The 72,089-nt window shown below is 41.5% G+C and overlaps 1 protein-coding gene across 2 annotated transcripts; it reads right to left on the bottom strand.

The window, feature by feature from the left end:
- Positions 1-16,701: 16,701 nt before the first annotated feature.
- Positions 16,702-63,154, bottom strand: BEND4 (BEN domain containing 4). 2 transcript variants are annotated; one of them, XM_017958664.3, is made up of 5 exons: positions 62,406-63,154; positions 54,175-54,741; positions 31,294-31,385; positions 25,766-26,006; positions 16,702-23,471 (listed from the first exon to the last, which is right to left on the bottom strand). In XM_017958664.3, exons 1-5 carry the CDS (start codon positions 62,890-62,892, stop codon positions 23,254-23,256), a joined length of 1,605 nt encoding a protein of 534 aa, XP_017814153.1. In that variant the 5' UTR covers positions 62,893-63,154; the 3' UTR covers positions 16,702-23,253. The 2 variants fall into 2 exon arrangements, with proteins under 2 accessions (XP_017814153.1, XP_021794104.1); XM_021938412.2 differs by having other exon boundaries at positions 25,837-26,006.
- Between the last annotated feature and the right edge of the window lie 8,935 nt (positions 63,155-72,089).

Here is a 72,089-nt window from a genome sequence, read left to right as displayed (position 1 = left end):
GACTTGGAACCAACCCAAATGCCCATCAATGATAGACTGGATAAAGAAAATGTGGCACATATACACCATGGAATACTATGCAGCCAAAGAAAAGAATGATTTCACGTCCTTTGCAGGGACATGGATGAAGCTGGAAAGGATCATTCTCAGCAAACTAACACAGGAAGAGAAAAGCAAACACCGCATGTTCTCACTCATAAGTGGGAGTTGAACAATGAGAACACATGGACACAGGGAGGGGAACATCACACACTGGGCCTCTCAGGGGGTGGGGGACAAGGGGAGGCATAGCATTAGGATAAATACCTAATGCATGCGGGGCTTAAAACCTAGATGACAGGTTGATGGGTGCAGCAAACCACCATGGCACATGTATACCTATGTAACAAATCTGCACATTCTGCACATGTATCCTAGAACTTAAAGTATAATAAAAAAAGAAGGGTGTGCAATTTAAAATTTATGAATTCTTATTTCTGAAATTTTCCATATAATATTTTCAGACTGTGGTTGACCGTGAGTAACGGACACCTCAGAAAGGAAAACTGGAGGCCGGGCACGGTGGCTCCTGCCTGTAGTCCCAGCACTTTGGGAGGCCAAGGCCGGTGGATCACGAGGTGAGGAGTTCAAGACCAGCCTGGCCAACATAGTAAAACCCCGTCTTTACTACAAATACAAAAATTAGCTGAGCGTGGTGTTCGCACCTGTAACTCGGGACGCTGAGCAGATAACTGCTTAAACCCGAGAGGCGGAGGTTGCAGTGAGCCGATATCACACCACTGCACTCCAGCCTGGGCGACAGAGTGAGACTCTGTCTCAAAAACAAACAAACAAACAAACAAAAACAAGAAAGACAGAAAGAAAGGAAAACCGGGATAAGGGGGACTATGTTACATGGTGGGAGATAGGGGTCTAGTTTCATCCTTCTGCATGTGGGTATCTGATTTTCCCAGCACCACTTATTGAAAAAACTGTCCTTTCCCCAAGGTGTGTTCTTGGTACCTTTGTTGCAAATCAGTTGACTGTTGATGTGTGGATTTATTTCTGGACTTTTTTAAATGCAAGTACCGTGCTGTTTTGGCTGCTATAGTAGCTTTATAGTATATTTTGAAGTAAGAACATGAAGTAAGAACATTATCTTAAAAACGTTCATAGAATGGTTAGGGCTTCTCCTACAAAAGGTACTGATAAGTCACAAACACAAAATAAATTTTATTACAGTGTTCCTTATTTTTAACCCAAAATAATAATAGCCAGTTTACCAATCTACCATATTCATCAGTTGTTAGTCCAACTAGTTTTGACTGCCTCCAAAAAATCAAATTTATCTTCAAAAGATAAAGATATCCATTATTCCATTAAGCCTATTTTAAAAATTGGTCCCACATACCTGAGGTAACTCCCAAGCAGTATCTTAAATGTATCCTAAAGATGATGACGTTGTTAGAAAAAGATAGCCTCATAAGAGATTATTTTTAAAGGAATACTCAGTTGCTCTTCCATGTTTGTTAAAAATACTACTGATGTTATTTTATGATCATACTTTGGATACAATTACAGATTTACCCAAAAAATAAAGTAGGTAAGAATGTATTCCTTTACAAGATAATTCATAGTGATCTTTCTTTAAAAAGTTGTCTCTGTTTTACAACCACAATAACTACATCTTTAGAGATGCATCTATTGTAAAAGGTGAGCTTTTCTTGAGCCAGCAAGCTGGATATCCACACATTTGAAAATAAACTTAGTTCTTAACACTCAGTGAGTTTGTCAGAAACACAGGATCTCAGACTCCACTCCATACCTATTGAATCAGAAAATCTGCGTTAACGAGATTTGCAGGTGATTTAAAAGCAGGTTAAAATTTGAGGAGCAGAGCTCTTGCTAACCTTATGAAGAGACATAATTTATAACAACAATGAAACAACTATTGAAGATGAGAAATTTTTTTTCTGATAGAATACAAGATGACCTTAACAAAGCCATATAAATATAAATTTGCTCAAGAATGTAAATGAAGATATAAACATAATAAGGACAGATGTGATGCTCTCTCATACACTGGATGGAATTAATAGCAGATTAGGCATAGCAAAAGACAAGATCAGTGAACTTGAAGCAATACACAAATATTTTGGATATTTTATCCAAAATAAAGCAAAGACAGAAAAGAAATAAACAGAGTCCATGTGATCTATGGGAAAATATCAATCAGTCTAATATATGTGTGTACTAGTTTTCTATGGCTACTGTAAAACATTACGACAAACCTGGCCCCTTAAAATAACACAAAATTATTTTATACTTGTACCTATTTCCTTGTCTTCTCCAGCTTTTAGAGACTCCAGTATTCTGTGGCTTATGACTTCCTTCCTCCATCTTCAAAAACAGCATGGGATCCTCACATTGCATCACTCAAACCTACTCTTTTTAAGACCCTTGTGATTACTTTGGGCCCTCCCAGATGATCCAAGATAATCTTCCTGTAAGATCCTTTCTGCCCTGTAATCTAACATACTCACAAATTCTGGGGATTAACATGTGTGGACATCTTGGTGAGTCATTATTCAGCCTTCCACAGCATGTAACTCGAGTGCCAGAAAAAGAGGAGGAAGGAGGAAGACAGAAATTACATTTGAAGAAATAGTGACTGAAAATTTTTCCAAATATGATGAAAAATATAAACTCACAGATCCAAGAGTTCAACAAACCCCAGCAAAAGAAATTTAGATAAAACCACACCAAGGCAGATCATAATCAAACTTGATAAACAGTGATAAAGAGAGAATCTTAAAAGTAGCCAGAGGAAAAAAGGACACATGGGTACAGAGATACTTAGACATGAAGTACTTAGATTAAAAATATAGGAAACTTCACATCAGCAACTATGCAAGCCAGAAGAAAATGGAATGAATGGCACCTTTAAAATGTTGAACGAGGTCAGGTGTGGTGGCTCACGCCTGTAATCCCAGCACTTTGGGAGGCCGAGGCAGGTGGATCACAAGGTTAGGAGCTTGAGACCAGCCTGGCCAAATATGGTGAAACCCCATCTCTACTAAAAATACAAAAATTAGCTGGGTGTGGTGGTGTGTGTCTGTAATCCCAGCTACTTGGGAGGCTGAGGCAGAAGAATCACTTGAACCCAGGAGGCGGATGTTGCAGTGAGCCGAGATCATGCCACTGCGCTCCAGCCTGGGCAACAGAGTGAGACTCCATTTAAAAAAAAAAAAATGTTGAATGAGAAAAATTCTCAACTTAGAATTTATGCTCAGTGAAAATAACTTACAAAAATGAAGATAACATAAAGAAACTTTCAGACACACAAAGCTGGAAGAATTCATCACCAACAGACCTATACACAAGAAATGTTAAAGTACTTTAAAAAAATATACTACAAGAAATGCAAGTCCGTCAGGCAGAAGGAAAATGAAGCCAGATGGAAATATGCATTTACACAAAGGAATTATAAGACCAACATGTGTGATTAAATATGAGATATTTTCTTATTTTTAAAATTACCTTAATAGATAGTTAACTGCTTAATGCAAAAATCCTGATACATTAGATTGTGTGGTATATATCAAATGTAAAATAAAATGTATGATAATAGCACTAGCAGAGAAGAAACATGTACTAGCAGTCCCAGCAGAAGAAGAAACAGTATACTGTTAGGAGGTCCTTATGACAGTAAGGTGGTATGACATTACTTGAAGGCAGACTGTGATAAGTTGAAGATATGCACTCTAATCTGTAAAGCAATCAGTAAAAAAAAAAAAAAAAAAAAAAAAAAAAAAAAAAAAAGAGGTATGCCTCAAAAATCTACAAAAAACATAAAATGGAATCATTAAAAGTATACAATCCAAAATAAGGCAGAAAAGAGGGAAAAAAGGAAACTAAGAAGAGACGGAACTAACAGAAAGCCAATAGCAATATGGTAGATTTAAACTGAACTGTATCAAGTCACATTAAATGTAAATTGTCTAAACACTTCAACTAAAAGGCAGAGATTGTCAGATTAGATTTAAGAATGCAAGACCCAATTATATGATGCCTGTGAAATTCATTGTAATTATAAAGATACACATAAGAGTAACAGGATGGAATAAATTATACCAGACCAACACCAATCAAAAGAGAGCTGGGACCAGGCACAGTGGCTCATGCCTGTAATCTCAGCACTTTGGGAAGCCAAGGTGGGCGGATCATTTGAGGTCAGGGGTTCGAGACCAACCTGGCCAACATGGTGAAACCCTGTCTCTACTAAAAATACAAGAATTAACCAGGCATGGTGGTGGGTGTCTGTAATCCCAGCTACTCCGCAGGCTGAGGCAGGAAAATCACTTGAACCCGGCACATGGAGACTGCAGTGAGCCAAGATCACCCTACTGCACTCGAGCCTAGGCGACAGAGCAAGATTTACTAATTAGAATATTTACTAATAAAGACCATCTGCTTGGCCATAAAACAAGTCTCATAAAGTCAAAATAATTTTAAGTCTTACCAAACATGTTATTTAACCACAATGGAATTTAATTAAAAACGTATAGCATGGAAATTTAGAAGATATAACTACAACAGCATGAAGGACAGGAAGGAGGAAATTGACACACATTGTTGTTAGATTCTTACACTATTCATAGATTGGTATGACTTTATTTCAAGGTAGACTGCAGTAAGTTAAAGATGTATATTGTAAATCATAGAGCAACCACTAAAACACACACACGCACATACAAAGATATAGCTAATAAGCCAACAGTGAAGATAAAAAGGAATAATTGTAAATACTGAATTAATCCAAACCAAGGAAATAAATAAGGAAGAAGGAGACAAAAAGCAAATAAGATGTTAGTTTTAGTTCTTATGTTAATCTAGAAATAATTTTACAGATAAGGAAATTGAGACTGACAGTGCTTTAAAATAACTTTCCCAAGATGACACACCCAGGAGGTACTGGGGCTGGAAGTTGAATTCAGGTTCCATATTCCATATGCCTTCCAAGTCTATGAACTTTATTTAAGGCTATGAACCTATTTAAGGTAATGTACTCTGTGTGCGTGTGTGTGGGAGTGCGCATGCGCGTGCAAGCTAAACATGTCTTTATCAACTGTGCATATGATTCACACTTAAATTTCTATGTGCAGGTGTAACTAAAATATATTGTCACTTTTCAAATTACATTGAAGCTACATGGGAATTATTTTTTAAGTGCTTTCCCATCTCTCTTCACTCTCCTTCACAGGCCAGGATATGCCTAATTCTCTACAAATGAGGGAGAAGAATGAGATGGTGTTAGAAACCAGAAAGCCTGCTGTACAGCATTGTCTTCCTGCAATTGACAGCTGCAGCAGCCTGTCAATTTCCACAAACCTCTTCAAACCTTAACTTCTTGCTTGTGCTTATATAAATCTTTGTACACACACATATATAGGCAAAGTACACTATGAAAATGTAAAAAAATATTTTGGAGCCCCATGCAAACATGCCAGGTATTGTGTCAGGCAAAAGATATAAGAAAGTAAAGAATTAATTATGTCCCCTGATATTGTACCACTTAAAATCTCATGGGGGATACACACTTGATATAAAGAATCATACAAATATAAAATTACATTGTCATATAAGTGCTATGAATAAAACAATACCATGACATAACAGGATAACCTATTGGAACAATTTGAAGATAAATACAAACCTCCCCTGCCCCCATACACACACTTAAGAAAATTGGTATCATGATTATGTTGCTTATTTTCCTTTTAAATTTCCAGAATGTTCTTGCGGCTATTCATTGTTATCCACATATTCAATGGGAATAGCTGTTTTCTTATTTCACCAAGCATATTGAAGACTTTAAAACTATCACAGAGCCACCGAGCCAGAAGCTGACAGTAAGTAATATAGTTTAGTAATTTAAAAATCCCTAAAATTTTAGCATCCTTGGACTCAAGTTATTTACTTATTGCATTTATTTTTAAAAGCAGTTTTAGGTTCACAACAAAATTGAGAAGATGATACAGAGATTACCCAGATACCCCTTCCCCCCAACCACAGGCATAGCCTCCTCCATCATCAACATCCCCCACCAGAGTGACACATCTGTTACAACTGAAGAACCTATATTGTCATATCATTATCACCCAGATCACAGATTACATTAAGGTCCACTCTTGGTGTTGTACATTTTATAGGTTTAGCCAAATGTATAATGACATGTATCCCTCGTTATAGTTTCATACAGAGTAGTTTCAGTGCCCTAAAAACCCTCTGTGCTCTGCCTTTTCATACCTCCCTACCCCTTCACCCCTGGCAACCACTGATCCTTTTCCTATCGCCATAGTTTTGTCTTTTCCAAAATGTTAGAGTTGGAATAATACAGCCATTTCCAACTGGCCTCTTTCACATGTAATATGTATTTAAGTTTCCTCCATGTCTTTTCATGGCTTGATAGCTCATTTTAGTGATGAATAATATTCCATTTTCCGGATGTACCAGTTTATCCGTTCACCTACCGAAGGACATCTTGGTTGCTTCCAAGTTTGGGCAATTATGAATAAAGCTACTAGAAACGTTTGTGTGTAGGTTTTTGTGTGAATGTAAGTTTTCAATTCATTTGCATCAATACCAAGGAGCATGATCACTGGATCATATGGTAAGAGTATGTTTAATTTTGTAAGTAACTGCCGAACTGTCTTCCAAAATGCCTGTACCATTTTGCGTTCTCACCAGCAATAAATGAGAGTTCTTATTAATGCACATGTTCACCAGCACTTGGTGTTTGTCATTCTGAATTACGGCCATTCTAATAGGTATGCAGTGATATATAATTGTTGTTTCAACTTGCAGTTTCCTCATGACATATGATGCAGAGCATCTTTCCATGTGCCTGTTTACATCTGTATATCTTCTTTGGTGAAGTGTCCGTTGAAGTCTTTGGCCTATTTTTTAATTGAGAAGTTTGTTTTCTTATAGTTGTTTTAAGAGTTCTTTATATATTTTGGATAACAGTCTTGGAATTATTTATCAGATGTCTTTTGCAAATATTTTCTCCCAGTCTGTGGCCTATTTTTTTCACAGTTCCTTTCACAGAGCATAAAATTTTGATTTCAATGAAATCTAGCTTATCAGTTCTTTCTTTCAGGGATCGTGTCTTCGGTGTTACTGCCAGACTCAAGGGCATCTAAATTATCTTTTTTTGAGACAGAGTCTCGCTCTGTCACCCAGGCTGGAGTGCAGCGGTGCAATCTCAGCTCACTGCAAGCTCCGCCTCATGGGTTCACACCATTCTCCTGCCTCAGCCTCCTGAGTAGCTGGGACTACAGGCGCCCACCACCTCGCCCGGCTAATTTTTTGTATTTTTAGTAGAGATGGGGTTTCACTGTGTTAGCCAGGATGGTCTCCATCTCCTGACCTTGTGATCTACCCACCTCAGCCTCCCAACGTGCTGGGATTTCAGGCGTGAGCCACCGCGCCCAGCCAAGGTCATCTAGATTATCTTACATATTATCTTCTAGGGGTCTTACAGTTTTGTGTTTTGCATTTAGGTCTGTGATCTACTTTGAGCTAATTTTCATGAAGGATATATGGTATGTGTAGATTCATTTTTTTTGTATGTGCGTGTTCAGTTGTTCCAGCACCATTTGTTGAAGAGATTTTTATTTTTTTACATTGTATTGCCTTTGTCCCTTTGTCAAGGATCAGTTGACTATATTTACGTGGGTCTATTTCTGGGTTCTCTATTCTGTTCTATTGATTTGCCTATTCTTTCACTAATACTACACCATTTTGATTACTATAGCTTTATAATAAGTACTGAAGTCAGAGAGTGTGATCCTCCAACTTTATTCTTCTTCAATATTGTGTTGGCTATGTTGGGTATTTTGCCTCTCCATATAAACTTTAGACTCAGTTTGTCAATATCTAGGAAATAACTTGCTGGAATTTTAATTGGAATCTTGTTGAATCTATAGATCAAGTTTGGAAGAACTGACATCTTGACAATACTGAGTCTTCCTGTCCATGAACAAGAATTTAGTTCTTTGATGTCTTTCTTCAGAGTTTTACAGTTTTTCTTATATCGATCTTGTACATATTTTGTTAGACTTATACCCAAGTATTCCATTTTGGGGGTGCTAATATAAATGGTATTGTGTTATTAATTGCAAATTCCATTTGTTAATTTCTAGTACAAGTGAGTTTTTTTTTAACAAGCTATTTTAGTGTAGTGTCTTGAGTAGGAAGGGCTGCCACCTGCAATTATTTTGAAAGTTATTTATCCTTTCCTTTCCACACTGTTAAAAGAATAATGATTTTTAAGAATGAAGATTTACTGTGAACTTTTTGTTATAACACAGACTTTAGCCATAGAACTTCAGAAAAAAAACAAAAACAAAAACCTCTTCACTTTAGGTACTCTGTTTTCAAATGGGTATGTATACATTTTTTTTTTTAACCAAGATATGCTAAAAGCAATGTAACCTACAGTCTGTAAAGGGCACACTCAGCTCCTCTTACATTCATCATGAGCTGTTCCTGGGTGAAGCTGAGCCAGGCCTGCTATCAGGTGGAGGAGGATCACTTCCCTGTCTCACCAAGACCTGGTCTTACAGGGGCTGTTTCCAATTCTTCCCAACCAGAGACTGCTGGTCTGAAGCTTGACTGCATCTGATGTAAAAGGTGACCCAGTGTTGTTCTGAAACAATCACACTACATTTCGTTTATGTCCTATATTTTCCCAGTGATGGGAACTGGGGACGTGGAACCCGGGCCCGGGGCGGACCACTTACATAGGAAATATGTTTAAAAAAAAAAAAAAAAAAGAAAAGAAAGAAAAGAAAAAAATATATAATAAAATAAGTGTCTGGCTTCAGATAGCTATGTAGTCACTAAGTGCTATAAGAACAAATGAAAAATTGTAAGATAAAGGGAGATGGAACTAGTTTGTTTTTATTCACTGTTGGATAAGAACCTGAGCAGAAAGAGACAAGAAACAATGATTTAAAAGGTACTTTACAAATCATTGGATTGTTATATGGTTACTGGTTTGTAAAAATAGTTTTCTTTTAGGAACGAATTTAAGTGGACAGATTTTAAATATTCTCACCAAGTCTTTTCCTGGTTAGGCACCTATTGCCTAAGCAATAGAGACATCTGCTCATTGAACAGATACCATTGCACAAGGTAAAGACACTCCAACAATTCCATTTGCTTTTCTGATAAGAACAAAGGGGAGGGAGTGGAGGGCAGGAGCATGCAGGGAATGATGTCAGTAGCTGAGCCTGCAGTGTGTGCCTGTTTGCAATATAAATGGGCAAGCCTGTCTGGGTAACAAAATGGAAAGGATTGCTTCCGGTATGGAAAATCTGTCCTCAAAAACTATTTCCTTACGAATATATTAGTATACTGTTTTTAATATTAAAGAATTCACCAGACTAAGACTTGGCATAATTTTGAGAAGGTATATGCATTAGTTTTTAGGGCATTTTGGTGGGGGGAATAAAACTGCTTTATTTCAGTAAGGATGGTAGCATAATGCTTTTTTTTCTTCCATAGGTTATTGGGGTACATGTGGTGGTTTGGTTACACAAGTTCTTTAGTGGTGATTTGTGAGATTTTGGTGCACCCATCACCCAAGCAGTATACACTGCACCCAATTTGTAGTCTTTTATCCCTCCCCCTCTTCCCAACCTTTCTCCAAGTCCCCAAAGTCCATTGTGTCATTCTTATGCCTTTGCATCCTCATATCTTAGCTCCCACTTATAAGTGAGAACATACAATGTTTGGTTTTCCATTCCTGAGTTACTTCATTTAGAATAAGTCTCCAATCTCATCCAGGTTGCTGCAAATGCCATTAATTCATTCCTTTTTATGACTTAGTAGTATTTCATTGCGTATATATATATATACTATAGTTTCTTTATCCACTCCATTGATGGGCATTTATGTTGGTTCCACATTTTTGCAGTTTCAAATTGTACTGCTATAAACATGTATGTGCAAGTTTCATATAATGACTACTTTTTCTCTGGGTAGATACCCCGCAGTGGGGCTGCTAGATCAAATGGTAGTTCTACTTTAAGTTCTTTAAGGAAATCTCCACACTGTTTTCCATTGTAGTTGTACTAGTTACATTCCCACCAGCAGTGTAGAAGTGTTCCCTGTTGCACAATACTTTTCTTTTTTGTTTTTTTGAGACAGAGTTTTGCTCTTGTTGCCCAGGCTGGAGTGCAATGGTGTGATCTCGGCTCACCACAACCTCTGCCTCCCTGGTTCAAGCGATTTTCTTAACTCAGTCTCCCAAGTAGCTGGGGTTACGGGCATGCGCCACCATCCCAGCTAATTTTGTATTTTTAGTAGAGACGCGGTCTCTCCATGTTGGTCAGGCTGGTCTCGAACTCCCAGCCTCAGGTGATCCACCCAGCTCAACCTCTCAAAGGGCTGGGATTACAGGTGTAAGTCACCATGCCCGGCCGCACAATGCTTTGCTAATACTGGAATTTTCATTTGTTTGAACAGGTTCTTCCATTTGTCTTTCTGATACCCTCTTTCTAGAATAATAATTTTGGCATTTCATTTTAACAGTTTAGAACAGTGTATCCTACTACAATGCCTTTCTATGTAGTCAGTAAGTGCTATAAGAAGAAATGAAAAATTGTAAGATAAACTGTCAGGGAAAAAGTGACTCTAAGCAGAGAGGAACTCTAGATTAGGAGTTCTTCACATGAGACCATGGATAAGTATCAGGGCATTCAAGAATCTCTTGGAATTTCCTGAAACATCCGGAGTGTATGTTCTTCCGCGGAAAGGTTCCCTAGTTTTGGTCTTGACCCAAAAGGTTAGAATCATTCTTTTAACAAATTAACCCTGAAACCTCAATAGCTTAAAACCACAGTGATTTCTCACTCCCTACATTACTTCCCCTTCCAGCTCCTGTGAGTTAACAGACATTTGTTCAGACCCTGCTCTGCTCAAAGGCTCCCAGTGAGGACCCCAAGGAGGGAAGGATCAGGTGTCCTGGACTTCGTATGTCCTTACCTCTCGCAAGTTCCCAGCTTTTACTTATCCACGGAACTCTTATCTTCATTACAACGAAGGGCCAGAACCCAGGTGGGAAAAAGATAGCATGGTTGAGAAGATAGATTCCAGATAGGTAAGTGGAAACAAATAATTTGAAATTAGTGTGTGTATAACAGGAGTAGGTGGCAGGGAAAGGTGGGGGAGATGTCTTATTTCTGAAGTTAGCTTAGGAATTTGACTCCTACAATTTATGTTCCAGAAAGCATGATAATATGCTTATTTTCTACACTTCGCTGACTTCCAACAGGAAAACAGGCAGCTTATAAGAAGAAAGCACTGCTATAACAAACTTTTAACAATAAACGCAGAGACAAAAAAAGAAAAAGGCGGCCAACAGTGGTAGAGAATAAGTGTATCAGAAAAACTGAGCTAAGGGATGCAGCAGTTGACAATCAACTTGTATAACTTAACATTGGGCTTCCTAGCAGCCAAGGAAAAAAGGAAGACACCGATAAATTTGGGCAAAGGCTGTAACAACCTTATGGTTCTGGGGGACTATATTATTTTGATATTCATTCAGGCACTGCTAGTTAATAGCTGCATAAACGTGAACAGGTTACTCAAATTTTCCATGCCTTACTTTCTTAAGTAATAGTAATTACTTGCTGAACTAGAAGATCTCTGAATTCCTTCTATCCGTAACTTCTCAATTACTGATAACTTCAAAGAAATGGCATCCTTTATACTTTTCACCAGTATTATAAATTCTTCATTAAACAAATGTTTGTAGTTCCCCACAGATTCATGAGGATTTTCCTCATTACGTATCCTTAAAGAGAAATGTGAAAGGATTAGGAAAAGCCCCAATCTTTACCTGTTTTAAAGCTATCATAGACATTCTTCTCTAAAAAAAAGTCTATCCACTGGGTGCAGTGGCTCATACCTGTAATCCCAGCACTTCAGGAGGCCAAGGCAGGAAGACCACTTGAGGACAGGAGGTTGAAACTAGCCTGGGTAACATAGTGAGACCTTGTCTCTACTAAAAGCAAAAAAATTAATCAGGCATAGTAGCACACACCTATAGTCTCAGCTCTTTCGGGCTGAGGTGAGAAGACCACTTAAGCCCAGGAGTTCGAGGCTGCAGTGAGCTATGAACATATCACTGCACTCTAGCCTGGGCAACAGAGCAAGACCCTGTCTCAAAACACATACACACACAAAGTCTATCCAAATACATACCAGAAAGTGAATGGGTAATTATTTAGCACAAAATGTTAATAGAAAACGCAACTTAAGCCACAATCAAATAGAATTATTATATTTTTATATTGAATTGAAAATGCTTCTGTGCTGCTAGGAAGGAGAAAGAATCAATGTCACTGGTACAAAAAAAAAAAAGACTAGAATACATGTTTATATCCCTTTCCTCATCTCTTGGCAGGGCCTGCGTTTCTCGCCAGCATCTGGTGGAGAGTGAAAAGTCACTATTTAAACCCTTATTTTGTCTGGAAGCAAACCCTGGGTTTAAAAAAAGCCTGTATCTCCAGTTACATTTGCTGGTCCCCCTGCTTCTATTCAATCACACAGCCTACTGTTGAGCAGTTGTGCGTTGCTCGATGATGAGGACAGGTTCCGAGAAATGTGTCATTAGGTGATTCTGCAATTGTACAAATATCACAGGAAGCACTGACACAAACCTGGATGGTATCGCCTACTGCATACCCAGACTCTATGTACAGCGTATTGCTCCTAGGCTGAAAACCTGTACAGCACGCTTCGCCCCCGTGGCCCACGGACCACATGCGGCCCAAGACGGCTTTGAATGTGGCCCAACACAAATTTGTAAACTTTCTTAAAACACTATGAGATTTTTTCTTTTTTTCTTTTTTTTTTAGCTCATCAGCTATCATTAGTGTATTTTATGTGTGGCCCAAGACAATTATTCTTCTTCCAATGTGGCTCAAATAAGCCAAAGGATTGGACATCCCTGTCGTACCGCATGTGACTGTCCTGAACAGTGTAGGGAACTGTAACACAGTGGTATTTATGTATCTCAACAAAGAACAAGTACAGTAAAAATTCAGTATCAGAATCTTGTGAGACCACTGTCATTTATACAGTCACTGAATAAAATGTCACCATGTGGTGCATGACTATATTTCTTCTTTTTCTTTCTTCCTCTTTTTTTTTTTTTTTGTTTTTTGAGGCAGAGTGTCTATTGCCCAGGCTGAAGTGCAGTGCCGTGATCATGCGCTACTGCAACCTCAAACTCCTGGGCTCAGGTGATCCTCCCACTTCAGCCTCCAGAGTAAACGGGCCTACAAGTGTGTGCCACCATGTCTGGATAATTTTCTTTTTCTTTCTTTCTTTTTTCTTTTTTTTGGTAGAGACAGGGGCCTCGCTATGTTGACCAGGCTGGTTTTGAACTCCTAGCCTCAATTGACCTGTCCACCTCAGCTTCACAAAGTGCTGGGATTACAGGCGTAAGCCACCATGCCCAGCCTGTATTTCATTTTTATTATGTTAAACATTCTTAAACGAGAATGTTCTTAAGTATTCTCATGCCTCAAGGAATTTTTAATACTAAAAAAGGTAAAAAAAAATTGGGATCAATTTGGTCTATAAAATGTTTGTGAAATGACAATGAATGTTTATTGTAAAGCTGTATTTCAAAGCTATGGTTTAACCTAATTTGTGAAAAATATACAACTGACAAGTACAAGCACTAAGATATTCTACTTTAGATGTATTTTATTCTACCGCAGCTTTTTATTTAAAGCTGCAAGCGTATTTTTCTTTCACATCAATTTTGTATCTTTTTACGCAGGCATGTTTCTTAAACATTAGGACCAATGATTAGAGACACTGAAACCGTATCTCTACAGAGCATTAGGACTGAATCAGAACCAAGAGATGGCCACATCTAATAGCTGGCTTCAGTTAATAGAGACACTGGTTCACTGGCACGCATTTTTCTCTTGTTTTATGTCTGATTCTGCTTAAAAAAATTTTTTTTTTTAGAGATTGAGTCTCATTGTGTTATCCAGGGCAATCTCAAATTCCTGGCTTCAAGCAATCCTACCAGCTCAACCTCACTGGGATTATAGGCATGAGTCACCACAGCCGACCCGACTCACCTTCCTGAATACAGCTTTATATGGGGGAACAAGTTGCCCAGTGAAACTTGGGATTTTCTCGTAATTAACAGCTCTTGTCATTTCTCTTCAAATAGTTGCCAAGCCATTGGCTGTATTACTTTGGTTCTTAGGCCATGGTGCCTGATAACAATGCCAGGCACATCAGGCTCCTGATATATTGTATGAATGTATAATAAATTTAGAAGTGATTATATACTATATTCAGTTCCTTCATTATGTAAACCGTGCACTGAGCAGCACTCTCTAAAATTGCCTACATAATATTTTGACTATTCTGGACTTTTCATATAAATGGAATCATACAATGCATGGCTTTTTGTCTGGCTTCTTTTACTTACCATACATTTTCAAGGTTCATTCATGTTTTAGTGTGTATTAATACTTCATTCCTTTTTAATAGCAGAATAATATTCCATTGTTTGGATACGCATTTTGTTTATTCATTCAATTGATGGACACTTGGGTTATTTCCACTTTTTGACTATTATAAATAATGTTCCTATAAGCATTTGAGTACAACTTTTTGTGTAGACATTATTTTTAATTCTTTTGAGTATGAACCCATGAGAAGAACTGCTGGGTCCTATAATAACTCTATGATTAACTTGTTAAAGAACTGCCAATGTGTTTTCCAAAGTGACTGTGCCACTTTGCATTCCTACCAGCAATGTCTGAGGGTTTCAACTTTCTCCACATCCTCAACGTTGGTTACCGTCTTTTTCATTTTAGCCATCCTAGTGAAGTGGCATCTCATTGTAATTTGATTTACATATCCCTAGTGATTAGTAATGTTGAGTATTTTTTCTTGTATTGGCCATTTGCATATCTTCCTTGGAGCATACATACTCAGATCCTTTGCCTATTTTTAATGGGGCTTTTTGTTCTTATTGTTGAGTCATAAGTTCTATATACTCTGGCATCAGTCTCTTTTTCAGTATACAAGTTTGGCACTTATTTTGTTAAATTTATTCCTATTTTATTCTTTCTGATGTGGCTGTAAATAGAATTATTTTCTTAATACCATTCAGATTGTGTATTACTAGCATATAAAGGTACAAGCAATTTTCGCACATTGATTTTGTATTCTGCAGCTTAACTCGTTTCTAAAACTTTTTTTTTTTGAAAGAGGGTCTCACTCTGTCCCCAGGCTAGAGTGCAGTGGTACCATTGCAGCTCACTGCAACCTCCACTGCCCTAGGCACAAGTGATCCTCCCACCTCAGCCTCCCAAGTAGCTGGGACTACAGGTGTGCACCACCATGCCTGGCTAATTTTTGTATTAATATTTTTAGTGGAGATGCAGTTTCGCCATGTTGCCTACGCTGGTCTCAAACTCCTGGCCTCAAGGGATCCACGCGCCTTGGCCTCCCAAAGTGCTGGAATTACACGTGTGAGCCACCGTGCCCCGCCCGTTTCTAATACTTTTTAGTTGGTAGCTTTACCCTGTGTGCTTTGCTACAAAATATCCAACAGCTCATATTACTTAATAATCCTCTTTTAATGCTTAAGAATAACTTTAATTTCTTTTTGATATTCTGATTCTAACAAAAATTATTTGGACTAACGTATTGCTTTTCCATCCAAAACTACTGTCTAGGCTGGGCATGGTGGCTCATGCCTGTAATCCCAACACTTTGGGATGCTGAGGCGGGAGCCAGGAGTTCAAGACCGGCTCAGGCAACACGGTGAAACCCCGTAGCTACAAAAACTACAAAAATTAGCTGGGTGCGATGGTGTGCACCGGTGGTCCCAGCTACTTAGGAAGCTGAGGCAGGAGAATCACTTGAGCCTGGGAAGGTTGAGGATGCAGTGAGCCATGATTGAGCCACTGTGCTTCCGCCTGGGCAACAGAGTGAAACCCTGTCTCAAAACAAAAAACCAAAACAAGAACTCCTATCTTAAAAGTTTTCATCTTCTAGGGCAAAAATAAAACCCCTTTATGTTTTCCCTAAAATGAAAGTGTGTTGTCTTAGCTTGTACTTAGTCTGACTTAACAGTTATTCAATTATGCTGTCTGATAATGATTATGTCAGATTTATATTTTATGTAATAACTAGAAGTGGGAAGTCACAACCATGTCCCCTTATTTAGCCATAGCTATTCTGCCTTTGTACGCAGAACACTGCTCAGAAACCATAAATAATCAGTATCTGTTTATTTTTTAAAGTCATGGGCAGCAGCTATAGGTTTTTTTCTTCCTGATTAAATGGTACCATGAACAGCAATCAGCAAGCATGTGTGCTTTATGTGTGAATGTATACAATACTATATGGAAATCCTCTTGGACTACATGTCACTCTGAGATCGTCACTGGCTGTGCCTTTCATTCACTAGATCAAATGAATTTCTGGATGATCTCTGGTCACTTTCCTGACAAAACTGAGCATCTTTTATTGGATATTAAGCATATAACATTTTCCTGATGTTCAGAGACAAGCAGAAAGCTCTTAGCGTCAGGGAGAGAAAAGTTATCTATTCAAAGAAACAGAAAAGTATTTACAATGAATCAGAAAGATGCAAAAAGCAAGTTAAAACACTTAACAGAGACTTGACATTTATTGTGCAATTTTATCCCCAACAGAACACGTGGCATTCTAGAGGTATATGAGGTAATAAAATCAACACTCCAATTAGAACACCTGAAATAATTGGCTCTAGTAACAAATGTCTCTTATAATTAAAAATATTGAATGTTTAAAAAACTTTTATAACATTTTAAGTTCCCAAAAGAAATGAGCCTAACACTTAAAAAACAACTTACTCTTCTATATAAATTGTTCACAAAAAAATCTTGCTATTCTATATTACACTATGCATTTGTAGTTTTATTAACATATCCCTAGTGGGTATTAACTCTACACAGTACAATCAAATAGAAATTATTCATAGAGAATCAACAAGACTCCAACAATAAAAATATCAGGATCAATGGATTTGTCACAGTTTCTCCACAAGTATTCATCATAGAAAATAGAGTAAAGGCAAGTCGGCCCCGGTGTTAGGCTGCTACATGAAGTTCCAGAGAGGAGAGACATAAAGGCAATGCTTAAATTGGGCAGGGTCGGGCTGGACCAGTGACCTTGACAGCTTCATGACCCACCGCTAGCATGCCCTGATCCCAAGAAGCACAAGCCAGGACCCTCATGGCCTTGGCATGCTCTTGAACTTAAACACAGCCAAAGGGATGTGAAAGCCCAAACTACAGGAAAGAATCAACAGATTACTGTATTTTCTTACAAAATTCTCACCACAGTTCTCACAGTGACATCATAAATTAAAACTCTCTCTTCCAAACCAACCAGACTCATCAGCTCTAAAGCTACAAAGACACAAACGTGAAAAGTGAATTGAACACTGGCTACCTGATGCCCTGGTGCTATTTCTAACATCTAGGAATTCCCAAAGACTCTCACTTCACTGACTTCAAATGTTTGCTTTTGTCTCCCTGCATTTTTGCACTAGGAACCTATGAGATAAAAGTGAACAAACTCCTGATTTTAATTTTAATTCACCTACTTTTTAAAAAAGTTTTCTGCTCTTCATCATAGGATCTTACATAGGTCAAGCCTTACACAGAAACCTGGGCGGTTCCCAGAGGACATATGGTTTGTATGTTCCTACTTAAGTGTCGACGTACTTTAGAAGTAGTTTTTAGTAATACACAAATATCAACTCTCCCTTGATGGCATAAATAAAACTATAAATCCATTCCAAAGTATTGATGGGCTTTGAGAACTGTGCTGCAACTACTGAGGAAGACTGAACTCATCATTCTGCTTCCTACGCCCAAAGTGATCCTCTTCTTAGCTTGGGCAGTTCCCTTATCAATACAATGGGAATAAGAACAGAAACAGCCTCAAAGGGTAGCTGTGAGCATTAAAATGAGGATGCATTAAAGTACTTATCAAAGTAACTGGCACACAAGAACTCAATAGATAGATATTAACTATAGTTACTACTGTTGTTGCAATTAAGTGGTTCTGAATGGGCCCAAATAGTTTTCCAATGTGGCCAGGATACATCTGGCCACTTGTACTGGCCCAATTACTGCAAGAATAAACAGGTTTTCAAATGAGTCTTACTAGCAGATGTGCTTTCATTCTAATTCGAGGATCTGTGATTCAATAAAAACACAGCCCTTATATCAGACAGCTACAGAGAGTTATGAGGAAAATTAATCTGGTCACCATTACTGCAAAGACTTGGTGATTTAGTGCCTTCAGAAGTCAAATTAACCATGCTGGTCATTAGATGAGGGAAGTCTTGACCTCTCAGTGCTACCTGTAACTGAACATACTGTGGAGTGTCAAAGTGGTCTCTAATGTGTACACAAATCAGTTAAACTTTTACATTTTACATTTAGAAGACAAATATTGACGGGTTATTATTTTTGCACTCCATGTTGTCTGATGTTAATTCTTCACGCTCCAAAAAAAGAAAAAACAGAAAAAAACAACAACATAAATAAAAGAACCAGTGCCACTGGCTGACAATGTAACTTTGCAGAGGACTATCTATCTGCTGGGTGACATTTTCCTACATTATTCCAAGTGAAGTGGTTATTTTTATCCAGTACTTACATGACTGAAAGAAGCCATCACTATGTTTACAAAAATACATCATAATGATACACACTGCTGTTTAGACACATTTACATTAGAGTTCTGACTCAAGCACTCCATTTGACATGTTTTGCCAAACAGTTTTGGCACGTGTTGCCACATTAAACATACACCAGCAAGACTTGCACCATATGTGCAAAATCATTTTCTATTACATTTCTAAATATCTGTATATATGAGCTGTCAAAAAGTAAGGCAGATATGTACTGTGAAATGACATAGCACTGAATGAGGAAAGTTATACGTTTAAATCTTTTCTAAAATTGAAGTTATTATCCATGGATGAGATTTTTTTAAATAATTGAAATCTAAGAAACTCAGGAGGTAGTCAATGGGTATTAGGTTTAGGTTCTAGAGCATATAGTGAAGGATGGCATCTAAATGAGGGCAATGGATGTCTGCTTTTCTGAACATAGTGCATGTTTCATCTTGATGCTCCATCCATTTTCTGAGAGCAACAGAAGGGAGGCAACAAGCCATTGAGAGTGGCAGGGGAATGTAGGAATCATAAACCCATAGATCCAAAATCTGGATTATTGCCTAATTTGGGGTAAACATCTGACAGTGCAACAACAGTTACTGGACTTAAAAAAAATCCTATCAACATCAGTTACCACTAGTTGATGGGACACGGAGTAGTTGGATCAAATAAGAAATGTTAATCATTTATCTCTCCCTATAATGCTGAAGGAATCTCTTATGTCAGTGTGTCTGCCACTGATGCAGGGATAAGGAACAATGCAGAATACACAATCACCCACTAACTCTATGGCTGTGAAGTAGCTGCATATATATCTTGATTCCCCTACCAAAGGAGATGATAGCAACTTTCTGCAAATGCTCTAATATTATCCTTACATTCCTAGTGAAGCTTAATGAAACATAAATGGTAATAGTCACCTAAATGCTGTGGTGGAATGGGGAAAACCAAAAAAGTGATGCCCGGTTTCAAGGGCTAGAGGAAATATTTTCAAGTAAATAGGGAAGGTACTTGTAAAATGTTCAAGTAAAACGAGAAAGTACTTGTAAAATTGAAATGGTTACAGTTTCTCTTGAAAGCATTTAACACTAAGGTTAAGCCATAACATTTTGAACAGTGCCCCATCAATAATCAGTGAGAAAAGTGACTTCAGTAACGGCTTGCAAAATACTGGTCTCCTCCACAGGCTCCCGGCCTACACTATCCAATACCGATCATTCGAGGGCCATCCTGAGCCTGGCTGGAACTGAGCTTGGGGCTTCAGCTCACTGTGAAAAGCCAGCAGGATCTTTGTAACAAGATTTTAATGTGGAAAACACAGGACACCGTCACTTTTGGTAGGTATGGCTCTTCTGATAGCTGGGCTTATGGACCACACGTAGTCACTGACAAAAAAGCCACATTTAGTCTTTGTTGTCACGCCAGCCCCGTGACCTCCTCCTCTCACCAGTGAAGCGGGGGCACGGCTGCATCCTGAGTGGTTTTAACTCCATCTATTTTACACCACCAATGCCAACATGACTCAAGAAGGACTCTAAAAGCTGACATGACTAAGTTTCTTCTGAGAGCAATCTGTCCATTTGCCAGATAAAGATGTAGAAAATCAAATCAAAATGATAAGCAACACTTTCAAGTGTCCAAGGATTTCAGCTGAAAGGCTCCCAGAGCAATGGCAGCATCCCGTCTGAGTGGGCCAGCTTTTAACTCGGCTACACAGAGGCCCAATGGACCTTTCCAAAAAACAAATGAACATCCTTTGTAGGTCCTGATTTAAAGATCAGGAGACCATGCAGACAACCATCGTGAACTTAGGTACATACTAGCCTTAAAGGTGAAGCTGAAGTGGCAGTGTGGGTATGTCCCAAGGAAAGGAGCCAGCAGTGTCCACACTGATGCTGTATCTTAGCCTCAGTGGCTGCCAGTGCCTGCGTCAAACGCTAGGCTTGGCTAAAGGAACTTAGCAGTTACACGAACAGTGGAAGTACAGCGGAACATCTCACTCAGGCAAAAGTCGTAGGAACATCTCACTCAGGCAGAAGTCATAAGTCCTAGACCCAGGAATTAGAACTGGCTGTGTGATGCTGAGTATGGAGTGTGTCAGCCTTGTGCAAAAGAGATGTCCAACAATTAGTCTCAACATTCAGAATTTGTTGATGGAGAAACAGCTGATAGAGAAATGATTAACCTGGTATGGGCACGAGGGAGGAAGAGACCAGGTGTAACTTTGGAACAAACGTGGTGGGCAAGCCTGGGACAGCAGCGTTCTCAGGAGTAACAGTGACAGCCAAACCACAGGCTGCTGTCCCCTGCTCTTGCAGCACTGGTGCAGGTGCGTCATCATGTACGGCCACGGAGCGGGAGTGCAGAAAGTGCTCTCAGCCTCAGCGAAGACCAGCACGACAGGGCTCCAAGATATTTGGATATCAAGAAACGTTCAGGACCTCAAACTTCCAGGAAAATAAGAAGGGCTAGTCTGTTTTTCTTAAAAGCAGTGATCAAATATTGTTGCTACAGAAAAACAGAACAATGTACTCAGCAGTAAGGACAACTTAAGGCCAGTGAAAAATTAAGGTAAGATGGAAAAACAGATGAGGCTATGGTGGTGTTTTTCTTCTAGCAAAGATGTCATGTTGTCAAAAAAATCATAAAGACAGACACTGACTTCTCGGACCTCTAAAAATGCTTTAAGAGATCTTTCTTCCTTGGAGAGCCAAAGATACTGGTCTCGTGGTTGCCATAAGAACATGGCATTGCCCATATAATTTCTTTTACTTCCAAATTTTAGCTAATTTCCCCAAATAGGATTGAATATTAGTTACCCCTATACCGTTGAGTAAATCTGACAAATTTTAATTTTCTCTAAACAGGATTGAAATATTAGTTCCCCCTACATCACTGAAAAAAGACAGATAACCATCTCCATAAACATTAAACTTTTCAATGGATGAATTCTAGTAATACAAAAAAAGCTAATAAGCAAAAGCTACAGAAAGACCTATTTCTAGGACTTTGTATACAGTGAATGCAAACTAAGTATTAAATCTAAAGGATAATTTATGAGTTTAGGTTGACAAAAATAGCCAAAAAACCCTTTATCAATGGATGCTCATCAACCTGAATCTCCATTCAATTTTCAAAACCCTTGGTCATGTCTGCAGATGATAGTAGCCTTCAATAAATGCTGTCCATTTAGCCTTTTGCTCTACAAAGAATGTAGTAATCTGGTCGAGTTTGGTAAAGAAGGCATGACTCCAAACAGGAAGCCCTCAGAAATGATGATTCTAGCACCTCTATAGCATTTGCCAATATGGAAAGGTTCCAAAGATACCACTAATTTCACAGATGGAACTCAACAAATTAACCAGGGGATAGTGAGTGGGAGCAGCACAGTGCTAACTTAGCCATAGCTACAGGGAACATTGGGGAAAAGGAGGCATGGTGGGGATGAAACATTTTCATCAAGGACAATGGGAAACAAGTTCCATAAATTCTAAAGATCAAATCAGCAGAGAAAGACCCTCACATTTCAGAGCAATTACTGACAAGCCCATTGCATAGTTGTCAGAACGGCCTTGAAGCTGTGTGTATACAATGCCAGAACATCTAGTCAATTCAGCGCATACCATCAGTCACACCACTTGTTTGGTCTTCAGTGCACCAAACAACTAATTGATTTAAATTTTCATTGTTCTACCCATCACTTTGGCATTGTGTCAACAAAGCCTGATTTAAGGCTATGGAAACTACGGATTTACTACAAAACCGAGCATTTGAAAATGGTTTTGGATCTTTGGATGTTTCTTGACTAACAATGAAAAATGACGACTGTTTGTAAACTCCAGAGATCAAATAGTGCCTTCCTGATCAACACAGTGGCTTTTAAATAACAGAAAAACAGCTGACCTGTAATTAATCACTGTCTGTAGATGTTGCCTCTGTTCCTCTGGTTTCCTTTTAGTAATAGACATTATTAATGTCAAAATGGTGTATGATGTCATCTATCCTATGCCTTTGCCGAGAAATACGAAGTCAGGTCTTTGGAAAACATAAAGACAACTTACTTCAATTAAGAGAATGTTTGCTCCTTGTCCCTTAACACAACTCCATGTCTCCACCTTCTCCCATGGGCAGAAACACTACCCCAGCCTACCTTGGGGACTATCTCTGCCCAGGTAGCAGAGTTTGAAGATTTCAGAAAGGTAACTAGGAGCTCACGTATTTTTTTCACCCTCACCATCTAGCCAGTAATCATTTAAAAATGATAGTTTTTTCCTTTTATAATATTCCAAAAGTCTGTTGTAGGCGCCACAGACTTCCCAAACAACCCTAAAATGGATTTCTATTTGGGTACTGTGGCAGCTCAGTATGTGCAGAGTATGGCAGAATGACATGCTTTGGACTCTCAGGTGACAGGAACAGGACATTCACAATTGGAACTCTTGAGAGGACCGGCTGCTACAACAGGAAGATTCTGTCCACTAATCCCCAGATCCATCCTGGGAACTTTTATTGAAGACTTCATCCTGAGAAGCCTGGTGATCGATCCCTTCATAAAACGAGCCACCGTTGTGCAGGAAAGTCCCCACCGCCCGCCCCTGTCGGGCGTGACCGACAGCGTCGCTGAACACTTTGTTTATCTGCTCCTCCGAGGGCATCCACCAATCGGGGTTGGAGGTACAATGCATCCTAATGAATTCTGTAAGAATATACACAACATCAAAAAGAGAGAGAGAGAGAAAAACAGCTGGTTTTTGCAGAAGATGATAGGACAGGCTGCTTAAACTTTAACAGAAGCTCTGTAAGAAAAGCTTTATGGGAAATCCAATGCAATGCCATGATGATGTCACTCATTAGACCCAATTTATTCCATACAAATTTTCTTCTCATGTGCAAAAGTCAAAAAAAAAAAAATTGCGTAAGTAAGAGGGTAATCCCTCTAAGGAACATTTGCTGTTGAAATAAAAGGTAAATTTGATTTGTAAGGCATGGGATGCACCACGTCTGGTATAAGCAAGGAGCAGATTTCAAAACCCAAGTTGTTACCTGCTCACATTTTGAGAATGTTACTATCTCCAGAAGCACAACAAATATCATTAGCATGGTATTCTTTAACCAGCTACTAATTTGAAGATGGAGTACAATAAAACAACAGTCTTAATGACTGAGGAGGTGCCTAAGTGTTAGTTCAGAGAAGGTACCCATGTTCTTAGAATGTCGTGTGATTAGCTATATTTCCGAAAATGTCATTTCTATACATGGGCTGGCAAATATTTTTTACATGCTATCTCCTCCAAATATTTAATTTTACCACAAAGCAATTAACATGCCCGGAAGAGTGAACTGTTTCAGCTGCCTCCAACATGGACAATCACCATATCTTGCCTATGTATTCCCCACCCAAAAGCTGGATGGAGGTCCATGCATTGTGGCCCTAAGTGAAAAATGAGCTGGAGACAGCAGTCTCTGGTTAGGCAGCCTGGGCTGCATCAGGCATCAGTGTGACAGTGGCTCCTGCAGTGCTTCCAGAGCAGCAGCACAAGTTTTCTGGGATGTATTTTAATCCATCACTTCCACTGACTTGCTACAGAAATATAAAATGTTGTGTAAGAATTTCTGGAAAACAATACAGCGATGAGACCCCTTATTTGACTCCTTTATAAGTCTAAAGGCAACTCCCTTGAGTACACACGTACAGGGCACAGTCAAGCCCCCAAGCTCAACAGTGCCTCTTGGTGAGTAACTCCATCATCTCTGATGATGTCAGGGAATACAGAAAACTGTAGCTAGTTTGGCAGGACAGACCCTGGAAATTTCTACCACCTAGTCGCTCTGAGTAAGTGGAATATTCAGACCGACTAATAGGAGGTGTGCTGGAGCACTTGTGCCTAGTAAACACAGGCATTTTCATCTCAGGTGGTTTCCTGAATTGTGGGCCATGTGTGCATAAATCCCTAAGGTGGTCTTGAGCATGCCTGCCCCATCCCTTCTGAATCAGAATCTCTGGGGGCAGGGCTAGGGAATCTCAGCTGCTAACCAATACTACGTATGCATCCTAGGCACATAATGTCACTGTGGGCATCTCAGAAGGGAGTGCAGAAGTATTCTTTCATATAACCAGGGCCTTAGCAGTGATAATCCAGCTTTTTTTTTTTTACTGTGATTTCCTCACCAGGAAAAATTTTTATCCCTATTTAGAGTAAATCAATATTAAGTCTTTCCAGTCAATAAAACTGCCATTGAATTGTATAGGCTAATATTGAGCTTTTTGATATGGATTTTTCAGGTGTGAACAATGTTTTGTTGGCACTATAACACTTCTATTTGTCTAGGTCTGTATTTGCACTTGCTGAATCAACTGGATACCTCCTGATTCCTCCTTCCCACCCCTCTGCCTGGCCTACAATAGTGCAGATCAACTGCAAAGTAATCAGCTATTAAATACTGCTGAAGTCGTATTATCTCCGCAGTACATTTAATAGAAACTTTTTTTTTTTAACCAAAAGAAAAATGTTTTACCGGGCAAGGTATATTTTAGCACTAAGGAGAATTAATCCTAAACAAATTTAAGGAGTTGGGCCAAGTATTCTTGAGAAGGTACTAGAAGGGGACACAAACTAGAACTGGAAATGAGGTAACATTTTACCCATTAAAAAAAATTTCCACGCCTTCCCTTCCTCTGTGTGTTCCCCCATGCTCCAGTTTTGCTGGAGGTGGCCTTCTCTGGCAGCAAAGAAAATCTGAATTTGAAGCGTGAAACATGAGGTGTTATGCGATGCTTATGTACCACTTAGTGAGAACAACAATGCTAAGGCAAACGGAGGTTTTTAAAAGAGCTTCTCAATACTGAGTAGATGGGCCACATGAAGCCTAGACGTTCTCAGCAGAAAGAAATCAAAATACAGTAAGGCTGAACACTTGTACGGGGAGAGCCACAGCCAATGCGGTGAAATGAGATCACAGATGGTGACACTGAGCGGAAGGATGCAGTACCTCGGAGGCATGTTACTTTAACTGGATCCAGAGGGCGTCTTTCGGGACCTGTCTCTCCTGACTGCACTGACCTTTTCCTTTTCCCAAGGCCGCATGAGTACTTAAGCTCATCGGTTGTGAAAACAAATCTGATGAGGTATCGAAGGAGCCGTCTCCCATCTTTCTTTGAAGAATTTACAGCCTCATCCCACTGTTTGCTCGTTATGTAGACAGGATAGTTGTTCAACAGCTGCTTGCTTCCCTGGAAAAGCGAAATATTTTCTCATTACCCACCGAGTCAGCCAGCCAGAAGCAGAAGTGATCTCCATTTCAAAGGCAAACACGCTTTTTAACCAAATGGCTATGCTGACAATGAACCAGGTATTGAAGTGCGCAAGTAATTGCTCAGACTCAGAAGGGGCACTTTTCAAATTACATTTGCATTTTCTGTAACAAGAGCCAATGAGGTATAATGAACACCTTTGAAAGGGGAGCTATTTATAACTTACATTTTAACAGGTAGGTTCAAACGTGTCAAGATCCAATGACGGGGAACACTATTTAAATCTAACCTGTAACTTTCCTTTTCAATCTATTAAAATATGCAAAACTTTGAAGAGTGTGATCAAACAGGTCCTTCATTTTTTGGTTACTTTTAAGTACTTTTCGAAATGATGCTGGTGATCTATTTTAATAAGGTATTACTTATGTTTAACGCACCCAACACCTGGTAGTCACTGCATTACAATAGAAACAACATTAAAAAGCAAATTTTAAGAAGGGAGAATTGTGGAAACTGAAAAAAGAAATCACTAATAATCATGCAAAACAGGTTTCCTCAAATTACAGCTTCTGCAAATGCCACTATGTCAACTCAAAATTTTTCTTACTTTTCACCTTCATAATTTATGTCTGCTATAAAATTCCCGGGCTAAATAGCTGCAGTGGGACTAATTATGGGAATTTCTGTAACATTTATAAGCCATGTTTAATCAATTGCACCTACACAACCATTACTTTAGTTCTGGTTGTCCATAAAATTCTACAGTCCAGGACAAATTAATTAACCCATGATCTTAGTTTTAATGTACTCCTTCCCCAGTAATTAAGGTGTACAAAACAAAGAAGGGAAAACTCATTCATTTTTACAACTTGGCAAATTTACTACAGGTTATAAATTTGGCACCATTTGGATCTGATAGGGTTTTATTTCAAAAAGTGCCCTGCTTAGTTAAACACTGAGAAGGGGAAATGGCATAGGAACCAACAAGAGGGAGGCAGCCCGATGCGGCTGGGAAACTGGCACCGAGTTCTGCGCGTGGAGACTCACCACGGCAGCACTCCTACGCTCCTCAACGAGCAACAGTGTGATGTGGTCTCCTTTCCTAAGGAAGGCAGCTGAGGCACCTATGTGCTCTGAATTTACAGTCAGGCTGGGTTTGAATTGAATCTTGGTTCTGTGTCTTATTAGAGTAACGTGAGCAAGTTACTCCAAGTTGTTGGATCAGTTTCCCCATCTACACAACTGAAAGGAACTAAATTATCATGAGTACAAGATGTGACTATTTGGGAGCATGAGCCCAGCCTTGGCTGGGTACAGTGGAGGACCCTGCGTATAAGAGACAATCAAAAGATGGGCAGGGGCCCAGACCTCCCAAAAAGTCCTTCAGCCCCGGTTGCTGTTTCCTGGCAGGAGGTGAGAGACGGAGGTCTGAATCAAGTCTGTGCAGGGCAGAGAGAGGTGGGAGTGAAAGCTGTCGAATCGAGGGGGCCAGGCAACCAATTCCATGGGCCAGGGTGTATGTACAGGAGACTGAGGAAGCAAGATGATCCCCAGGTCAAACAGTGATGTCTTTCACAAAAATGAGGAACAGAGGCTACGGTTGGGAGGAAAGCGGCAGCAGGGAAAATAAATCCATTGCTTCCCAAGCACTGAGAGGAAAGGTCTCCTAACGGCTCTGAATGGTTGACCCCTCGGCCCTCAGGGAGGCTGGGTGGGAGGTGGGGGGGTCGTGAAATCTGGGGGCTGGCTGACTCAAAACCACTCACTGTGTCACCAGTACTTTCATGGAGGAAGCTTAATAAACGTCCCCATGTATTGAGCAACAGATGACCAGCCTGAAGCGCCTGCCCCAAGCACTTTGCACATTTCCCTCCTTTCTCCTCACAGGTGGAGGTACTAGGTCTATTCCACAGCTGGGCTCTGGGTTCAGCCTTGGGAAGGTGACTTTTCTAAACTTCACTCCTTTCTGTTAAAATACAGACGACAATCCCAGCTTGGTGGTTTGTGGCGAGCAGTCCAGCCATCTCCCACTAGAAGATAAGCTTATGAGCGCTGGAACTGTTACCTGTTTGTTCTACGCCAGACTCTCAGGGTGGAGTACAGCACCTGACACAATGCAGGTGCAATAAACATTTGCTGAACGGCTGATGCAGTGGAGCACAGGCCTCTGTGGCTGGCACACAGCAGACACCCAGTAATGGTGGCTACAATGAAGAATTCTTACTTTTTTTTTTAACCACTGAATATAAATTTGCAAAAGTAAAGAACTTTAAGGAGAACAACGCAGATGAGGAGCCACTAAAAAGGAGACTTCTACCATCCTTAATTTAAAAAACAAGACTTCCACCATCCTCTTAGTTATGGTCCCTGTAAATACTCATCAGCCTTAGAAAAGACTGTCTAGCTGCTTTTTAAGCTGTTTATTTAACACCATATAATTTTTAAAAGCTGTTTTGCTCAGGCGAGTGAGATCACCCGGTAAGCCAGGATTACAGCTCTGTTTACCACGGAGGTCAAATCCCTTTCCAAGGCTTCACAACTCAAAGGGATGGGGCTGGGGATGCCATCCCCGAGTTCAGGGTTCACCCTGTACGCAATGCTTTGCTGTGCCTCTGAAACCGGTCTATTTCAAGATGGGACAGACTAGTGATCTGGCAGCTGACAATCCAGGAAAGGAGCTTTCCCAAAAACTTTGAAAAAATCCACTGAATGCAGTAGCTCTGCATAAAATGTTGGTCTCATAAAATGTAGGAATCCCATTTGGACGTAATTTTTATCAAGAAAAAGGGAAAGAAAGAGAAAGTAATTTATAGCCCAAAGCACAATTCAGAATGCTTTCCGGGTTATAGATGAGATTTATAAACCTGTTTTAGCATAGTTAATAGAAGTAAAATGTGATAAATAATAAAAATGAGAAAATGCTCGTGTGCCTGAAATGACAATAAAAATAGTACAGTCATAATGATGATGAGTCGTAAAGTTTAAGTAGTCCTATCCAGAGGAAATGTAGATATTTCCCCTATCTTCTTATTTTTGTAGAATTCTTGTTGTATATTTTCTTCAATTAGCCACCTACAGGTTATTAAACATTGACCTATTGTTGAGTCACTGAAAAAAAAACAAAATGAATCACCCTTAATGGGTTACTTGAGTCATGATCAAATGGAAGACATAGGTGTACATTTACATTAAGCAAGGTAACTAGCTCTGAATTACACTTATGAACAGTATGCCACACAGGCACAAAGCAGGGGTGTGGCAGTCAGGGAGAGCTTCCTGGAGGAAGTGGGCTTTTCAGTTGTGCTTTTTGTATGACAATAATGTCAAGTTAGGAAATATGGATTTAATTCTAGGGAGCAAAGGATTTTACGTATACATTTACTTTGGATCTGTAATTCAGGGAGAAAAAAAAAACTTTCCAGTGTGGAGAATGGAGAAGAAAGAAGCTGCTGCAATAGGTGAGACAGTCGACCTAGGAAAAGAGAGACAACTCAACATAGCTGTAGAATTCTTAGACGTAGGAAATGAGGGGGTCAGTGATGTGTCAAAACTTTTACCTGGGGTTGGTGGGGCCTTTATTGAAAACTGGAGGAACTGCAGATGGGTATTCAGAATAAGTGCGGTGAGATCAAGCGGTGTATGGGCAAACCACTGTGGGCCAGGCAGTTGGCACAGTGGTCTACAATGAAGCCACCGGAGCTGGTGCTCTAGGTATGCATGTGGGACTTGTTAACACACATCTAGTGAATGTTAAAAGAAACACAACTGGACCCAGGCTCATGCCTGTAATCCCAACACTTTGGGAGGCTGAGGCAGGAGATTCACTTGAGCTCAGGAGTTCAAGACCAGCCTGGGCAACATAGTGAGACCCTGTCTCTATAAAAACTAAAAGTTAGCTGGGCGTGGTGGTGCACACCTGTAGTCTCGGCTATTTGCAGGGCTGAGGTGGGAGGATCACCTGAGCCTGGGAGGTAGAGGAAGCAGTGAGTCATGATCATGCCACTGTACTCCAGCCTGGGCAAGAAAGCAAGGCCCTGTCTCAAAAATAAATAAATAAGAAACATAGCTGATGAGAAAAGGCAGTAGAGAGTGAGAGAAAAAGACAAAGCATGAACTCTGGAGAACAGTGGATGGAAAAACTCATGAAGGCGTCATAGGAAGAGGAGCAAGGAACCAGGAGAAAGTACTAACACTAAGGCTAAGGGCAAGAGAGAGCACAGAGGAGGAGAGGTGAAGGCGTGGGGTGACCAGAGTGGAAAAAGGGTCACAGGACCAGACAACTGGAGAGTCACCAGGGGCCTCTTGCAGAAAACTCTGGTAGTGATGGAAGTGAAGCCAGATTACAGGGGGGAAGAGCAAATGGAAATTAAGAGAGAGAAGATAAAGAACATAGACCAGCTTTTCAAATGTTTAATCATTAGAAAAAAATGAGGTCACCATTCAGCAATCATGAATCGAGTGTCTTCTATGACACTAGAGATGAGACCCGGGCCGAACTTTCAAGGAGCAAGATGTGCTGTAGTGCAGAATGAAGGTGCTGACCCAGGATGCTTTGGGAGCCTGGAAGACGATGGAAGTAGAAAGGAGGGCAATGACGGCGGAAGAGAAGGAGAATCCAAGGAAGGCTTATTTTTAGGCTGGGGGAAACCTCAGAGCTTCCTCAGGGGATTCTTGTGGGGATTGTCTACAGTTCTCAAGTCTTGTATGAAAGTCATATATTCAAAACTGAGTCTTGAACATCTTATAAGTATATACCATCTTTATTACTATTAAAACACATAATTTCTTCTATAGATTGGGAGAGACTGTGGTTTCTTCCACTGAAACCCAGATGAAAAAAATAACCCATATCCAGAGGCCCTGACGTCTGGAAAATGCCTATCTACACACGGGAGAATCGTGCCCAGTTTGTGAGGTGCCCAGAGTGAGGGGCATGTGGAACACAGGCTCTGTCTGAGGGAATGACAAGTTGGTGTCTCTCATTTCAGGCATCTCTGTGCAAACAGAATGGTGGAAAAATTGCCCATGCTATTTAAATTGTCATTACCTCTGTCTTTCCCCACTCAGTACGAAGCTGAATCTCTGTAGATAAATACATGTGTCATCTTTCTCCACAAATTACATACTTACAGGTAACAGACCTGTAAACCTCAGTCAAAAACTATTTTGCTAGCCATTCTGTTTTGGTATACACTGGTAAATTATCAAGAGACTTCATCTTAAGGGAATCCCAAATGGAACATTTATCTTTTCCCTAGAGACCTACCTCAGTTGGCTGGTCGGCTGGCTGTGGTATCAGGAGTTGGTTGTGGTGCTGCAGAACCGTCTTCAAGTAATCTAAAACAGTCTGGCAGGGCACTGGGTGGAAGAAATGGCAACAATTACACATTGGCTTTCCCGTAACATAAACATAAATAAATATTTTTAATTTTTTTTTTTTTAACAGAGGTCTTACTGGCACCCACACTGGAGTGCAGTACGGTGATCTCAGCTCACTGCAACCTTGAACTCTTGGGCTTAAGTGATTCCACCACTTCAGCCTCCCCAGTAGCTGGGACTACAGGTGCTCACCACTGCACCCAGTTAATCATGTTAATTTTTTTGCAGAGACAGGGCCTTGCTATGTTGCCCAGGATGGTCTTGAGCTCCTGGCCTCCTCCTGCTTTGGCCTCCCAAAGTGCTGGGTTTATAGGCACGAGCCACCGCACCCGGCCTCTAAAAAGATTTTTGATGCAAACTTCTAAAAAAAAAAATATTTTCTAAAGGAAATAGAATCTTCTTTCATTTGACATCCGTAGTTATTTCAGTTTGTAAATACAGAACAGATGCTATAGTTTGAAAAGAATTTTTAGGTTCAGCACAATTCACTGAGAACTTTCAAGTCAAACTTACTCCAAGATGAATTTGGGTCAACAATCATGATCACAAAGAACCCAGAGAAGAGACATGTCTTGACTTATTTGACTCAGGTTGTAGCAGTAGCACCCAATGATGCTTTTTAAAATTAAAGTACTGAAAACTAAGGTTTTGCTAATTATTAATCAATAATATAAGTGTTTCTAATGACGGATTCATTCCTAGTTCTTCAGTAAGCAGAATTCCATACAATTATACTTGCTTCTCAATGCATACACACTTGGCCACACAGTTCTTCCCTAAGTGTCCCAAAGAAGCTCAACTGATTTTATCCCTTTATATGTTTCACTATTACACTATTTTTTGAGACTCAGTCTTATAGACTCCTTGAATAATCAAAATAAAAGTGAAGAGATATTAACCCAACATAGAGCATGACTTTTTTTTGTACCACTACATAAATAATGCCTACATCTTAAGATTTGTATTAGAACCCTTTCAGGAGTAGTAACTAATTGCCTTTAAAGGTCTTGGTAGCTTAGTTAATAACCTAATTTATATGAATTGTTGCCACTGTATTTCTTAGCTGTGTGTTTTCTTAAGATGTTCTTGTCACATTCAAAAAAATAATAAATATTTAACCTAAGCCCTAATTTTAAAGTATCACCACCGAGCTTTCTAAATTTCGTTTTTCTCACGATTTTTTTAAGATAGCAAACAGGAATTATCATTTTATGCAGTGTAATATAACAACAGCCTTAGATTTTTTAGGTGACATCACAATGTAACATACATCAAAAACTACTTCAACATCCTTTTGAAGATTTTGAGTAACAGGAAGTAGGAGTAGGTTAGAAAATTTTTCTTCTTGCCAAAAAAGCATTTTCTTAAAATAGTCATCATCCTTACAGACCTCGGCTGGGGCCACTTGTGAACAGTTATATGAATATATTCTCCAAATTGAAGAAGCACTTGCTGAACAATAAGAGGTCAACCAAAATAAGCCACATGTGTATCAGTTAGAGGTAGGCCTGTTATTAAACCAAAGTTTAATAAAACCTGTCAAATGCCCCTAATTTCACCAGCTTCTTAAAAGTCCAGCCCTTTTTACTGATGCCACAGCGAGGAAGAATGTGTCTCCTGACACTGAGCATTAATCGCTGGAAAAAACCCTAAGTTTCGAGAAACAAATGGAGACAGGAAACAGGTCTGCATTTTAGTTCCAGGTTTTTCACTGACTGTATGACTTTGGGGACTTCATTTACTTTCTACGTATGAATCTCTTCTACACAGGGCTGAGTATGAGGCTCCAAAGCAGCATTCTGTTCTTCACAGTTTATGGTTAGAATAAAACACAAGGGTACATATGTCACTGCTTTGTCAAGCGACATGTGCAAGGCACTACCTTGGATTTTGCTTGGAAGTTTTAGAGAAATTGTAAAGACTCATTGACTGATCAGGATTTGAATGAACTTTTTTTTGCCTCATCCATATTTTAGAGTCATTAAGATGTTGCCAGGCACGGTGGCTCACGCCTCTAATCCCAACATTTGGGAGGCAAAGGTAGGAGGATCGCTTGCACCCACGAGACTGAGATCAGTCTGGGAAACATAGCAAAACACATCTCTACAAAACAATCAAACCATTAGCTGGGTGTGGTGACCTGTGCCTGTAATCCCAGCTACCCAGAGTAAGCTGGGAGGATCACTTGAGTCCAGCATTTCAGGGGCTGCAACAAGCCATGACTGTGCCACCGCACTCCAGCTTGGGCAACAAAGCAACACTCGCTCTCTAAAACAAACAAAAACATGTGTATGAAAAATTTTTTATGATAAGAGTCATTCATGACAAATCCACAGCCAGTATCATATTGAATGTGCAAAAGCTGGAAGCACTCCCCTTGAAAACCACACGAAACAAGGATGTCCTCTCTCACCACTCCTATTCAACATAGTATTGAAAGTTCTGGGCCAGGGGTTGTGGCTCACGCCTGTAATCCCAGCACTCTGCGAGGCCGAGGCGGGCAGATCACGAGCTCAGATCAAGACCATCCTGGCTAACATGGTGAAACCCCATCTCTACTAAAAAACACAAAAAATTAGCCGGGTGTGGTGGCGGGCGCCTGTAGTCCCAGCTACTCGGGAAGCTGAAGCAGGAGAATGGTGATAACCCAGAAGGCAGAGCTTGCAGTGAGCTGAGATCGCACCACTGCACTCCAGCCTGGGCAATAGCGCAAGACTGTCTCAAAAAAAAATAATAATAAGTTCTGGCCAGGGCAATCAGGCAAGAGAAAGAAACAAAGGGTATTCGAGGCCTGGCGCGGTGGCTCATGCCTGTATTTCCAGCACTTTGGGAGGCCAAGGCAAGCGGATCATGAGGTTAGGAGATCGAGACCATCCTGCCTAACACGGTGACACCCCGTCTCTACTAAAAATACAAAAAAATAGCCAGGCATGGTGGCGGGTGCCTATAGTCCCAGCTACTCGGGAGGCTGAGGCAGGAGAAAGGTGCGAACCCAGGAGGTGGCTTGCAGTGAGCCGAGATCCTGCCACTGCACTCCTGCCTGGGCGACAGAGCAAAACTCCATCTCCAAAAAAAAAAAAAAAAAAAGGTATTCAAATAGGAAGACAGGAAGCCAAACTGTCTCTGTTTGCAAATGACATGATCCTGTATCTAGAAAATCCCACTGTCTCAGCCCAAAAGCTTCTTAAGCTGATAAGAAACTTCAGCAAAGTCTCAGGACACAAAATCAATGTGCAAAAATCAAACAAGCATTCCTATATACCAACAACAGGCAAGCAGAGAGCCAAATTATGAGTGAAATCCCATTCACAATTGCCATAAAGAGAATAAAATACCAAGGAATACAACTAACAAGGGAAGTGAAGGATCTCTTCAAGAAGAACTACGAACCACTGCTTAAGAAAATCAGAGAGGACACAAACAAACGGAAAAACTATTCCATGCTCATGGATAGGAAGAATCAATATCATGAAAATGGCCATACTGCCCAAAGTAATTTATAGATCCAATACTATTACCATTAACCTACCATTGACATTCTTCACAGAATTAGAAAAAACTACTTTCAAATTCTTATGGAACATAAAAACAAAAGCCCACATAGCCAAGAGAATCTAAGCAAAAAGAACACAGCTGGAGGCTACAGTAAGCAAAACAGCATGGTACTGGTACAAAAACAGACACACAGACCAACGGAACAGAATAGAGAACTCACAAATAAGACTGCACATCTACAACCATCTGATTTCCGACAAACCTGACAAAAACAAGCAATGGGGAAAGTATTCCCTATCCTTTCCCCATTCCTTGTTCCTAGGAGAACTGGCTAGCCATATGCAAAAAATTGAAACTCTACCCCTTCTTTATACCTTATACAAAAATTAACTCAAAGTGGATTAAATACTTAAATTAACTCAAGATGGATTAAAGACTTAAATGTAAAATCCAAAACTATAAAAATCCTAGAGGAAAATCTACGCAATACCATTCAGGACATAGGCACGAGCAAAGATTTCATGATGAAAATGTCAAAAGCAATTGCAACGAAAGCAAAAATTGACAAACAGGATCCAAGTAAAAGCTTCTGCACAGCAAAAGAAACTATCATCAGAGGGAGCAGAGCAAGATGGCCGAATAGGAACAGCTCCAGTCTCCAGCTCCCAGCGCAAGCAACACAGAAGACAGGTGATTTCTGCATTTTCAACTGAGGTAACAGGTTCATCTCACTAGGGAGTGCCGGACAATCAGTGCTGGTCAGCTGCTGCAGCCCGACCAGCAAGAGCTGAAGCAGGGCGAGGCATTGCCTCACCTGGGAAGCACAAGGGGGAAGGGAATCCTTTTTCCTAGCCAGGGGAACTGAGACACACAACACCTGGAAAATTGGGTAGCTCCCACCCCAATATTGCACTTTACCAAGGGTCTTAGCAAACAGCACACCAGGAGATTATATCCCACACCTGGCTGGGAGGGTCTTACGCCCCCGAGCCTCCCTCATTGCTAGCACAGCAGTCTGCGATCTAAGGGCAAGGCAGCAGCAAGGCTGGGGGAGGGGCGCCCGCCATTGCTGAGGCTTAAGTAGGTAAACAAAGCTGCTGGGAAACTTGAACTGGGTGGAGCCCACAGCAGCTCAAGGAGGCCTGCCTGTCTCTGTAGACTCCACCTCTGGGGACAGGGCACAGCTAAACAACAACAACAAAAAGCAGCAGAAACCTCTGCAGATGCAAACAACCCTGTCTGACAGCTTTGAAGAGAGCAGTGGATCTCCCAACACGGAGGTTGAGATCTGAGAACAGACAGACTGCTTGCTCAAGTGGCTCCCTGACCCCTGAATAGCCTAACTGGGAGACATCCCCCACTACGGGCAGACTGACACCCCACACCTCACACGGCGGGGTATACCCCTGAGACGAAGCTTCCAAAGCAAGAATCAGACAGGTACACTCGCTGTTCAGCAATATTCTATCTTCTGCAGCCTCTGCTGCTGATACCGAGGCAAACAGGGTCTGGAGTGGACCTCAAGCAATCTCCAACAGATCTACAGCTGAGGGTCCTGACTGTCAGAAGGAAAACTAACAAACAGGAAGGACACCCACACCAAAACCCCTTCAGTACGTCACCATCATCAAAGACCAAAGGCAGATAAAACCACAAAGATGGGGAAAAAGCAGGGCGGAAAAGCTGGAAATTCAAAAAAGAGCGCATCTCCCCTCCAAAGGAATGCAGCTCATCACCAGCAACGGATAAAAGCTGGACGGAGAATGACTTTGACAAGTTGAGAGAAGAAGGCTTCAGTCCATCAAACTTCTCAGAGCTACAAGACGAATTACGTACCCAGCACAAAGAAACTAAAAATCTTGAAAAAAGAATGGAAGAATGGATAACTAGAATAATCAATGCAGAGAAGGCCATAAACGAACTGACAGAGATAAAAACCATGACACGAGAAATACGTGACAAATGCATAAGCTTCAGTAACTGACTCAATCAACTGGAAGAAAGAGTATCAGTGATTGAGGATCAAATGAATGAAATGAAGCGAGAAGAGAAGTCTAAAGAAAAAAGAGAAAAAGAAATGAACAAAGGCTTCAAGAAGTATGGTATTATGTGAAAAGACCAAATCACATCTGATTGGGGTGCCTGAAAGTGAGGGGGAAAATGGAACCAAGTTGGAAAATGCTCTTCAGGATATCATCCAGGAGAACTTCCCCAACCTAGTAAGGCAGGCCAACATTCAAATTCAGGAAATACAGAGAACGCCACAAAGACACTCCTCGAGAAGAGCAACTCCAAGACACATAATTGTCAGATTCACCAAAGTTGAAATGAAGGAAAAACTGTTAAGGGCAGCCAGAGAGAAAGGTCAGGTTACCCACAAAGGGAAGCCCATGAGACTAACAGCAGATCTCTCGGCAGAAACTCTGCAAGCCAGAAGAGAGTGGGGGCCAATATTCAACATTCTTAAAGAAAAGAATTTTCAACCCAGAATTTCATATCCAGCCAAACTAAGTCTCATAAGTGAAGGAGAAATAAAATCCTTTACAGATAAGCAAATGCTTAGAGATTTTGTCACCACCAGGCCTGCCTTACAAGAGACCCTGAAGGAAGCACTAAACATGGAAAGGAACAACCGGTACCAGCCATTGCAAAAACATGCCAAAATGTAAAGACCATCAATGCTAGAAAGAAACTGCATCAACTAACGAGCAAAATAAACAGTTAATACCATAATGACAGATTCAAGTTCACACATAACAATATTAATCTTAAATGTAAATGGACTAAATGCTCCAATTAAAAGACACAGACTGGAAAACTGGATAAAGAGTCAAGACCCATCAGTTTGCTGTATTCAGGAGACCCATCTCACATGCAGAGACACACATAGGCTCAAAATAAAGGGATGGAGGAAGATCTACCAAGCAAATGGAGAACAAAAAAAAGCAGGGGTTGCAATCCTAGTCTCTGATAAAACAGACTTTAAACCATCAAAGATCAAAAGAGACAAAGAATGCCATTACATAATGGTAAAGGGATCAATTCAACAGGAAGAGCTAACTATCCTAAATATATATGCACCCAATACAGGAACACCCAGATTCATAAAGCAAGTCCTTAGAGACTTACAAAGAGACTTAGACTCCCATACAATAATAATGGGAGACTTCAACACCCCACTGTCAACATTAGACAGATCAATGAGACAGAAAGTTAACAAGGATATCCAGGAATTGAACTCATCTCTGCAGCAAGCAGACCTAATAGACATCTACAGAACTCTCCACCCCAAATCAACAGAATATACATTCTTCTCAGCACCACATCACATTTATTCAAAAATTGACCACATAATTGGAAGTAAAGCACTCCTCAGCAAATGTACAAGAACAGAAATTGTAACAAACTGTCTCTCAGACCACAGTGCAATCAAACTAGAACTCAGGACTAAGAAACTCAATCAAAACCGCTCAACTACATGGAAACTGAACAACCTGCTCCTGAATGACTACTGGGTACATAACGAAATGAAGGCAGAAATAAAGATGTTCTTTGAAACAAATGAGAACAAAGATACAACATACCAGAATCTCTGGGACACATTTAAAGCAGTGTGTAGAGGGAAATTTATAGCACTAAATGCCCACAACAGAAAGCTGGAAAGATCTAAAATTGACACTCTAACATCACAATTAAAAGAACTAGAGAAGCAAGAGCAAACACATTCAAAAGCTAGCAGAAGGCGAGAAATAACTAAGATCAGAGCAGAACTGAAGGAGATAGAGACACAAAAAACCCTCCAAAAAATCAATGAATCCAGGAGTTGGTTTTTTGAAAAGATCAACAAAATTGATAGACCGCTAGCAAGACTAATAAAGAAGAAAAGAGAGAAGAATCAAATAGAAGCAATAAAAAATGATAAAGGGGATATCACCACCGACCCCACAGAAATACAAAGTACCATCAGAGAATACAATAAACACCTCTACGCAAATAAACTAGAAAATCTAGAAGAAATGGATAATTTCCTGGACACTTACACTCTCCCAAGACTAACTCAGGAAGAAGTTGAATCCCTGAATAGACCAATAGCAGGCTCTGAAATTGAGGCAAATTGAGGCCTACCAACCAAAAAAAGTCCAGGACCAGATGGATTCACAGCTGAATTCTTCCAGAGGTACAAGGAGGAGCTGGTACCATTCCTTCTGAAACTATTCCAATCAGCAGAAAAAGAGGGAATCCTCCCTAACTCATTTTATGAGGCCAACATCATCCTGATACCAAAGCCTGGCAGAGACACAACAAAAAAAGAGAATTTTAGACCAATATCCCTGATGAACATCAATGCAAACATCCTCAATAATAATACTGGCAAACCGAATCCAGCAACACATCAAAAAGCTTATCCACCATGATCAAGTGGGCTTCATCCCTGGGATGCAAGGCTGGTTCAACATTCGCAAATCAATAAACGTAATCCAGCATATAAACAGAACCAAAGACAAAAGCCAGATGATTATCTCAATAGATGCAGAAAAGGCCTTCAACAAAATTGAACAGCGCTTCATGCTAAAAACGCTCAATAAATTCGGTATTGATGGAACGTATCTCAAAATAATAAGAACTATTTATGACAAACCCACAGCCAATATCATACTGAATGGGCAAAAACTGGAAAAATTCCCTTTGAAAACTGGCACAAGACACGGATGCCCTCTCTCACCACTCCTATTCAACATAGTGTTGGAAGTTCTGGCTAGGGCAATCAGGCAAGAGAAAGAAATCAAGGGTATTCAGTTAGGAAAAGAAGAAGTCAAATTGTCCCTGTTTGCAGATGACATGATTGTATATTTAGAAAACCCCATCGTCTCAGCCCAAAATCTCCTTAAGCTGATAAGCAACTTCAGCAAAGCCTCAGGATACAAAATCAACGTGCAAAAATCACAAGCATTCTTATACACCAGTAACAGACAAACGGAGAGCCAAATCATGAATGAACTTCCATTCACAGTTGCTTCAAAGAGAATAAAATACCTAGGAATCCAACTTACAGGAGATGTGAAGGACCTCTTCAAGGAGAACTACAAACCACTGCTCAGTGAAATAAAAGAGGACACAAATAAATGGAAGAACATACCATGCTCATGGATAGAAAGAATCAATATCATGAAAATGGCCATACTGCCCAAGGTAATTTATAGATTCAACGCCATCCCCATCAAGCTACCAGTGAGTTTCTTAACAGAATTGCAAAAAACTGCTTTAAAGTTCATATGAAACCAAAAAAGAGCCTGCATTGCCAAGCCAATCCTAAGTCAAAAGAACAAAGCTGGAGGCATCACGCTACCTGACTTCAAACTATACTACAAGGCTACAGTAACCAAAACAGCATGGTACTAGTACCAAAACAGACATATAGACCAATGGAACAGAACACAGTCCTCAAAAATAATACCACACATCTACAGCCATCTGATCTTTGACAAACCTGAGAGAAACAAGAAATGGGGAAAGGATTCCCTATTTAATAAATGGTGCTGGGAAAACTGGCTAGCCATAAGTAGAAAGCTGAAACTGGATCCTTTCCTTACTCCTTATACGAAAATTAAGTCTAGATGGATTAGAGACTTAAATGTTAGACCTAATACCATAAAAACCCTAGAAGAAAACCTAGGGAATACCATTCAGGACATAGGCATGGGCAAGGACTTCATGTCTAAAACACTAAAAGCAACGGCAACAAAAGCCAAAATTGACAAATGGGATCTAATTAAACTAAAGAGCTTCTGCACAGCAAAAGAAACTACCATCAGAGTGAACAGGCAACCTACAGAATGGGAGAACATTTTTGCAATCTACTCATCTGACAAAGGGCTAATATCCAGAACCTACAAAGAACTCAAACAAATTTACAAGAAAAAAACAAACAACCCCATCAAAAAGTGGGAAGGGATATGAACAGACACTTCTCAAAAGAAGACATGCATAGAGCCAACAGACACATGAAAAAATGCTCGTCATCACTGGCCATCAGAAAAATGCAAATCAAAACCACAATGAGATACTATCTCACACCAGTTAGAATGGCAATCATTAAAAAGTCAGGAAACAACAGGTGCTGGAGAGGATGTGGAGAAATAGGAACACTTTTACACTGTTAGTGGGATTGTAAACTAGTTCAACCATTATGGGTAACAGTATGGCGATTCCTCAAGGATCTAGAACTAGAAGTACCATATGACCCAGCCATCCCATTACTGGGTATATACCCAAAGGATTATAAATCATGCTGCTATAAAGACACATGCACACGTATGTTCGTTGCAGCACTATTCACAATAGCAAAGACTTGGAATCAACCCAAATGTCCATCAGTGACAGACTGGATTAAGAAAATGTGGCACATATATACCATAGAATACTATGCAGCCATAAAAAAGGATGAGTTTGTGTCCTTTGTAGGGACATGGATGCAGCTGGAAACCATCATTCTCAGCAAACTATCACAAGAACAGAAAACCAAACACCGCATGTTCTCACTCATAGGTGGGAACTGAACAATGAGATCACTTGGACTCGGGAAGGGGAACATCACAAACCGGGGCCTATTATGGGGAGGGGGAAGGGGGGAGGGATTGCATGATGTAAAGGATGAGTTGATGGGTGCTGACAAGATGATGGGTGCAGCACACCAACATGGCACAAGTATACATATGTAACAAACCTGCATGTTATGCACATGTACCCTAGAACTTAAAGTATAATAATAAAAAAAATTTTTTTTTAAAAAGAGAAGAAAAAAAAAAAAAAAAACTACGGCCGGGCACGGTGGCTCAGGCCTGTAATGCCAGCACTTTGGGAGGCCAAGGCGGGCGGATCACGAAGTCAAGAGATCGAGACCATCCTGGCTAACATGGTGAAACCCCGTCTCTACTAAAAATACAAAAAAATTAGCAGGGCGTGGTGGTGGGCGCCTGTGGTCCCAGCTACTCCGGAGGCTGAGGCAGGAGAATGGCATGAACCCATGAGGCGGAACTTGCAATGAGCCGAGACTGCGCCACTGCACTCCAGCCATCTATCCATCTGACAAGGAACTTAAACAAATTCTATCCAGAATTTGACAGAGCAAGACTCCATCTCATTAAAAAAAAAAAAAACAAAACCCACAATGAGATACCATCTCATCATAGTCAGAATGGCAATTATAAGAAATAACAGATGCTAGCGAGGCTGTGAAGAAACAGAAACATTTTTACACTGTTGGTGGGAATGTAAATTAGTTCAACAGTTATGGAAGACAATCTGGCAATTCCTCAAAGACTCAGGACCAGAAATACCATTTGACCCAGCAATCTCATTACTGGATATATATCCAAAAGAATATAAATCATTCTATTACAAAGATACATGCATGCTTCACTGCATGTTCACTACAGTACTATTCACAATAGCAAAGACATGGAATCAACCCAAATGCCCATCAATGATAGACTGGATAAAGAAAATGTGGTACATACACACCATGGAATACTATGCAGCCATAAAAAGGAAACGAGATCATGGCCTTTGTAGGGACATGGATGGAGCTGGAGGCCATTATCCTCAGCAAACTAATGCAGGAACAGAAAACCAAACACCACATGTTCTCACTCGTAAGTGGGAGCTAAACAATAAGAATACGTGGACACATGAAGGGAACCACAACACTCACTGGGGCCTATTGGGGAGGGGAGGTCGGTGGAGGAGAGCATCAGGAAAAACAGCTAATGCAAGCCGGGCTTAAAGCCTAGGTGATGGGTTGACAGTTGCAGCAAACCACAATGGCACGTTTACCTATGTAACAAGCCGGCACATCCTGCACATGTAACCCAGAACTTAAAATATATAAAACATAAAATAAATTTACATGAAATCCCAAAATGTTTACAAGGCAGCATATAAAACTATTTACCATGACCTCAACCATGTTAAATATAATGATGTGCATAGAAAAGATACAGGGAAGAAATAAGCCGAAGTGTTAATGATAATAGTCAACAATGATTATTTTTTAGTTGTGGGATTAGGGTAGTTATTATAATTTTTTTTTTTTTCCGAGACAGAGTCTCGCTCTGTCGCCCAGGCTGGAGTGCAGTGGCGCAATTTCCGCTCACTGCAAGCTCTGCCTCCCAGGTTCGTGCCATTCTCCTGCCTCAGCCTCCCGAGTAGCTGCGACTACAGGCACCCGCCACCACACCCGGCTCATTTTTTGTATTTTTAGTAGAGACGGGGTTTCATTGTGGTCTCCATCTCCTGACCTTGTGATCCGCCCGCCTCAGCCTCCCAAAGTGCTGGGATTACAGGCGTGAGCCAGTGTTTACAGTGGGTATAACAGTTTTATACTAATTTAAAAGTTGTTTGAAAAATGTCTACATCACCGTTGTCTCGCCTTCCTTGCTGTTACTTCAGTGTGGAAGGGACAGTCCTGGAAGGGCTTAAAAGCTGGCTGTTTCTTTCCATGCACATTTAGGCAGCAGTACTAAGCTATGACCCAAGCCAGTGGATGCACATAGGTTGGAAGGAAATGGAGTGTTATGTGTATTTACTGGCCATAGGAGGCTCTATTTAAGGCAAATGGGTCCTGTACACTGATAACTGGGCACAGGCTAAGTAGACCAGGAAGACTGAAGACAAGACTCTTATTTGGTCAATTGTTTTTTTTAAAAAAAAAAAATAGCCCAAACTGCCCCAGGTGTTCTGAGTGCCTCCCTTCACCAGCTGTCCTCCCATCCTCCCACTCCTGGTCCTATAAGGCAGGAACCTAGAGGCACCCCTGGCCAACACCTGCTGTGAAGGATTTGGAACAGCACTCTTAACTGGGGGCTCTCTGGATAGGTGCCTAGATTTACACAGGGAAGCTGTGGAATCAAGTGGAATATTTTCTGGGGAAAAAAAGTTAATCTGGAAATGGAGATAGGTGCGTCTAGAAAAGTGGGAGTGAAATTTATGATCCTGACCCACAGCTACACCACGCTGCCTGCCTGGGAGGTGCAACAGCACTGAAAAGGAAATTGTGGAAAACCTGTCCTCGTGTCCCTCTGTTCTGTTAACCTAAAGTTCTGTGGGGGACTGTGGAGTTTCCGAGTGAGCACTGGCCTTCACGGGTGGGGTGGGCGACCAGTGCTGCAGGTGCAGCTGTGTGGAGACCAGGCCACCACTCCACTCCCTTGGCCCCCAAGGGAAGAGAGAGTAGGTCTTGACTCTCAGCAGCAAGAGGTCAGGGGATCCTCGAGGAGCTGGTGATGCCCCCAGAGGCTTTCACAGCCAACTCCCTCCTCGTGCAAATTAGGAACTTTTTATTTTATTATTTATTTATTGAGACGGAGTTTCAGTGCTGTAGCCCAGACTGCAGTGCAATGACACGATCTTGGCTCACTGCAAGCTCCGCCTTCCAGGTTCATGCCATTCTCCTGCCTCAACCTCCCAAGTAGCTGGGATTACAGGCGTCCGCCACCATGCCCGGCTAATTTTTTTTATTTTTAGTAGAGAGGGGGTTTTACCATGTTGACCAGGCTGGTCTGGAACTCCTTACCTCAGGCGATCCACCTGCCTCAGCCTCCCGAAGCGCTGGGATTACAGGTGAGCCACTGCGCCCAGCCTAAATTAGGAATTTTAAACAAGTCACTCTCACGGTGAAACTACTACTTCAGACCCATCGGGCATGTTTTACTCATTCATTTGTCCATTCTACAGGACAAAGTCTGACAAATCTATTAGGTGTAATGAGAACATAAATGAGGAACTAAAAACGAAACTTCTATTACAACGAAGAATGGCTATAAAGGCACCTAAAACGTACCTACTACCTATCCCGATATTGATATTTATAATTTTTTTCTCCTCTATGTAACATAATTTCAAAATGCATCTTGGAGAATCCTGGAAACAGTAAAATACTTAAGAGGAAGAAAGGAAATAAGGAAGGTCTTTTGTGTAAATAATACATGTAAAGCAAAAGGCACCCAATAAATACTGCCTGGTGTAAACTATTGTCATTTAAGATTGGTTGTCTATGAATTCTCTGAATTCGCCATAGAGGCCACTTATGTGATTCTGTTGACTGTGCCTTCTTGGCAGCTGTACTGTCTAAGCAGCAGTAGACAATTTTGTCTAAGCAAAGTAAAAATGGAGAGGAATGGGTTACAAATGTTCCACTGGGTATGTAAGATATCTAGATGGTGTCCCGCTCAAGAAAAGGAAAGCGCCCAGGGACGTTAAAGTCACACACATAGGGTCTTTAAGACATTCTACGATAACACTAGTAGACACCAATTAACTGACAAAAAGCCTTGGATATTAGTCCTAAAGTAACTCTTGGATACTATTATTTTTCAGTGTACTGACTCTTACACTTATTAACCATGTGATTCTGGGCAGGTTACTTAACCTCTCCCGGCCTCTATGATCTCACCTGTAAAACTGGGATAATGACCTACTGTATACAGTTATTGTGAGGATTAATTAAAATAACACATGTAAAGCAAAAGGCACCCAATAAATAGTGCCTAATGTAAGCTACTGTCATTTTAAGATTGGGAGTCTAGTGAATTCTTCATCGAGGCCACTTAATTGACTCTGTTGACTGTGCTGTCTTGTATGAGCAGCTGGTAAAAGAGACTAGTGAAATGGTCTTCCTAAATAGTTTTCCTTGGGGAAAACCGCTCAGATTCTGGTTTTGCCCATCTTAAGGGTGCTTGGGTCTCTAGTTCCTAATTTTCATTGCATTAAAATCTTGATCAGAGTTTCTCTCTTCACCCTTCAAGCAATATTTAATCTATCTTGCTATACAGTTGTTTTCGAGGACTTAAAACATCTCAAAATACTCCACACACACTTTTATAGGGCAATTGAATTATTTACTGTCCTCTGACAACCATGGCCATCTGTGTGTTTCATCGTCTTTACGTGCCCTATTCACATCATCTCTGTAAAGTATAAGCTCCTGAATTGTAAATATCTAGAAATAAACAATGAGCTGTATTAGTCAGCCTACAGATGCGCAGTTATATTTCTGTTCATGTCAGTATCCTCATTCCATTAATTCAATTCAATTAACATGTAGATGTTACAACATGCCTAACAGTGGGCTAGGAAAGAGGGGACACAAAGATGACTTTGAGCCTCTGTCCTCAAGGACCTCCATGGCCTGTCTCTCTTCATATCAGGACATCAGGAGACAGAGACACAGACACATATAGAGTAACCACTTCCTATGGTAACGATAACAGAATCTGCATGACGTGCTATGAAAAGTGATGAATTTTGCTTGGGAACGGTGGGAAGCATTTGTTACAGAGTCACCTGACCTGGGTACTAAAGGATGGATAGGAGTTTCTCAAGTGGAGAGAAAAGGAATATGTTCTTAGGTTGAAAGGAATAGCAGGAGTAAAGGAAGGCCTGAAGTATGGAAGTGTTTGGCTGCTCAGGGATTCACAAACTGTCCAATGGGGTTGGAACACTTGGTGTCTGGTGGGCATTGAAGGCTGAGTCTCCAAAGACAGACAGGAAAAGATCCAGGAATTGAAGAACCTTGTGTGTCACACTGAGGATGCTAGAATTTACTCCATAGACTATTTGAAGCCCTTAGAGGCTCTTTGGCAGTGGGTGACCTGGGGCTGTTTTGGGGAGAGACCAGAGTCTGGTGTGGGAGGGACTGGAGTCTGGGAGGGGAGCTTAGTGACTCTTGCAACAGCTCCAGTTATGAGATAAGCCTGGTTGACACTAGTGGAGAAAAAGGACAGGTCCCACTGATGGGTGGGTAAGAGGTGGGACCCAGAAGAGTGGAGGCTGACTGGGAGTCAGAAGGAGAGATGAGCTCTGGATGGATCTGAGGTTCCCCACCTGGCCAACTAATTGAATGGTGACACCTTTGTAAGGTAAGAATACCACTTATCATAAGGAAAACAACGTATGATTTCTGGAGCACTAAGCACAGAATAATTTCCTCTTTTTCTTAAAGTTTCCATTTATTGAGTGCTTACTGAAGACTAGTAGGCACCCAACCATGACTTCATTGCATTTGGTACTTTCAACATCCCTACAGTATTATTAACCTCACTTTATAGAAAGGGAAACTGAGGTTTGGCACGATTAAAGCAATTTTCCAAAACAATCACAGATACCAAGTAGCAGGAGAGGAGATTCAAACACGGCTTTGACTCCGAATCCATTCTCTTTACCTCCTGTTGCTGTCTCCCTCAGTGTCACTGATAGCTGTAACCCACAGCCATGATGACGTTCACCAAATTCTCAGGGAAAGAACTCAATTCTTTATTCCTCTGTCCCTATCATTCGCTCTAATACTCAGAATGTACTAAGTTCTTTTCATCTACCTCAGAGCCCCCACTTTACATATGATCTGTGAGTTTCTCAGGATCAGAAATCGACCTGAGCATTTTCCCTCCCACAGGCCCTTGTGGGTATATTCAAGTTTGGAGGGTGGTGAGGGCACCGGAGAATACTAGCACACGTCTACACTGCATCTACTCTGGGGTGTTCTGTTCTTGCAAAATTTCTGTTATCCAAAAACTGACATGACTGATCACTTTAAAACTTTCTTAGAGAATGACAACAGTGGACTAACATGATCAGAACTGCAGAATCCAAGGTTAGTTCTCTAGTTTGTAGCCTCTGGAGTTGGTACAGTGGATCCTGATGAGGATTCACGGATTCGGTATGTGCCAATGTGCTTTACTTGCCAAAATGTATTTGTAACCCCCAAATCAGACCTTGTGGTGCTTTTGTAGTGACTCACAGGCATGTGCAGAGTACTGAAAACCTGATATGCACACATTGCCAGCTGAAGTGGAACAAGGCAATGTTCTGCCTTCTTGTTTCAGCTCTCATCACTGTAAAGAAGTGTCCTCACCATGGTCTATTATTTAGTGCTACAGTTTTTGTATTTTTGTGACTTTTGTTGGTGATCTCACTGTTTCAAATGGCCCCAATTGTAGCACTGAAGTGCTGTCTACTGCTCCTAAGCACAAGAAGACTGTGATGCGTCTTACAGAGAAAACAAGCATGTTAGATACACCTCATTCAGGCATGAACCATAGTGCCGTTACTCAACCAGCGATAATTATTAAATAAGATCTCTTTAAATAAACACGCACATAAAACAAAGTTATATACTGATCAGCTGATGAAACTGTTGTGAACAGAGGCGCTTAAGAACCTAGCTCTGTATTTCCCCTAGGAGGAATGTTTTAATATTCTCAATGTGGTGCTCACAGTGACTTTATAGAACACAACGATGGTGAATAATGAGAATCAGCTGTTTTGAGGGTGGCGCGGGTAACAAACTAGATCTGGAGTCAGAGCCTTGGATTGTAATCCTAGGTTTCCAACTGAGCTCACTGTCCAACCTCTTTGTAAAATAGGAATGATATTAATATTTGCTGTGGCCCCATGGAGTTATGAGGATAAAATGAGACAATTAAAAAAAGCACTTTTCAGAAAGTTGAGGGTGCTACAAAAACATTAACAATGCTCTTCAACTAAGGGTGTGGGAAAACTGGATTTCTACATGCAAAAGAATGAAATTAGATCCTTGCCTTATAGTATACACAAAAATAAACTCAAAATGGATAAAAGACCCAAATACAAGACCAGAAACTATAAAAGTCCTGGAAGACAAAGAACACAGGGAGAATGCTCTGGACACTGGCCTTGGAAATAATTTTTTAGGTACCATAAAAGCTCAGGCCACAAAAGCAAGAATAAATAACCCAATGTAACAAATTTGTACTTACTTGAGATTAAGGATATTGAGTAGATTTTAGCAGCTCTTACTACATAGAACAACAACAAAATTTTCAGGCCACAAAAGCAAAAATTTTAAAAACGGAACTGCATCACACTAAAAAGTTTCTGCATAGCAATCAACAAAATGAAACAGCAATCTATGGTCTGAAAAAAAAATTTTGCAAACCATGGGATTAATATCTAAAATATATAAAGAACTCATACCCTTCCACAGTAGAAAAACAAATAACCCAATTACAAAATGGGCAAAATACTTGAATAGATACTTCTCCAAAGAATATCAACACATATATAAAAATATACTCAACATCATTAATCACCAGGGAAATACAAATCTAAACCACTATGAGACACCACCTGATACCAGTTGGGATGGCTGTTAGCAAAAGGTCAAAAGATAACAAGTGTTGGTGAGTGTATGGGAGAAAGGGAACCCTTGTACACCATTGGTGGGAATGTGGAATGGCATAGACATGGAAAACAGTATTGGAATTTTCCTAGAAAATTAAAAATATGACCCAGCAAACCTTCTCCTGGACATATGCCCAAAAGAAATGAAATCAACATCTTGTAAAGACATCTGCACTCCCACGTTCATTGCAGCATTATTCCCAATAGCCAAGACATGGAAACACCCTAAGTGTCTGTCAACAGACAAGTGGATAAAGAAACTGTGGTGTATTATTGGATAGAATATTACTCTGACCTAAAAAAGAACAAGATTTTGCCACTGCCACAACATGGGTGAGTCTGGAGGGCATTATGTTAAGCCAGACCCAGAAAGAAAAATATTGTAAGATCTCACCTACATGTGGAACCTAAAATAAAGAAAAATTCAAATACACAGAGCTAGAAAACAAAACAGTAGCTACAAGGGGTGGGGAGTTGGAGTGGAAATGGGGTGATATAGCTCAGATGTTACGAAGTAGCACATATGTAGGATGAATAGGTCTAGAGATCCAACACAACATGAGGAGTACACAGGTGACAGATTTGTACCGTACTTGAGAGTAAGGCTACTGAGTAGATTTTAGCAGCTCTTACTACAAGAACAGCAAAATGGGTAACTATGTGAGATGATAGATACAGCTTCACTACAGTAACTTTTAACTATCTATATATCCTATAACTTCACTTTGTATACTTTAACTTTACAAAACAAAGTTTAATTAAAATATCAACCATAAACACATCCTTCCTATATTTGGCACACAGAAAACTTCAAGGTATTCTTAATGTGTTATAATTATTTTACTTTGGACTTTTCTTAGCAAAAATTACCACATTTTATGATTCTAAGACCCACAGTTTTTCATATTTAAAATCCATGGACTTTGTGTTCAAAGGTAATTAAAATGTACAATTATGATTTCTTCTTTCTTAGTGGAGCATAAAGATTGGTGTAGCTTACATCCACTGGCATCTTAGATTAGATGAAATATGGTTATTTTATATTTGTCCTCCTTTATGAGTTCTCCTTAGTGTTGACTAAGCTTCCTAAGCAAATGTGACTACTCTAAACTGACACTCTCTCCAATGAGAAGTTCTATGCACCATTCTCCTTCTTTTAAAAACCCCTCATCCCTTCATGCTCCTGATTCAAAAGTCTTCTGCTTTTGTGGCTTTTTTCTTTTAACATAATTTCAATTCATTTTCAAAAAATTTTACTTCTAAACACTTTCTAATTTTCTAGTGTGGTGATCCAATACAGAAGAAAATGTGCTAATGCTATTTGATTGGGATAAAATTTGAATTCCCTACACCTGCAACTGACTCTGAAAAGTTAGAGGGAATCTTCCAGAAGCCCCTGCTTTGTTTGTAGCTGATCATCAAAAGACTGTGTTGGATATTTTACAAATAATACCGTAACACTGCCCCTCTCAGAGCAGTGCCAGAAATAGTGCCTGCCCACAACTTCTTTGTTTTGGTATGGTTTCTCACCTTTTCCCTTGAGAGATGCCCAAGTGAAATCATTTTTTCTTGTAGACTGATAGGCTTGTTTATTTTTAACTCTCATTTCAAGAACTGCTCCCAGGTATAAAGGCTTTATTTCAGAAAAAGAAAAAAAAATCCTCAACAGCACTCCTCCGGAAAGGCAGAGACATGACCGAGGAACACTGCCTGGGCTCTGACCTGCAGCAGCTGACCTATCTCCTTTTCAACCTTATTTTCTGTGCTACCTGCTGAGCGTTGCCTTCTCCTTTGTATTCATCCATCCTGCTTGGCTGTAAAAAAGTGATTCCCACAACTCAGGTAGATTCTACTAGAAGAAAGCCCCAGGTCCTTCCACAGAAATGTATTGGCCTCTAGAACGATGGGGTCCTGTTGAGACCACTGCTTAGGGAAAATCCATCCCAAATTATGTAGGAGAGTTACTGTAGGACAAAACATTTTTATTCTATGCAAAATCAGTGTACCACATAGCACACTTTTCTTCAAATGATAACAGATACCCCTCTACCCAAAATGCACAGCTAATCAAGTAAAAAGTGGATTCCTGGGTGTCACTCACAGGCTGGTTTATTGTTTAGGTAAAAATGGGCATTGAGAGGTAAGGGCAAGAGGGCAGTGGCTTCTCCCTTTGATCAAGTTTTCATCTCCAAGTGACACTTTAACCTGTTTTCCAATATTAAGTGGTCCCTAGGTCACAAATACGTGATAAGTAATCATAAAAAAACTAGTAATTTTCTTCATTGTATACTATTTTTACTATGCATAATTAATAAACTGGCTTTTCATCCATATTGTTGGATGTATTACTTAACATAAACACAGTTATCCATGTGAAATGGTTGCTGGTTCAAGTTCGGGGAGGGGGCTGTCAACAGGGTTGAATGTTTACAGCAATAGGACTGATCATTAGCCTAATTTCAATCAGTGTCAATTCAATGTTTGATCATCAAGAAGCCTCAAGAAATGGCAGCATTTCCATCTTTCTGGGAAGTACAAAACACAATGATTAGTGGCAAGCCAACACTGAGTGAACCCCTACCACAAAGCACCTGACCTGCTATGGGTTCGGTAAGTGAGAGTGGGACTGAACCCCAAGTTTGCTTAGGACACATCAAGGACATACAGCTTGCCAAATATTTAGGATCAGGAATTAGACAATACTACTTGGGACATTTGTGTCCACCTGTCCTTGCACTCTGAAACTCTTTCCCAAGATGAGATCACGGAGTGCCACTAAGCACTTCAAAAGCTAGGAAGGCTCCTTTGGTTATGGTTCTGAGTGGCTGACAAAAGTCTCCGTAGCTGGATGACCTCTAGGACACGATTTTCTGCCCCAGTTAAAGAGGGGCAGTGGGGGTGACAAGAAAAATACCCGTGAGATAAACCCAGAGTGAACTAAGCATGGGTTACATAGCTGTGAGATTTGTAAAATCCCACAGTGTGCTAGCTGCAACCATGTCTCGGACTTGGGGAAACCAGGAGTGATCTGGTTCCGTTACATTCTTCTGGGTTCTACCCAGGGTCCCTCTTGTAGTTGGTGCCTGCCTGGCGTGGGAAAATACTACGTGTCTGCATCTAACTCCAGGGCTCCAATGCAAAAGGAGAAAATGGATTTGCTGCACCTCTTACTTCCCCAGCTCCACAAGACAACTGCACTTAATCTAATTCCAAAATGTTCTGAACCAAACCTCAGCTCTATTTGGAGAATTATTTTAAATGATAAGCCTTCTTTTTGCTTCCTTTGTCTACTAATAAACAAGTGGGTAGCTTTCTTTAACATTTCCTTCTTTCTAGATCAGCTGCCAAATTGAGTGACACAAAGATACTGTATCAAGAAAAGAATATAGCTTATATTGGCCAGGTGCAGTGGCTTGCGCCAGTAGTCCCAGCACTTTGGGGGGCCGAGGCGGGCGGATCACCTGAAGTCAGGAGTTCGAGACCAGCCGAGCCAACATGGCGAAACCCTGTCTCTACTAAAAATACAAAAAAAAAATAAAAAAAAGAAAACATTAGCCAGGCATGGTGGTGCGTGCCTGTATTCCTAGCTACTCATGAGGCTGAGGCAGGAGAATCGCTCGAACTCAGGTAGCAGAGGCTGCAGTGAACCAAGATCGCGCCACTGTACTCCAGCACAGAGCGAGACTCCGTCTCAATTAAAAAAAAAAAAAGAATATAACTTATATTTATACATATGTATCGGCATTAAAATTTTAAAATTTTCTATGTATGATTTATTTTGAACCCCGATATATTAGAATAGTAGTACATGTATGCAATTAACCAGTAAATGTGTAGATTGGTGGGCACAAGTTTCAACACTTTTTAGCAACGACTGCACAATTAAAAAGGTTTGAAGAGATTGTTCTTGTTAATGATCTTGTCTTCTGTAAGCCACAGACATACAGGAATGAATGCAAAGATAAAAGTAAAATCAGGGCCGGTGCAGTGGCTCACTCCTGTAGTCCCAGCATTTTGGAAGGCCGAGGTGGGTGGATCACCTGAGGTCAGGAGTTCAAGACCAGCCTGGCCAACATGGTGAAACCCCATCTGTACTAAAAAATACATATGTATATATATAAACTAGCCAGGCGTGGTGGTGGGCGCCTGTAATCTCAGCTACTCAGGAGACTGAGGCATGAAAATCGTTTGAACCCAGGAGACGGAGGTTGCAGTGAGCCAACAAGGTGCCACTGTACTCCAGTCTCAGTAACTGAGACTTTTTGAGAGAGTCTCAAAAAATAAAAAATAAAAAAGACTTTGCAACCCAGAGAGAATGTCTTGCCAGAAAGATGATTTTACTACTCTGAAAATCTAGTGTCTCTAAGAGGCAGGAAATGCCTCATATTTAGCCAAGGCCAGCCACAAATAGTTTGGGGCCGGCTGAATTACCGGTCTATCTTTGACCTATTAGTTTCATAGTTTCTTAATAACGGTAAAGGACAGTGTACGTGCTAAAGAGATTATGCTTGTTGAAACTTAAAAGAAAAGGCAGGGAAAGTTAATGAAATAGAAAAAACCATTTCATTTGTTCAGTGCTATTTGAGTTCTGCCTCTCAAAGTATTTCATTTTAATTTCTACCACTGACTAACAAAATGCATAGGATCAAAGTTTTTAAAAATTCAAAACCCATTTTAAAGGAACAGGACCACTTTTTAAGAAAATAGGCTTATAGCACTTGACCTATTTCATTGTCAAAGCAGCACATCTAGAAATTATTTTTATATTGATAGAGACACCTTTTAATAGGACTATGGCGTTCTATACACAAGAACACGGTAGCTGGAAGTAAATAGGCTAGTGGCTCATCCTACAATTTCTGTTTGGCACTGGATGGGCTAACAAGCCCATGAGCATGTCTGTTTTTTCCAACTTTTCTACATCACTGGCCAAAAAACAAAAAAAGCCCACACATACATAACACATACACATACATGAGTACAGAAATACAGACAGACAGATGAGACAAGTGAAAGAAAGAAGGGTTGCAGTTGTCTCGCAAGGGATATGGCAGGATACCTGGGATGCTCTCTAATTTCCTTCTGAGCTCTTCATTTTCTTGTTGCAGTGAAATAACCTCCTGCTCCAGCTCCTGGCATCGAGGACAATAGCCTTCCTCTTCCTCCTCCTCCTCCTCTTCTGGCAGTGTAGATGAAGATGGGTGGCCATGGGATTCGGACGTTGCTGGGGAAGTCCAGCCACCTAATGTATGCACAGGAGAGGTTGACAGAGGATCCACATCGGCCAGGTGGCCATATTCACTGGCTGACGAGGGGTTTGGAGTCGGAAAGCTCCCCGAGAGCAGGTAATTTTGTAGAGAATCAGTGAAAACCCTCAAAAAGGCAGAAGTTTGTTGTTTTCTTTGCATATATTGCATCTCTATGTCTACATTGTCTGAGGTCTGACTGTGGACCCCCTTCCCAATGTGACAGTGCTCCTGTCTTTCGTTGTAACTTGAGCCTTCCTGCTTTACGCAAGAAATCATGGACTGAGAATGGTTGGAGTCCAGGAGTTTTCCTCCACAATTTAAGAGGCTAAGAACTCGACTGCACTGTTGGGCAAAGGCATCCAAGATCATTCGACTCTCTGAAACAAATGAAAAGACACATCAGTGACCAACAGCCAACAGCAAAATATAAATAAAGTCCTCAATTTTGAGCTCAACATTCAAACATGTTAAAAATATGTATTTCTACGCTCTGTCATAAGCCAAGACGACACAGTAAATCCACTATGAATAGAATGCATAGCTTCCTGTTGTTCTGCGACTGCGGGATGCTAGATGAGTCACACCCAGTCTCTTGCTCTAGGAAACGGCTGGACTGTGACTTTGGGCACCATATAGAGATTTTCCTCTCTGTGGCATTAACTGGCTGCACAGGTCTGAACTCACACCTTTGGTTTCATTAATATCCTTACTCTAATGAATCGAGTCAGCCACTGCAGACTCAATTCCTCATTGATAGGAGGGCTTAAAGCAATCATTACTTCTATTTCTGGAGTGCCCTCATGCCCTTGCGATTAATCAGCTGATACAATCCCTGCCGAGAGTACATAGCTCCCAGATGCAAACTGGAAAAGAAAGATAAGTCTTTTTGAAGAGCTCACTAGAAATCTAAGGTAAAGCAAAGAGTGGGCCTATGGGCACAGGATGAACACAAAACTGTACGTGTCTTCTAACATCTGTGTTCACTATTCCTTCTTTTCACTTATTTGCTAACTTGGATTTCTCGTCAAGGCCAATGTTTAGGCTAACCTGATCATTTGAAAATCAGTAGTATCACTTCTTAGAACCTCTTCCGGTAGACTGCCAAATATTCTAAAATGGCACAAGGCACGGGTGCCTCTTAGCCCATGTACATGAATTCTAAAGCATATTGTCAACCATTGAAAGCAAAAAGCAAACAAAAGCAATCAACTCACTGCAAAAACAAAAGGGGGAAAAACCCAAATTGTGAAAATGTAATTTAATGATATCGAACGGTCTTGAAAATTTACCCTAAATATAAATGTCACGAGGTAGATTCACTTCTTTCCTGATTGCCACCTAGAATGGGCTATTATAAATACAGAGAGGGGCACTTTTCAGAGCTGACACAGAAGCATGAGGATGTCTCTTATTTCCTCTCCCCTTTCCCAGAATAATGGCAACAAACAAAATATTCGAGATTTTAGATGCCTATAACTATTGTTTAAGATAAAAATGCAACTAGCACTAGCTCTCCCTGAAAATGTTGACTAGCTGTATTTTTTTCGGAAGGAAAAAAAAACTTTCAGAATAAAAAATGGTGAGATGTTCAAGGGCTGCTATAGGAATAATCAGCTAGAACAGCTTCAATAAGAAATTCCCTAGAACACACCCAGGATGTAAGACCAAGGAAACCACACTTCAGGAGAACTCCATGCAGTGCTCAACATTCCACTGTGTTCTTTTTTCTTGCTATTCTTTCATGAAATAACTAAGATAATCAGAGGAGAGGGGTCCAAGTGCTCTTTTCCAACTTTTTAATAAGAATATATACGTAAAGCAGCTGGGTATGGTGGCTCACACCTGTAATCTCAGCACTTTGGGAGGCCAAGGTGGGCGGATCATGAGGTGGGAGATGAAGACCATCCTAGCCAACACGGTGAAACCCTGTCTCTACTAAAAATACAGAAATTAGCTGGGCATGGTGGCGCATGCCTGTAGTCCCAGCTACTCAGGAGGCTGAGGCAGAAGAATCACTTGAACCCAGGAGGCAGAGGTTGCAGTGAGCCGAGATGGTGCCACTGCACTCCAGCCTGGAGACAGAGTGAGACTCCATCTCAGGAAAAAAAAAAAAAAAAAAAAGAATATGTATGTAAAGCCCATATAGCACAGTGTTTGGCACATGGGAAGCATCCCTTACATCTCCCAAATCCTGAATCCCGCTGAAAAACTGCAAGTCAGAACAGAGGCCTGATCTCTTCTACTCAGTAGAGGATCAGAGGATCATAAACTGCACTGGAGTGTGAGAGGCCAGCACAACGCCTTGAGAAATAGTTACTGAACACATAGCAGGTACTCTTGTACATACATAGAGCATCTCAGTTTATAGCATTATCAGATTTACTTGACTGGGGCAGAGGTAGCAAGTCCACCCTAGGCTGGTTGAGAGTCCATAGGACTATTTTCTTCTTAGGATAGTACTTTCTTATTCTTAGGAATTCCCATTCTAGACCCTCAGACCTTGGCAGCAGAACCGCCACCTGACCCTCCTTCTCCAGCCAATCCTGTCCCCATGGCCAAGTACCCCAAGATCCAGGAATTCCCCACTCAAACTGCTTTAAGGATCTATGCTGCCATCTTCTCTTTAGCCATCAATCCAAAGACAGTGATCATGGTGTCAGATCCTGGAAGTGTGAACTGGGACCTCCATATATGTATATATGAGGTCCCTCCTGGTGGAAGATAAAGCTGGGAGTAGGGAGAGAAAGACATGGGTTGGCTGTAAATTCCAAACCTGGTTACCATGAAGGTGTATTTGTCAAGGTAGGTGGACGGAACATATTTTGTTACACAATTTGTTAGCTTGATGATTTATACTTTGTAACCATCTGATACATGCTCTGTGAGGCATCATCTGTACTCTTAATCTGGTGTCTCACAAAAATATTTGGGTGCCATTTATTTACAATGGCCAAAACCAAATAATAAGAAAGCCAACGGCTGAACTATACAAGTAAGAGGTTTAAGATGTTACATTCATTTTTTTTACTTCCTGGTTTCTGTTCTTTTATTAGTAAAATCAAAGGATGATATTGATTAGGAATTTTCAATTCCAGCACAACAGCAGTTTTCATTCATTTTAATCCTATAATCCCATTCTAGACCTGAAGTTGCATTTACTGTTTGCATTTTAATCAGCATAGTCCAACATAACCTTGATGAAAGGGACAAAATATGAAAGTCTAACACAGAATTGCCTGGTAAGAACTGCTTGAATGTATTTGTTCGGTGTCCTACGATACACTCAGTAGTTTTAATCATATTGATAAATCACATTAGAGCATAGATTTTAAGGGAAAAAAATCTGACTTAGGGACAAGCGTGATTTGTTTTCTTAATTGAAGGATAAACTTGTAACATGCTGAGAAAAAATCATTATGTGATATACTACATTATGAAGATAATCTATTAAAGTGCACTCAGAATATGAGAGAATAGCTACAATCATAAAGTAGTTCTTGCCTGCAGTTTTTTAAATGCTTCAATCTGAATTTGCTTTCAGAAATGATATGTACAAAAAGGGCTACTGTCACCCTTAAAGTTGAATTTTTTCTCTTCTCAATACCTTGAATTATTTGAATATTATTTTAACATTGATACATGGAAGAGTGTGATGAAAAATACTACCATTACATTTGATGGAAAATAGCAAATCTTTCCACCTAATACACATTGCATGCAGCAATAGTTTAGCCTTCTAGACAGAATATAATTACAAATGCAAGTACTGTGTGATGCCCATTATCATTAAGAAATGGACAAAAGTTCTGTTTTCATACGAGCACAATTGAATGGCTACTGATCTATGATTCTCAATTGAGCAAACTGTGAACATGTATCATGATTTTAACTTTTTTTTTTTTTTTTTTTTTTTTAGTCATAGAATGCTCCACTCAAGTGATGGCAGGGAAAGAGAAAATCAACAGTTTACAGAAGGACTACCTTATCCCTAACTTCCCTAAAATTAAATGCCATAAAATGTTAATAAATCACAATCATAAAGCCCTCCAAAATGCCCACTTCTAATTTATTTTTCTTTATTGTGCAGCCTATTGGGAGATAATATCATGCTGCAAATTGTGCCTTGTCCGATTCCAAAATCTGAACCCATGATTATTTTTTTAATTAAAAAATTCATTTCGAGAAATTCGTCTGAATTTAAGTTGTTTAATCCATCCTAAATCTGATAAGTGAGTAAGAAGAGGGATGGGAAGTAGGCAATCAAACAGTCTCCCTACTTTACCGCCCTTCTTTGTAAGTAAAGCCTTGAATGGAATTTGCCCATCACAGCAGATCCCCAAGAGAATTCTGTTTCTATGAAGGAGATCACAGTAGTCAAGATTAGTGGTAACCTTTTGATTTTAGCCCAGCGAAGGGTGAAATATATTAATATTAAAAATGCAGAAGCAGAAATTTTTTTAGTGACCTGCTATCATGTATTCATATATTATATCTACCCAAGGATTTCTCACTAGTTCAAAATAGATGATTTCCTTAAAACATTAATTTAACTTCTTTTTAAGAGACGACTTCATGGCATAGAAAATAGAAGTTAGAAAACGAAAGCATCTTTGGAAGCACCATCCTTGTCTTAAATCAATGAACTATGTCTTTTTAAAAAAATGCCATCCAATTTTTTTTTCATAATGGCAAACATCAACACAGCAAAACAGGATGCAATTTTTCTAAATAAATAAATCAATGATGTGTCAAAAATTAACAGATGAGTTAATATACTCGGTGCTATCAAAACCAGATGGTGCTTCCTAATATTCATCCTGCTCAGTCAATCCCTGAATATTTTCTGGACCATCGGTATATAAAATAGGATGCTGCTATTTGTGATGGCAAACAAAAGCAATCATGCCTGCCAAGCACATACTATAACAGGCAGCATTTCAGCTCTGCTAGACAGAAAGTAATTAGAATGCTTTTAATGTCCAAAAGAATGATGCTGATAGGCTGCCACAGATGTGTAGATTTATGAATATTTATATGGTGGTTTATAGCTGACACTTTTATCAGTTGAAGAAGATAAAATATCTGCCTGACTCAAAAGCTTGACAGTCAGGTTAATAAAATCTCATTAAAGAGAATGACCTATGCAATTATATAGGATTTATTGTAATTCATTTTTGATTGTACTCTGCTTAAAGATGCAATTTCCCATTTCCTGATGCCAAATTTAGGCTGCATATCAAGATCTACGTGGGTTTTAACTCTAAGCCTCCCACAGAGGAAAAATATGCTTTTAAAACCATGGTGTATTACCCCTTTTAAGGAAAATTATACTCTTCATGAGATTTTATAAGAATGTTGAAAAAAAATCTATTTTTAATCACATATTTCTCTTCTCAGTTATGGCCCTTAATGGCAACTAAGATTCACTTCAACCCTTTCATCTCTTCACTGCATTTACTCTGGACACTCAGTTATGTCTCTTCTTCTGTCCTTGACTCATTTCATCACATGAATGTTTTGGCTATTTTCAGTTTACCAGGTAGCCTCAGACACTGCAATTACACTTTTGCAAAGGTGCAACAGGCAAAGCACCACTCCCATCCCCCACCCCATCCTGTATGCTTAAATGGCCATGGGTCTGTGCACACAAGCTCATTGGTTCAAAGTGGAACGACTAATTTCTCAAAGAACCAATCAGCTCTTCAAGTGGTTGTGCCCCTGATGGCCACTCACAACACTGTGCCTGTTAAGAGATGGCTTTGTCCATCAGTGATTAACATTATGACCACAATTCATGATGTCTAATTCTATGGCTTTTTTCCTCCCAGACTATTTTCCTCACTGCATGGAAGAAACCTACCATCCAATTCCCATCTTTCCAACAAGCACGAGGCATCCAGCCCTTGGTGCTATCAAGCTTACCCCTCTCGATGACCTCCCTTAAAAACAACAAAAGCAGCCGTGAGAATAAAAGGAAATACAGAGAAGTTTGAAAGGCATCAAAAAAACCCCTCTTCACTCCTTTAGATTTAGTGATGTTATAATTTCCATCTGGGAACAGAGACAAAATAAACTAAACAGGACATTAGAGGGAACACTGAAAGAGAACATTGAGACAAGGTGAGAAAAGGGAGGAAAAAAAATAAAACACTCCATGAATGAAGGACACCAAGGAAACTGCCAGGGTAGAAGTGACCAAGGAAAGAACAGCAAGTGACTGGTGCAGAAAAAAAGAAGCAATACAGGAAATATATAGCCAGCTAAAACTATGGATGAAAATGGAAATGAGACGGGGGTAAATTTACAGTGTATAACAGGAAGTAAAATATGGAAAGACAGTCAGCAAAGGCTGGAAAGAGAAAGCAAGAGGAGATGAAAGACTGACCTAGGCAGATAATGAGGGGAAAACCTCAATGAAAATGATGGAACTGAGGTTATGCAAAAGAGTGAAAGCAAAACACAGAAAATGGGGAAAGGACTCAAATGGCTGGAAAACAACATAAAAATACAGGATGGTAAAGCTGAGTCTAGAAATAAACATACGCCTGAACAAGAAATAGTTTAGGAGAAAATAAGATCCCAAACCAGAAAGAAAACGAACCTCCTTAAGAAAGGGGGAAAAAAGAAGAAAAGTAAGGAGGAAAATCAAGTAAGCCAACTGCCTAACGAAGAATATAAAAACACAATGGAATACTGGGGCAAGAGCAACTGAAAAAAATATACCCCACAAACAATAAGGAAGCCCACCTAAGAATCCCACTGAAAGCAATCAACCATCTTCATATCAGTGAGAGATGTGACAGATCAAGTCTTCACTATAACCTGTAATTAGGTTTTCTTTTTCAAAACCAATCCTTCATGTGTCAAAATATTGACAAACAACAGATTTATTAGTGGAGGCATCTATAACTCATTTAGACACAACACTCTATTTCCCACAGGGGAAAAAAAAAAGAGTCTCAGATTCACTGACATGCAGGATTTGGGGGGCTCCAAAGTGTCATAAAAGGCCTTGGCAGGAACTTTTAGTTCTAATGGGCGGATAAATGTGGCTGCACCCACTGGGAGCTGGTGGAGAGGTCCCTTGGGCTCAGGCCTCAGGCTGTGGCCTCGCAACCAGCCCATCTTGCTCCCTACAGGCAGGCAGTGGGCTGCTTTGCCCCGGCAGCGCCCGCGGACTCGGGATAAAGGAGAGGAGTCGCGGACCCCAGGGTGGGTGCTCCCCACGAGGTGTTTCTGCAGGGCTCAGGCGAGATGCTCCGGAGGGGCAGGGCCCCGCGGCGGGCAGGGACCAGGGGATGGCGGGGACGACGATGTGGGCGGTGGGAGCAGAGTGTCTGCGGCTCCTGGGCAGGGAGGAGGGACGGGTTGGTTCCCCGCGCCTCGCGAAGTCCACGGCGTGGCAGACGAGGGGCCCCGAGTCTCACAACCAGAAGGTGGGAGGGGAAAGGGACAGAGCAAGACAGAGAGCACCCGAGAAACACAGGCGCACATAAAAACACATAAGGAAAAACGCAGCTGAGAGCCAACCAGCGTGGACTGAGATAGTGTGAGAGTGCATCAAAGAGGTGGCGAAGAAAGCACCAGAAGGCAAAGGAGAAGTGGAGAGAAGAAAGAAATGGAGTAAGGAGGAGAAAGGCAAGAAGCGGACGGAAAAAGTGAAGCAGTACTAGAGCGTGCCAGCGAGGCGGCCCCAGAAGCTTTTCCCGTAGCGGCCGCCGCTATCCCCCTGGGGCGTCCGGCCCCACTCCGGCCCACGCCCAAGCGATCCCGGCCGCCGACCGCCACAGCCGTGCTTCCCGGTGCCGCATCCAAGCCGCGGAGCCACCTGTTAAGCGCGCGCCGTCGGAAGCCCCGCCGTGGCGGCGCTGGAGAATCCTCAGGAAGTTTCTGGGCGCGCGGGGAGGCCTCAGGGTGCGCCCCGACGTCCCGACTCGGCCCAGCACGGAAGAGTGTCGGCGGGCCCCCGCTTCTCCTTCCCGGGTCCCCTCCCGCTGCCCCCGGCCGTGGCGGGAAGGAAAGTTGTGCCGAGAGTTGGTACCTGCGCTGAGCTCCAGGCTGGCGCCGTCGCTACCCGTGCCGCCGGTGCCGGCGGCCGCCGCCGCGCCTGGGCCATACCTGACGACGGCGGCGAACGAAGACGACGACGAGGCGGCGGGGGACGCGGGCGGCGGCTGCGCCGGAGTCCTCAGGTGGCCCTGGGATGTGGCGGGCGTGCAGGACGGCGACGACGACGAAGCGGCGGCGGCGGCCCGGCCGGGCCCGGGGGGGTAGGAGCTCTGCGCCTGGAACTGCTGCGGCGGCGGCTCGCTGCTGCTGATGGAGACGGCGGCGTGCGGCGCGAAGGGCGGCGGGGGCGGCGGGGGCGCCCGCACGTGCGGCAGCTCCACCAGGGTGGGTCGCTCGTAGCGCTTGGCCAGCGCCGGTCTCTTGCTGGGGAACGTCTTGAGGACGCTGTAGGGGCTGCGCTGCTTGTAGATTTTGGGGACGCTGGGCCCCTCCTCTGCAGGCTGCATCTCCTCCTCCATCCGGCGCCTCGGGGCCGGTCCCCCGGAGCACGTCCCCTCCCCGCCGGGCGCCGGGCTCCGAGGGTGCCTCCGCCGCCTGCCCGCCGGCTCTGCCCTGGTGCGCGCGTGTGGGAGGGTGTGTGTTTGTGCCGTGGCCGCCGCCGCCGCCGCCGCCTGTCGCTGAGGCTGGCATCGCCGAGCCCCCGCGCGGGGGGCTGCCGCCCGAGCTCCTGATTGACAGGCCGCCTCGCCAATGCCTGGAGGGAGAAAGGAGGTAAAGAGCAAGTGTTTAGGGTAATATCTGCTAATGATAATGGGGGCGGGGCGGGGCCTGGCGCCGCAGCCGCCCGCGGGGTCTGCCCGCCGGCTCCGCGCCTCCGACGGGGAGGGGGGGAAGGGGGAAAGCGAGGACCTGGAGGGCTCCCGGGAACTGCTGAAGAAGGTGGGGATCCTGGATCTGGCTACGGCGAGACTTTAGAGACCCAGATGTGGACTCGAGGCTTCTGCGGCTGCGGGCAGGGTCCGGCTTCCTAAATGAGCTCCTGGCGCCCCCTGCATGACCCCAAACTCTCGGGGTTGCACAGAGGAGGGGCTAGTGGTTGGGGCGGGGTCGTTAAGAGTACGCGTGTATTACCGCAAGTTCTTCTACCAATCGGGAATTGCTCTCCGATCTTTCTGAAAAGAACCTCTTGAAGATCTTGGCCCAGGTGGTCGCGCGGTGTTTACAGGGCTCTGGGGTCCTGCTTTCCCCGAGCCTCGCGGCCTCTAAGCTCATGCGGAACATAAAAGCGCGCAGGGCGTAGAACTTTTTCACGTTTTCATTTGTTTCCCGTAGGGGCCCTGAGAATGTGCATGACACCATCATTCCCCCCACCCCCCATTATAAAGATGAGAAAACCGAGGCGCAGAGAGGCCGAAGGGAATTGCCCAAAGTCAGATACTCGGGAGTGTGTGGCTGTGTTGCACTGACGCATCCGGATTGTTTGAATTCAGCTCCTGACTTCTCATACCCAGTAGACTCTGTGCAATTGAGTGGGGAAATGACCTGACACCTCCCTTTGAGGTGATTACTTTCAACAGTGTCATTTTTAATATGTGTATATGTACTTGCAAGACCAAGGTAACTCGAGAACTCACTCCTTCATTGTCTTACTCACTGCAACTGGCGTCATCCGGCGAGGGTCTGGAGGGTGCCTAATTTCAGTAGCCGTTTGAATGAGAGATCTCTGGTTTGGAGGAAGATCCTCCATGGGGCGCAGATGTCCTGTCTCTCCCAGCCACTTTTTGGAGCAGAGGGTCCATTGCTCCCTATCTCAGATCACTCCTCCTCTAGGCCAACCAGCATACCCTGCCGCAGGGTTGCTTTTCAGCCTTCCTTTTTCGTTCTCCAGGTCAGAGTTCTGGGTGCTCCTTGGTGCAGGACCCTCATCTCTGCACTCTGGAGTTTGTTTCCTTTTCAGAGCCTTCCTTTTATTCTTTGGAAGGTGACCCATTTTCTTCTGGGGGTTCACATCTTTCGGCCTCTTCTTTCCCTGGTCTCCTTTCCTTTGGAAGCTTTTTCTCTCTCCCTTGCTGGTTCAGCTTCTGTATTATTCCCCCTAGATTGTCTCCCTCTCTCCTGCAGCTTCCTCAGATGGTGCTGTGCTTCCACCCCCCCCCCATCCATTTATTAGAGATGAAATAAATAATGCCATAAATAAAAGTATTTGGGAGTCCAGGAACTGTCAGGGCTGATTAGGGCATAGAGGACATTTTCTTTCTCATTATGCAAAAGCATTTCATGGGGAAATAAAAGAGGTTTCATTGTAACTCATGCATGTCATATTTCAAGGAATTCAAGATATTAATCATATTTAACATTATTTGCAATGTTTCTCCCTGGCTTCTGAAAACTGCTAAATGAGGACACGTGGATCACTAGGAAAAGGAGACAAGCATGAGAGGGACAGTTAAGAAATAATGAAATGCTGGTGAAAGACAGAGAAAGAGAATGAGATGCCAGGGAGATGTTTCTTAGGCACCTAAGTGAGAAATGGGGGAGCTACTTCTGAGACGTGAGACAGCTGAAATTGAATGATATACTGGAGGAAATAAATGATAACAAACCTCCCCACACTTTCCTTTCTATAAAGCAGTTCTGAATTTTGCGTTGAAATGTTTTCCTCCCACTTTACTCCCAGATAATTTGCCAATAAGTCCTGGCTTTTGAAAAGAAATTGGGGTGGTGGCAGTGTGGGGCGTTTAGAGGGGAGAAATCTTTTAGTTCTTCTGAAGAAGTAATTTCCTGTACCTGGGGGCTTTCTCTTCTATGTAGTTTTAAATGTATATCCTCCTCACCACTTAAGCACCTGAAGAGACTGGGAACAATACTTCTATTGTATATTTTCTATTGAAAAGGACCTGCTGTCCTTTACATCAAAAAGTGATCATTTCTATAAAACTGAAATAATCAAATTAGTCATTTAGCTTTTTAAAAGTTGGGGGAGGGGAAGGTTCCCAGAGGAAAAATATTTAAAAGTTTTAAATGATCAGCTTTCAGATTTTCATGTGGGCAGTCACCTATATCTGGGTCCTGGGTTCATAGAAAAATGAAGTAGTTAAGAATCGCTCTTTAAAAAACAAAGTGAGCATTTATTCTAAGTGTGGAGTTGAAGGCAATTTTAAAATTGTAACTGGCCACTAATCCCTGCCTGAGATTGTATTTAACTGAGTATTGTACATCGATGTAATGTATTTAAGTGTTTATAAAATTACTGGTAGCACTCTGTGAGCATCTTGCTCTAAATTGTGGCCTAGATTATCAGATAGTGACTTTGCTGATGTCTTGGGGGTCTCATAGGAGCTGATAGAATAGTAATTACACCCATGCTTTAAATCTTTTTAGATATTTACTCTTATCTCAGAAAAAAAAAGAGAGAAAGTGAACTTTTAAAAGCCAAGTGGCTATTTATGGACAGGGTAATTTTTTGATTGGCAGCATGTCAATTCCTTGAGCCATCCAGAATGTAGCTTTTAAATAATAACTCAGCCATGGGAAATGCTTTTTATTGCACCAATTTCAATGATATTTAATGAGCTTCTGATTGACTGTTTGATCTCCCAATGTTTTGTGCTACTTTTAATTCATTTCGTATAATAGAAAAAAAAAGTAATTGGAATAAAATTTTGTGACAAGATAATGACCTTCCACTTTGAAATTAAATGTCTGATTAGCTTCAACATTTTAATGCCAAGATGATATTGCAGCAGGAACAGGACTATGCATGCTATCATTTGGTACAAAATGACTTAGGAATACTCCTGTGCTTTTCCCATTGCATAGCAAAAAAGGTGTGGTGGCTATGTAATCGTAGGTACACAGGACTAGAAGGGACCTTTGCAGTCTTTTATTCTTGTGACTGAGCCTCTGCCCATAGTTTTCGATGGTCCTGGCAAGTGGTTGTGCAAACCATGTTTAAATGCCTCCACTGATGGGGATCTTGCTACCTTCAGGGACCTTATTTCCCCAGGTAGTTATTCCACAAATATTTACTGAGTGTCTACCATGTGCTAGGTACATTTCTAAGCACTGGAGGATATAATGCTAACCCAGATCACAAGGTCCTACTATTATGGATTTAGGTGGAACAGGTAAACAAACTAATAATTAACTAAAAAACATTATTTCAAATAGAAATAACTATGATTAGGGACAGGCGCAGTGATTCATGCTGGTAATCTCAGTACTTTGGGCGGCTGAGTGGGGAGGATCACTTGAGCCCAGGAGTTTGAGACCAGCCTGAACAACATAGTGAGATCCCGTCTCTACAAAAAAATAATAATTACTGGGCAAGGTGGTATGCATCTGTAGTTCTAGCTGCTTGGGAGGCTAAGGTAGGAGGATCACTTGAGCCCAGGAGTCCAAGGCTGTAGTGGACTATGATTGTGCCATTGTACTCCAACCTGGAGGACAGAGCTACACCTGTCTCTAAACAAACTATGATGAAAAACCAGGATGGGAGACAGGGCTTGGTGGCTCATGCCTGTAATCCCAACACTTTGGAAGTCCAAGGTGGGAGAATCGCTTGCATCCAGGAGTTTGAGACCAGCCTGGGCAGCATAGTGACACCCTATCTCCACAGAAATAAAAAATTAGCCAGGTATGGTGGCTAATAGCACCTGTAGTCTCAGCTCCTCAGGAGGCTGAGGCCAGAAGATCATTTGAGCCTAGGAGGTTGAGGCTGCAGTGAGCCAAGATCGTGCCACTGCACTCAGCCTGGGCAACAAAGTGAGACCCTTTCTCAAAAAAAAAAAAAAAAAATAGGGCAAGGGTGTACTTTTGATAGAGTGTGACTGAGATGATCTCTCTGCGGTGGAACAACAGTTCACTCATGAGAAAAAGCTGCCCATGAGAAGAGCAGTCCAGGCTAAGGGACTATAGGTGCAAGAGCCATAAGAACCATAAGATGGGAACAAGCTTGATGTTCTCAGGGAGCTGAAAGAGGGCAAGCCATGGGAATTGCCGTGGCAAGGGGCAGAGCAAGGAGGAGAGGAGAGAGGCAGGCTGAGCCCAGGCTGTGCAGGGCCTTGTACATCATGGGACACTTGGGGGATTTATTCTAAAGGCAGTGGGAAGTCTTGGAGGTAGTTACACGGAGGTAATGACATGACCAGATTTATGTTCTTAAAAAATGATGTTTTCAGAAAAGTTAAAATCGTGACTCTCATACAGACATAAAAATGAACACGTGTTAAAGATTTTATTAAACGTAATTACTCAGGGCCCTTATAGTGTTCAAAGGGAAGCACAGATTGGTGTGGAATAAAGGAATGTTGAATTAAATGTGTAAATGATTTTTCCATGGGGGCATGCAGATTCCATGGTATGGATGTACCACAGGCTCTTCAACCATTCACCTGTTGGAAGACATTTTGATTGTTTTCAGTGTTGAACTGTTACAATTATTGTTGCTCTGAACAAACACAGGTTTTTATGTGGACGTGAGTTTTATTTTTGGGGGAATAAACGTCTGGGAGTGGATTGCTGGGTAATTTCATAGTATTTTAAAAGATTCATTCTGCTTTGTGGACAATTAACTTGACAGGATCAGATTGGCAGCAGGGAGACAATTTATTTTCAAAACAGCAGCTGAGTGATCCTTTTAAAATATAATCATGTGGGTCGGGTGTGGTGGCTCATGCCTGTAATCCCAGCACTTTGGGAGGCCAAGGTGGGCAGATCACGAGGTCAGGAGTTCGAGACCAGCCTGGCCAATATGGTGAAACCCCATCTCTACTAAAAATACAAAAATTAGCCAGGTGTGGTGGCATGCACCTGTGGTCCCAGCTGCTCGGCAAGCTGAGACAGAAGAATCGCTGGAACCCGGGAGGCGGAGCTTGCAGTGAACCGAGATCACGCCACTGCACTCCAGCCTGGGCGACAGAGTGAGATTCGTCTCCAAAAAAAAAAAAAAGATACACACACACACACACACACACACACATATGTAAAATGTGGTCTCCACTCTGCCTTCTCTGGTCTTCCTCCTTAGAGTAAAAAGCAGAGTCCTTAAAATTGACAGCTTAAGGCCTCTCATGATCTGTCACTACCCCTTGCCTCTGGGACCTCATTTCTTATACTCCTATTATGGTGGTGGAGGGAGGGGTTCCTTGCTCCCAGAGCTCCCAAGATGGTGGCTGGCTGCTTCCAAAATGGTGGCGGCCTGTTTCCAAGATGGTGGCAAGCCTTGTGTTCTCCGACCTAGGGTTCTTGACCTCACGGATTCCAAGGAATGAAATCTTGGGCCATGTGGTGAGTGTTAAAGCTCTATTAGAAGCCATGGGTCACGGAAGAGAACTGTGGAACCCAGTGACTAGCGTTCAGCTCGGTTAGGACGAACCCAGGCACTTAGCCGTGCAGGAACAATGGCAAGCCTTTAGCCTGATCAGGAGTGGCAATGGGCACCTCGCTGGATCAGGAGCACAGCAGACACCTTGCTGGATCTGGAGGGATGGAAGTCAGCGGCGGGTCTGTGACTGCGGCAAACAGCAGTGGTGGACAGGGAGCGAAAGCTCAGCTTGAGCGGTAACAAACATGGACCAGAAGACAGTGCAGTTGCAAGAGTTAATGGAGTGAAAACAGAGCTCCCATACAAAGGGAGGGGATCAAAGAGGGTAGACGTTGCCAGCTCAGCTCGAATGCCTGGGTTTATATCCTGATCATTGTCCCTCCTGCTGTGCTCTCAGGTGATAGATGATTGGGTATTTCTTTACCTCCTGTTTTTGCCTAATTAGCATTTTAGTGAGCTCTCTTTACTATCTAATTGGTCGGGTGTGAGCTAAGTTGCAAGTTGCAAGCCCCATGTTTAAAGGTGGAAGCGGTCACCTTCCCAGCTAGGCTTAGGGATTCTTAGTCGGCCTAGGAAATCCGGCTAGTCCTGTCTCTCACTCCTTCCCTCCCTCACTTCTCTCCAGCCCCACTGGTCTTGAACCGGCTAAAAATATCCTGTCTCATGCAGGATTCTTGCTGTCACTGCTCCTTCTGCTTGAAATACTGTTTCCCCAGATACCTGTATAGCTCTCGCCCTCATCTCCTCTGGGTCTTTGCTCTTGTATCCCTTTCACAGTGAGGCCTGCACTGATCACCTATTTACAGCTGATTTACCTGTCCCTCCCTGCCCCCCCATATCCTTTCCTGTCTGACACCTATCACCATCTGTTACGCTGTATATTTACTTGTTTATTATTAGCTTCCATTGACTAGAATGCAAACTCCCTCAGGGCAGAGATTTTATCTGTTTTGTTCTCTACAGAGTCCACAGCATCTAAAATAATGCTTAGCACATAAAAGAGACTCAATAAATATTTGCTGACTGAGTGACATGATGAAGCCCTGGCAGCAGTCTAAATAAGAGCCAAGACTGCTTGGACCAGTGTAGCGGCAGTGACGATGGAAGGAAGTGGGCAGATCCGGAATGCATTCAAGAGCAACCTGTTCTGCTTTATATAGCTCTCAACAGTGGAAATTTTTTCCTTGTGTTGAACACAAATTTACGTCTTTGCTTCTCAGAACTGTTGGCCCTTGCGGCTATTCAGAGGAAGCTTAATCCCCTCCTTCCTCGCTTTGGAATGAAATCTACAACAGTTTTATCTTTCCTTCTGGGTTAGGAAAAACTCTTAACTGCATTTTTCCTCTGCTGTCACACCACAACACTCATCAACATAGAAGACTTCTGTGACCAAACGTGTGGAGGGTTTTCTCTACCACCAAGCACCGGACACCAGCTGGTGTCAATTCAGTTCTGACACCATCTACCTGGAGATAGCATCAGATCACACAGGATGAAGGGTCAGTCCCCAAGACTGCCCCCTCCACAGATACCAGTCACAAGTCCGGGCCTCCGGAACTTCAGACCTACTGGCTTCATGTTGCGGTTCCTATGACCCCCTCTTTGGGTTCAATTAATTTGCTGGAGCAGCTCACAGAACTCAGGGGAATAGTTACTTACGTTTGCCAGTTTACTATAAAGGATATTCCAAAGGGTACAGATGAAGAGACGTGTAGGGTGAGATATAAGGGAAGAGGCTCAGGGCTTCCGTGCCCTGCCTGGGCACACCACCCTCCAGGAACCTCCACGTGCTCAGCTATCCAGAAGATTTTGGAACCCAGTTCCTTTTGGGTTTTTGTAGAAGCTTCATGATGTCAGCATTCCTTTTTCCAGTATATAGAGTGGGGCCCTCTCTGGCAAGGGTATTAAGACCCACGCTCATGCTTCTCAGAATAGGGGATTTGGAAAAAAAAAAGACCCACAGTCAGAAAGGTGGGGGGAAGATTAAAGTTCGGCCTTGGGGCAGGTGAGAGGAGGGCAGGTCAGAGTTTGCGTTTCCTGAGGTCTGCCCCTGAGGCCTAACATACTCAACACTGTAACAAAAGATTGTAACAAGGGCTATGAGAGTTATGAGCCAGGAACAGTGGATGAAAACCAATATATATCTTAACACTATACTTTCCTATGATGGTTTCTAAGACGTTTTTGGAATCCTTTTAAAGAGTAGACGAGGACAGTCATCTTTGATCTAATTACTATTTTTTTTCACTAATAGAATTCTAGAATCGTTAGGACTCTTTTAGTAGCAAGTGACAGAAATCCACTCAAATGAACTTAAGCAAACATGTTTATGGCTTGAATACCCATGAAGACGAGAGATATATCTGCAGACGTGGGTGCTCACATGCTGTTGTTAGTAATCTACCCCTGTCCATTCTTGCCTCCAATCTTCTTTGTGCTGATTCATTCTCTGGCAGGTCTTTCCTTTACAGTGTCTATCTGGCCACCAGCAGTTGTCAACTGTGTGCAAGAGATTATCTCTTTCCCATCAACTCCAGAATTGACTATTGGCTAATTGGGTCTTGATAATGGATTAGTTTATTTGTCCGTTGACCCTTCCAATATTACGATGTTGTGGCTATTTCCCTTCAGAGAACTGAAGAAATTCCCCCTAAGTCACCAAGCAAATCATTGAAGAAGTTAGCTCAATATTCTTCTCTTTATCAGTGTAGCAAATATACCTTGTCAAGTTTCATAACTTTAACCTTTTATTCTCTATTTTTCACTTTCTTCCAACTCCTAAAGGAACATTCCTCCCAAAGAGCTGAAAGCACCATGGACATAAGTATGAGCTTAAGATATTTAATTTTGTTTTTTTATTTCATTATTATCATTATTATTATGATTATTATTATTATTATTAGAGACAGGGTCTCGCTCTGTCATCCAGGCTGGAGTGCAGTGGTGTAAATCTGGCTCACTGAAGCCTTGACCTCTTGGGCTCAGGCAATCCTCCTGCTTCAGCCTTACATATAGCTGGGATCACTGGTTTGAGCCACCATGCTCAACGTGGTTTTTTTTTTTTTTTGAGAGAGAGGGTCTCACTTCATTGCCCAGCATGGTCTTGAACTCCTGGACTCAAGTGATCTTCCTACTTCGGCCTCCCAAAGTGCTGGGATTACAGACATGAGCCTCTGTACCCAGCCACTTGAAATATTTAAGAGAATAAAATTGGATACTAAAATCAGGAGGAAAAAAAGGAGAAAAGAGGAAGAGAAAGTTTAGAAGATACGATAACAGCAAGTCAAACTGTTGGAGATTTAATTCCTAAAAAGAGTTTGCAGTCTTTTCCATCAAGATCCATTTGCATCCTGGCCACTCTTAACTTTCTCTGGGTACTGTGCTGCAACA

The sequence above is a fragment of the Papio anubis genome, chromosome 3 (assembly GCF_008728515.1).
Source record: "Papio anubis isolate 15944 chromosome 3, Panubis1.0, whole genome shotgun sequence".
In the NCBI taxonomy this organism is placed as follows: domain Eukaryota; kingdom Metazoa; phylum Chordata; class Mammalia; order Primates; family Cercopithecidae; genus Papio; species Papio anubis.
Note: the sequence above shows the minus strand (reverse complement) of the source record. Positions and strands in the feature narration are given on the sequence as shown.

Excerpts from the sequence above, each read along its gene's own strand:
- BEND4 (XM_017958664.3), bottom strand. The coding sequence starts at position 62,892 with ATGGAGGAGGAGATGCAGCCTGCAGAGGAGGGGCCCAGCGTCCCCAAA. Across the intron at positions 54,742-62,405 it reads CAGCCTGGAGCTCAGCGCAG|AGAGTCGAATGATCTTGGAT; the intron begins GTACCAACTCTC and ends CATTTGTTTCAG. Across the intron at positions 23,472-25,765 it reads TAAAGTAACATGCCTCCGAG|AATTCATTAGGATGCATTGT; the intron begins GTACTGCATCCT and ends ATATTCTTACAG.